This window comes from Thermobia domestica, chromosome 5 (genome assembly GCF_964235325.1).
Source record: "Thermobia domestica chromosome 5, izTheDome1.hap1.1, whole genome shotgun sequence".
NCBI lineage: Eukaryota > Metazoa > Arthropoda > Insecta > Zygentoma > Lepismatidae > Thermobia > Thermobia domestica.
Genome location: NC_137458.1, coordinates 82,130,625 through 82,200,851, shown reverse-complemented (window position 1 = coordinate 82,200,851; position 70,227 = coordinate 82,130,625). Strand labels below are relative to the sequence as shown.

At 34.0% G+C, this 70,227-nt stretch overlaps 1 protein-coding gene across 1 annotated transcript; it reads right to left on the bottom strand.

The window, feature by feature from the left end:
- Window positions 1-11,572: 11,572 nt before the first annotated feature.
- Window positions 11,573-34,664, bottom strand: LOC145685152 (sodium channel protein Nach-like). The gene is made up of 6 exons (XM_081757504.1): window positions 34,554-34,664; window positions 24,055-24,334; window positions 23,711-23,767; window positions 19,979-20,060; window positions 18,589-18,695; window positions 11,573-11,658 (listed from the first exon to the last, which is right to left on the bottom strand). Exons 1-6 carry the CDS (start codon window positions 34,662-34,664, stop codon window positions 11,573-11,575), a joined length of 723 nt encoding a protein of 240 aa, XP_081613630.1.
- Window positions 34,665-70,227: the final 35,563 nt, after the last annotated feature.

The following is a 70,227-nucleotide window of genomic DNA, read 5'->3' as shown; positions in this document are numbered from 1 at the left end:
GTGTATCTGAACAGCCACAACCAAGTAGTATGTTGGATATACTTACTAGTGTTGCTCACGAGACCTGGTTTGGGGCATTCTCGTTTCGAAAATGTGTCGTGAAGGTAGTCTCGTCTGGAAAACTGCATATGTTTCTATTGAAAGAGCTCTGTATCATCTCGTACCCTTTCATGAAAATTCTGTCTCGTCTCGTCTCGTCCAACAACTGACCTTCACCTTATATCCATTCGCATTCAACTCACGGTGTGAGGGCCAATTGAACACAGACCTCTACAAAGAGACAGAACTTTCTTGGTCACCTTCAGATTATTATTATTATTATTATTATTATTATTATTATTATTATTATTATTATTATTATTATTATTATTATTATTATTATTATTATTGCTGGGGTAGTGATTTGACTTTCTCCGCAATAAAATACTTGCTAATTTTATATAACGTTGCAAATATCTCCTAGATAAATTAATCAAGAAAAAATAAAAGGTAATTCCCTACAGAATGATATTTCAGTGCAATTAGTTCCTTATGATTCTATCAGACAGCAACGCTGTTTTTAAATAGAATAATCGGAATGTTAACGTGATGAAATTGTTGTTTGTTACACAGCAAACAATATTAAAAGAAGTTCTATATACATTCCTTACTAGAAAATAATGTTGTCTTCAGAACTTTTATTCTTTTAGCCTTCAGAACTTGTCTTCAGAACTCAGTCAAATTTTATTTTGATTTTCGAAGTTGAATGCCTAAATTTTAACATTGGAAATTTGGATGTGGAGTAAAATAAAGAAGGTTAGCAGGGTAGAGAGGAAAACGAATTAGGAAATGCTGAAAAAATGCAAGAGACGAGAGCAATATTAGACGATATAAGGAAGCGAAAAAATGGACGGATCACAAGTTTCGATCTTGCTAAGGGATTGCATTCTGAGAGATGTAGTAAAGGGGGTGATATCAGGAGAGCGAGAGTGTGTAAGAAGGTAGCAATTGATAGATTGTAATAAGGAGGGTGGTACTTTATGTTGGGTTGCGAGGCAGATATTAGCGGGAAATCGCAAAAATGGAAGCTTCTTACCTAATTCACAGAAACTGGCCTGTCATTAATGGCAGAACACTGAGGAGGAGGAGGAGGAGGAGGATAATTATACTACAAATAAAAAAGCCGAAACAATGGTTTATGCATAAGAATTGGTCAGCATTTTTTTTTTTTTGGTGGCAGTTTTGTAAGGTTCTAGCTCTCTCAAACTGATTAGATTGTAAGGTCAGGTCACTCGGGTCGGTTGTCGGGTTAGGTCACTTCGGGTTGGTTCACTCGGGTCACTTTGGGTCGGGCCAATCGGGTCAGCTCTGGTCGGGTTGTCGGTCGGGTCAGTCAATTCGGGTCACGGGTGGGGTCGGGTCGGTCTTCAACACATATAATTTCCACGAAAATTACAATATACCACGGTTTATACCTCACTGGACTTCCAATAAAACATTTTCAATGATGTGTTCACCATGTCACCATTTTTGTATGAGGAAATTTCTAGAGGGATTTTGTGGGAATTTGATGGAGTGTAGATTCCTGTGTGTGTGTGTGTGTGTGTGTGTGTGTGTGTGTGTGTGTGTGTGTGTGTGTGTGTGTGTGTGTGTGTGTGTGTGTGTGTGTGTGATACGTTACAGGATACAAGATGTCGAGGAAGTGTGTAATAAACCGGACAATTTCTGTTATGTATGTGGGGAGCTGATATTTAAATCACAACGTCGATGTTTTACTCCACTTGTGAGGAAGTGTTATCAGTTATATTTTGGTTGCTGTGTAGGAGACCAAGATAAGAACTGGGTTCCTCACTGCATTTGTTGTACTTGCGTGAAACGTCTGACTGGGTGGGCAAATGGTGGACGAAACATGAACTTCGCAGTACCGATGATCTGGAGGGAACGAAAAGATCATTCTTCAGACTGCTACTTTTGTATGACACAGATAAAAGAAATAAGCAGTAAATCTAACCACACAGTACAGTACCCTAATTTGCCATAAGCAATTAGGCCAGTTCCACACAGTGCAGAATTACCTGTACCAGTACCTCTTCCTCATCTTACGGTAAATGAGGATTACGTACTTGAGGCAACTATTGAAGTTCCAAATGAAGATGATGATCCTACTTATGTAGGAAGCACATCTACATTGGATCCCCATCTGATAACTCCGGGTGAACTAAATGACCTCGTACGGGATTTAAAACTCTCCAAGACACAGACAGAACTTCTTGATACTAAACTTAAGGCTGGAATCTGCTCCATCGTGACACTAAAGTATGTATTTTTCGAAACCTTCATACAGAGTTTCAAAACTATTATTCTCAAGAAAATGATTTAGTGTATTGTAATAATGTCTGTGTTGTGATGGATACACTTGGACATGCACATAAGTACAGAGTGGAGATTGCTTATTGACTCTTCGAAAACTAGTTTTAAGGCTGTCCTTTTGCACAATGGCAACAAATTTCCTTCAGTGCCTTTGGCTTATGCAACTAATATGAAGGAAACCTATGAAAACATCGAAATAGTGTTAGAAAACATTCAGTATGAGAAATACAAGTGGACCGTTTGCTGTGATTTACAAGTCATTTCTTTGTTAATGGGTTTGCAGCTTGGTTATACGAAATATTGTTGTTTCCTCTGCGAATGGGACAGCAGGAACAAAGCGGAACATTACATCAAGAAGGAATGGCCAACGCATGTATTAACTCCTGGACAGAAGAATGCTGTTTATTCCTCACTGGTGAGCCCTGATTAGATAATTCTACCTCCTCTTCACATAAAGTTGGGGCTCTTCAAAAACTTTGTTAGGGCAATGGACAAAAGTAATGCAGGATCTTGTTACCTCAAGGAAAAAATTCCTCGGGTTAGTGAAGCTAGGGAGTTTTGCAGACACCCAAATAAGATGTTTGATTCGTGACCAAAAATTTGAGGATCTCTTAACTCTGGTTGAGAAAGTAGCTTGGTGTCCATTTAAATGTTTAACAGAGAATTTTTAGGAAACAAGAAAGCCCCAAATTACCGTGAAATTGTGAGTGATTTCCGGCAATCATTCAATGAAATGGGTTGCAACATGTCACTTAAAGTTCACTTTCTAGACTCCCACCTGCATTTCTTTCCTGAAAACTTTGGTGCTGTTAGTGATGAGTATGGGGAACATTTTCATCAGGACAATTCCTCCATGGAGAAGAGATACCAGTGACGGTGAAGTTCAAAAATGCTAGCTGATTACTGTTGGACACTTAAAAGAGATGTTCTAGAAACCAAACACAGAAGAAAGTAAACAACTAAAACATATTAGTTGAGGTAAGTAAGTGTCCATTTATTAAGAAGATACCACTCACTTCTATTGTATTATTTATTAAGTAGATATAAAATGCTGACACGGTGTATACATCATTGAAAATATGTTTTATTTCAAATCCAATAAGATATAAACCGTGCTTATATTGTAATGGAAGTTATATGTAATTTTATCTGCAATAATGAATATTGTAAAATGAACAGTACACATAGCATATTTTTATATAAATATGTTTATTTCTCTAGATAGAATAATGCTACTTAGAGGGCTTACTAAGTACAAATCAAGCTAACATACAATATAATTTGTGTGTTTATATACCTAACGTACCCAAGGTACAAGTGTGAAAATGGTTTTTAAAAAAAGAAAAAAGAAAAAGAAAAGAAATTTGAGGGGAAAATTTCCGAAAACACCTCTGTCACGGAAAAACTGAGGGTGATAGAGAAAAACTGATTGCAGATTCGAATTCTACGTGAAAAGGTCTATTAGAATCAGGTATTTTCTTCCGTGTGCCAGAGAAAAAGATTTTTTTTCGACTAGTGTAATAGGTACCATTTTCAAACTCAGCAACCGTTATTCAAACCGGTTAACGTTGATCGCAGATATTAAAAATACTCACATCCGTATATTATTTAATACAAACGAAAATTTTACTTACACATTTCTGCACAAACGATGTATAAACGATCGCGACAATTTGTGGTTCAATCGAACATGGTGGGGCTAGCACTTAGACAACTCCCCTTTTTTTCGTTCTGTCCACGCACCTGATAGCGTAGAAAAAAAAACTTTCGCCTGCGTATTACTGCTCAAACGATGTACAAACAATTAAGATAATTTTCTTTTGAATCGGAGTAGGGAGGTGCTACCAATTAGGCAGCCTATACTTTGTTATCGTTTTGGCGCGCTCGCAATTGTGTACAAACGAAAATTTCGCCTGCAAATTTCTGTACAAAACCGTAATAAACAAGAGCGACAGTTTGTGGTTGAATTCGACATGGTGGGAGGGCTATCAATTAGAGAGCCCATAGTTTGTTATCGTTTTCGCGGGGCCACATTTATGTGCAAATGAAAATTTCAGCTGCACATTTATGTACAAAGGCGTACAAACAAGTGCGACAGTTTGTGGTTGAATTGAACATGGTGGGAGGGCTACCATTTAGACAGCCCCACTTTGTTTTCGTTCTGGCGGTGCCCCTAATTGTGTACAAACCAGGGCCGGAGCGCGGGGGGGTCGAGCCGTGCCACCACCCGGGGCGGCAAGTCTGATGGGCGGCAAAATTTGAAAAAGAAAAGAATACAGGGGCGGCAAAATTTGAGAAAGAAAACAATAAAAGGGCGGCATGTGAAAGAACCGCCCAGGGCGGCAAAACTTCTAGCGCCGGCCCTGGTACAAACGAAAATCTCGCCTGCACATTTCTCTATAACTATATTCAAACGATTGCGACAATTTGTGGTTCAATTGCACATGGTGGGGGGCTACCATTTAGACAGCCCCCCACTTTGTTTTCGTTCTGCCGTCGCCCCCTAATTACGTACAAATGAAAATTTCGCCTGCATATTTCTGTACAAACGATGCACAAACGATTGCGACAATTTGTGATTGAATTGAACATGGTGATTGGGCTATCACTTAGAAAGTCCCCCACTTTGTTTTCGCCCTGGCGGCGCCCCTAATTATGTACAAACGAAAATTTCGCATGCACATTTCTGTACAAACGATGTAGAAACGATTGCGACAATTTGTGATTGAATTGGACATGGTGGGGGGGGGGCTATCTCTTAGACAGACCCCCACTTTTTTTCGATCTGGCGGCACCCTTAATTATGTACAAACGAAAATTTAGCCTTCACATTTCTGTAGAAACGATGTGGAAACGATTGCGACAATTTGTGATTGAATTGGACATTTAGGGGGGGGGGCTATCACTTAGACAGTCCCCAATTTGTTTCAGTTTTTACGGCGCTCCCATTTATGTACAAGCAAAAATTTCGCCTGCACATTCTTGTACAAATGATGTAGAAACGATTGCGACAATTTTTGCTTGAATTTGACATGGTGAAGTGCTACCACTTAAACAGCCCCCACTTTGTTTTCGTTCTGGCGGCGCCCCTAATTGTGTACAAACGAAAATTTGGCCTGCACATTTCTGTACAAACGATGTAGAAACGAATGCGACAAATTGTGATTGAATTGGATATGGTGGGGTGCTACCACTTAGACAGCCCCCACATTTTTTTCGTTCTGGCGACGCCATTAATTTTGTACAAACGAAAATCTCGCCTGCACAGTTCTGTACAAACCATGTAGGAATGCTTGCGACAATTTGTGATTAAATTGGACATGGTGGAAGAGAATACCATTTAGATAGACCCCACTTTGATTTCGTTCTGGCGGCGCCCCTAATTGTGTACAAACAAAAATTTCGCCTGCACATTTCTGTACAAACGATGTAGGAACGATTGCGACAATTTGTGATTGAATTGGACATGGTGGGGGGGGGCTACCATTTAGACAGCCCGCACTTTGTTTTCGTTCTGCCGGCGCCCCTAATTGTGTACAAACAAAACTTTTGCCTGCACATTTCTGTACAAAAGGTGTAGAAACGATTGCGATAATTTGTGATTGAATTGGACATTTTGGGGGGGCTAACATTTAGACAGTCCCCCACTTTTTTCGTTCTGGCGACGCCCCTAATTGTCTAAAAACGAAAATTTTGCTTGCAGATTTCTGTACGAACGATGTACAAACGATTGCGACAATTTCTGATTCAATTGTACATAGTGGGGGACTACCATTTAGACAGCCCCCACTTTGTTTTCGTTCTGACGGCGCCCCTAAGTGTGTACAAACGAAAAATTCGCCTGCACATTGAGACCATTTCCGATTGAGTCTGATAAGGGGGGGGGGGCTGTCTAAATGGACGTCTCCTTTTCACCTCTACTGTAATTAAATTCTTCCTCGAGAAAATCTGTAATCAACACTGTCAGTAGCTACGTCGTCGACTAATATACCTTAACAAGTACAGCTTTATTTTCGTATATTTTACAACAGTTAACCAATTTAAAACTATCGCAAACAAGAATATGTAGTCAACTTCTTAAATACTTCGCTCGCAGGAACCCGTTCAGCGCGTGCAACAAGCAAAAACAACATGTTTGGCGTCTCACAAATGAAAAAGGGGAAAAAAGAAAAGCAAAAGCAGCACGACAGTGCCTTATCGCAGTCAGAGCTGACAACATAGTTTCGGTCGTTACTAACGCGAATAGACCTACTAGCGATGTACAAGAGTTATACAGTTACAATATACGTTGTGCCACAGTAGCGCTACAGGCGGAATGTGCACGAACTACAAATGAATATGTTCCCTTACAAGCATCAGACACTGTTGCACCCTCTTTACATTCTACACATCATTTTTTCTCCCACTTTTTGACCTTGACAAGCAGAAGTACCAGGCTTTCCGAGTTCACAACCATAAACTCTTTGTGTACAGAGTACGTTTTCAGTTCTTCCAATGACTCTGCGCGCGAAGAACAGGGGTGATGATCGGGCTACCGAATACGGAAGTCACAGACACCCGGTTGCAACTTTAAATGTAAAATACAAATATAGAGCCTTGACAATGCCGTGAGGATGAATATATATATATATATATATATATATATATCCTTTTACATTTTGAATTATTATATATCAATATTGTTTTTTGTTATGAAAACATATATCTTTATTTAAAAATATTTCTAACACACATATTTATTTGTTAAGCATAAATTTTCGTTTCAGTTTCAACGATGCTATATAGTAACGTACAGCTCTTTTGGTGACCAACATCTGGCTCGATTCCCAGCTGTCAAATGATGTTTTCTTTCTTTTTTTCTTTTTTCTGTATTTTACGTTATGTTTAGATTCACGTGTCATATTGAATATATTGTGAAAATGGATACTGAACTTTTACCCAATTGACATATAATGAAACTTCCCTTAGCATTTACTGCTCTTCTTCACGTGCTCTAATTCATTGGTTTTATATTTTGGTTGTATCTTATATTGTTCAAAACCAAGTTATTTCAAAATTCTAGAAAAAAATATGAGCCAAATATAAAGTTGCTCATAAAGTGCTGTCACTAACACAGTTACTTGTATTAAATGTTACTGTTCTTCAATCTATTATACATTCTTTTTTAAAAAAAAAAATCAGGTTATCAATTACTTAGTAGGTTTTCGAGATACTGCAACTACGATAACACTTTTTTGGAGCTGCTCAATATTTTAATCATATAACACAACAATTTGTTAGAAATGTATTTATGTATTCAGAAACCAACATTCTCCCATTTTCCTTTTAAAAATAAAAGTTCTTCAAATATTAATATTAATTTCAGTTCAAAACTCAGTTTATATCAATACAAGGGTTATGTAAATAGGTGATAGAACGTTACACCTACATGTGATTTACAAATAATTCCACTTCTGGAATCAATGCTCTTTGCAAGATGGCACAAATGCTCAAAAAAAGTATAACAAAAAATGTAGATAATATAACAAAATAACAAATAAACGTAATAACGTATAAGAAAATTGAATATTAAAATGCTTTTAACTAAAAAGACATATTCATGTTAGAGGGGGGTAACCCTGAAGTGCCTTCAGTCAGACATTGTTAATCAGTGGTTGCTCCTATAATTGTCACATTGATAACGACCGAATACTATAGTTTTGCTCCAGTTCTCATGATTATCCCTCATACCTTTGAAGACTCCGTCTATTTTTAACTTTGATGGATTTCGTTAAATTCTGAATAAGGGTCAAATATTATAGGTAACGTAATGAATTTCCATTCGATAATAACTTACATATAACACATATTTCAAATTCAATTACACACACTTTACCCAGGAAAAAAATATTCATTGTATTGAAAAAGTAAAAGTGCTGGCTTTAATAGAAATTAGCATGTTATAAATACTGATCAACGTATTTTCTCAATTAATGTCCCAGTATATTTTGTAAATATTAACCGTTTAGGTAGTAACTAAAACGTAAACTTTTTTAACCAAAATGTGTAGATTCAACATGATAAAAAAATATGTACAGTAATGACGATAAGTAAACTTACCAGATTTCATGTACATTTATCTATTTTCATAGCTTATCACCGTGCTACATTATAGTTTCAGTATGTTTTCGATTTCGATTTAAAGCAAATGTGTAATTTATTCTCCAACTTAATTGTATCACTAGAAGGTTTTTCTTATTTAACGTAGAATCTATATCATAGGTACTCCTTCTAGAAGTAAAACCTTACTCTTTAATACTGAAGACATGTTTGCTTTAAAAATATCTACCAGGAAACTAAAATATACATGAAAGTCCTCTAATCTAGCGAATATCAAATTCGCTGAGGACCCCATGAATGCTTCCCTCCTGAAATCTGTCATTTTTGACATGACAACCCACTTTAATAGATGATAGAACTGACCTTCATGCTTTTTTTTAGAATTAATTGGTTTGAGTTTACATTTTCTAACATTTTGCTATTCTCTGTTTGATGTTCAACAGAACACACACACACACACACACACACACATATATATATATATATATATATATATATATATATATATATATATATATATAAAGTACATCAATATTGCTATAAACAAACTATTCCAACATAACTTTCAACTAATATTGGCATTGAATGAGCGCCATAAATTTTGTTTTTTGTCAATTTTTCTCACACTATTCATCAGAATTTACCTTAAGCGTATAATTTTTTCAGGACAATGTGATATATTACTTGAGATAGTTAAATATTTGACCAACATTTTAGTGAAGTAGACAATACTTTTAAGTGTTAATTATATTTTCATGCCTATTTCTCATTAACGACAATATGCACCACCCTTGCTAGTACCATAATAAAAAACTTGATAGACTTATATTTTAGTGACAGTTTCACCTCAACAGTTGCAATGGTTCTTATGCGGCATCAAGTTTTATTTTTTTAAATCTTCGTTTTCTTCCATTTCCTCGGAAACTGATCTTACACTTTTTATATCGATATATATCATTTAGTTCAGTTCAATAACATCTATTGATTGGAAAACGTTTCCCTTTCGTATAAGAAAAATTGATGTGTGTTTTCTAAGTGACATTTATAAAGTAAGTCATTAAAATGTAGTAATAGAAAGTTGTATCGCTCCCTAAATCCATTCACAATAAAAAGTTTTCGTAAACATAAATTGGATGTTATTTTAATTCGAAAATTATAAAGTGTTTTAAGATATCATTTTTATTTTTGATTGAAAATAATTTTTTTATGGTTACCCCATCGTAAACAACACCTCAAAAATCTACAATATGGTTCTCTCGCTCTTGAATCAATTTGAGTCAGTATTTTCCAAGGATAAATATAGCAAATGTATCTGGTACTCCTCGTTAAATGCAACTGTGAAATCAAACTTACCCGAGAGTCTTGACCCTATTGTTTCTTATTCTATCTGCAAAAGAAGGTAGAGACTTTTTTCAATCCCAATGAAACCGAGATGACATTGAAATGTTATTTTGCACAATTCACACTACATGCAAGAAACACACTCAATACCTTCCGTAAGGTGTGTCGGAGACGTGTTTGTTTTAAGTGTAAATTTGTGCATTGTAGTGCACCACAGACGTTCGGGATGTGACAGTAGCGAATTTCATATTGTGGGCAACAGTTGCTGGAAAAAATGAAGATAAATCTTTAGGTTTAACGTTCCACTGTTAAGACTTTTAATCAGAAGGAGACGGATGATTAAGGTAAAAGAATGATCATGGAAGAATTGTTGGAATGAAAATATGGGAGAAAACAGGAGCACCCGGGAAACACCATGAACACGATGATGTCCACCAACTTACTTTTCCAGGGTTGTAACCATTGAATCCGTACATCAGAGATAGGAAGCTCTACAACTGAGCCACGGTGTCCCTAACAGTTGCTGAAATCACAAAGTTTTCATCTAGATGTCATCATCGAAAGCACTTACCCTTCAAATAATGAGAATATGATTGCTTAGTGAAGAAATGCTCTACGCTGTTTCAAAAATCAATGATACGTTTCTAGACCACATTATGTAAGCGTCTCGTAGATAGTACATTGATTGGACTATTCATTTTCCCCACTTCATCCCGAAATTCCTCCCATCATGATCCACTTTTCGCATTAGCAATCTTCTCCTTCCGGTGGCGAAACATAGTCGGAGGGTATTAAATTGATTTTATTTATGATTTCCGTTCAGTTCAAAATAATAATATAACGGTACTAATACAACTCTTTGTGAATATTATTGGGATATTTGAATATGTAATTTAATTCTACCAAGTTATAACGAATTTCTATGCTACTACCCATTGTTTATTTGGTTTGTTTTCCTGGTTGCCTCAAAAGTTAATTCAATGAATGTTTTGTATATCTTTTTTAAACAACTAAGTGTATAGAAAGTAAGATTGATTTTCAGCAATCGTAGAGATTTATGGAACAAACGTGCAATTCCGATTTAGTTATAATCCCATGAATGTTTCGGCGTGTTTTCTTTTCTTTTCTCACATTATTTGAGTGGAAGAAATATTTCTTTTGTTTCTTTATGTAATATTAGTTGCTTAACCGATCGATCTGTGACGATACCGAAAGCTCAAAAGAAACAAGACATAAAACGTGAACAAAGAATAACATTAATTTTAAAATATTTATATTTATCCTATTTATCGCATTTATATTTATCCTAAAGTATAAGGAAGCTTTAAAATTAGTTATTAAAGGATAAAACCAAATTACATTCTTCACAGTTATATATGACCTGATCTTGGTGTTGCATCGAATCCTTATTCGTAGTATCCCTTAGATTAACAGTGGGCAAGCACCGGAATTTCTTATGAAGCTTATTTTGCATTAACTAGTATTGTGAATAGACAAGTGTAGAATTGAGGGTAAATTACAGTTTTTCTAAGATATTTTGAGCAAAGTAGTTCTCGTATCGTACTTGACATTAGTTTTATTAGTTTTATTATTTGCAATCTGTCCCTAACGAAAAAAGTTACAATGATACATAGACATATAATCATTACAATGATACATAGACATTACTAAACATACGATACACCAGAAAAATTACACAAAATAATGCTGTTATTTTACTGTAGTATGTAATCATCCCAAACGTTATAATTAGTGCTCTAGGCCAGGGTGCAACATTTCAAAGTCAGACGCACTCGCCAATCCAAAAATGATGGTCACCAGTATCTGTCATATACAAATTATGAGCCTCCCTCACCCACAGCCTTTGATCTGAAAGCGAATGATATTACATCAGAGAATAAAAATTCGAATCCAGACAATTATATTCGTGATAATCAATTTTGAATTGGACAATTCATATACATGTTAAACATATTTTACTTTAAGACTTCACGTTTGTGTAATTTCCTCTCTCTCTCAATCTCTGTACAAACGTGATAGCCTTTCTGCCGAAAGGGACGTTAAGAAAATCAACTCAAGTAAACTCTAATCTCTCTCTCTCTCTCTCTCTCTCTCTCTCTCTCTCTCTCTCTCTGCACTGAAGTACTAATTGTCAATTGCAGTTTTCGGATCAAAGTCGTTAATGAAGGGTCATTGATTGATATTATCAGGAAATTCGCTTGAGAGTGAGAAAGGAGGGGCGAATTACAACGTTGTAAATACTTCACATTCCGTGTTTTATCTCACTTAGTGACAGTTATTTTTGTGTAAAATTGAAACTGCACAGCCATGAAAGTTTAGGCGAAAACCATTCCTACTGAACATTGGTCGCCAGCTCTAAATTTCTCTAACAAGGCTCCCAGTGCTTTAAAGCGAAGGGCTTTCACTCCTACCATTCCTACTAACAGGCCTCTGCCAAAAGACACATAAAAATATCTTACAGCTCACACATTATACTTACAATGTGTGTGGTAACACTGTGGAACAAATTTAAACTTTTTCTGACCTTCAAATGAAATTATGTGACAGGTACTGGGTGGAAAAAAAACAACGTCACGTTTTGTTGGGCAGACCACAACACATTATATGAAATGTACATATTTACGTACATTTACTATCGAATGTAGGTTGGGAAGGTGTATTATACTAATATCAAATTTTGTTGACTTACACTTTAAAATACTTACTTTGGTCGCTTACGCTTGTACACATCTTCTGGAATCTATATGCCAACAGACCAGCAATATTCAGTAATACACTTTCAGCCTATTTCCCACTGTAACGCTTCTCAAATGTGGTAATGTCCTGTCGAAACCGTTCTCCGTGTTCCTCACTTACTACACCGAAGTTTTGAGGGGAAAAGTCAAGATGTGAGTGCAAACAGTGTAACTTTAATGACGTGTTGCATCCCATGAGTTGACAACTCCGCATGATGTCACTAATAATAGCTTCATACTTTTCAGTTTTACATTTGCAAGAAATCTTCAACATACCGGCTTAAATAACAGCCAAGCTAATTTCTCAATTTCAGATAATTTAGTTTCTAAATCTTCATCCTGCATGACTGTTTTAATCTGTGGACCAACAAATACTCATCTTTGAGTTCGGGGATTTTTCCTTAAGGTGCCTGAAAGCAAAACCTTCTCTATTTAGTGAATTAACAAAAATCGTCATCAACGCAAATACATCTTGAGGGTTCACAATTTGTTTACGAGATATGTTCCTGGTCTTTGAAACCACCAATTAATGACGTATTGGTTTACTTCGACACGGTGTGCCACTCACATAAAAAAAACAATACTTGGGTGTCCTTGTTGCATTTCTGTGAGAATACCAATAACTTTCAAATCCATCCACATGTGCCATTTGATTTTCTTATATTCAATGAAGTCCAATATGGCACTCATAACTTCATATGTCCTTCGTATGAGCCGCGTATGCTACAGAAACCGATGGATTAACATTTCCAATATGGAGACGCACTGCCTTCGGACTTAGTTTCAAGCTGTCAATAATGCCACTCGGTGAGATTATGTTCATGTCCCAAACACTGACATAAGCCATCTACAGCTTCGCAATACACAATGCCTCCGTTTCTCAACAAACTATTCTTCAAAATGAAATTGTCATTTTATAAACAAACTTTTTTGAGCTAAGAGATTCCAACCTTGAAGCCTGGACTCCAACACTTACGCTTTTCTTTTAGGAAGGTTTAAGTCTCATATAAGATGGTTAAGCTCTTCTTGTGAGATCGAGTAAGGTGACGTTGACTGGAATGTAGATGGGTGAGTCTATACTTTCCCCGTTGCTTGGGACGTCTGAGGTATCATCTTCTGAACCAATAGTGTAATCTTCTGGTGCTTTAGGTACTGGAAGATCTTCACTGTGAGGAAGTGGTCGAATAGCTTACTTTAAATTAGAGTATTGAATCTGATGTTTAGAAGAAAAGTCCTTCATGTCTGTCAAGCAAAAGTAACAGTCAGTACATGATCTATTTGTTCGGATTTTCATGGAACTACGTTTTCTCAAATTCCTTGAACACATAGTGCAACATATGTGCAGGGCCCTAGACTGACCCTAGTCTCTAACCCTATAACTAAAGTACAGTTCATAAGTCTTTTTAACTAAAGGTGTACATTTATTCAACATTTTCTTGAAACTCAGATGCACAACACACACTACCACAAAAATACACAACGCGGCAAATCCGACCACTCCTAACGAAACACTAATCAGGAAATAACAATACAATCGAACCAAAAATTACTCAAATGCTAGAATATATGGCACCAGATTTAAGCAACACAAATCTGAACTCGTTTATTATTAGACATTCATGCGCTACTACCTGAAATGAAGATAAAGAGAGAGGAGAAATAGGAGAAACTAGCATTCCCTATTATAACAGAAAAAGACTCGTATGTGGTAGGAGAAAATTGAGGAATGCGGAGAACCCCTCTTTAAACAGTGTATTCCTTCTGCAACGAAGAAAAATTGTTGCTTGGATAATTTTTCAATGAGAGTATACTTATCTTAAGCACATTTTTGCCCTCCCCGCAGTCTAGTGGGTAGCACGCGAGACTTCGGTGCATCGGATCTCGGGTTCGATTTCCGGTAGGAAAACATTGAACGACACGATTGCTCGGATTCCCCCTAAACTGTAGAATCACGTCTTATATAGAATCACTGCTGAAAAGGTACGCTAAATTTCAATTACCAAACCAATCATTAATTGTATTTCATCACCACTCATCAAAAATACGCTTTTCCCTGTACAAAATTTCAAACTTTTCAATTTTTTACAAAATTGTTATATGATACACAAAAAGTAATTACAGATTCGATATTCTCATGCAAAAATACATACGAAAAACATATTTCCATGTAAAGGACATATTTCGTGCTGCATAGTGTAATCGTCAGGCGAGTTCTGCGCCGGATAGGGGAGTAATCGAATTTGTTCAAACGCATACAAAACGGCTTTCTATATATAATTGTAGTTACAGTGAGAACAAAGATTTAGTTGCCAATAAAGTAATTAAATAAGGAACCAACAACATTGAAGACTCTGACGCATACTTATTAGTCCAGCTATTCTGAGGCCTATTATATTGGGTTAGACAGACTACTCTAGAAATTACTTTAGAAGTACATTGAACAAGATATATGATTTATTTTCGAAATATTGAAACCAGCAAATATTGAATATCATTACATGTAATTATAAAATTTCCTTCAAAGCCAAATCAACTTACAACCCAATTTCAGAAGTGTCACCGGTGTCACAATTTATCTTGGAGTCTGAAATATTGGGACTTTGTACAGGAAGATAAGTAAACTTAATTTTTACATATTTTTTATTTCTTTAACCAACAGAACGGGACAATTGTTAACTCAGGAAATTACACAGAGCTTCCTTATTGTCTTAAGCATAAAAAAGTGTGTTGACGTTATTGAAAATTTAGGTTCTATTATTTTCTTGAATGACAAGTACTCATTCAATAATGTTACACAATATTTCTGCACATTTAAGACAAAGTTACTCAAGCATTTCACCCAGTGCAAAAGGAATTGTACATTTTCTGAATTGTTTATAACAATAATAATTAGTATTTTATTTATTTATGTATTTATTTATTTTCTCTTGTAATGTTACAATTCATCTAAAATATTTATCGTCAAAGTTCAATTTACTTTTGCCTACCTTCCTTGATTTAATTTGTAGTAATAGATAAAGCATTTCAGATTGCTCGTAGTGTTAAAAGTTAAGTTTATTTGTCAGTAACGTAGAAATGAAACGATACGTCAATGTGTAAAGAATAATAAGATCTTAATTAATCCTGAAAATGTGTAATGTAGTAAACCAAATTAATAGACCAGTACATTAATAGACCAAATTTCCCTAAAACACACAGAATTTTATTTACATAAGTGGTTTGCCATCATAATACATGGCGCAGACAATCCTGCAAGTGGTTTATGTATGGTATTCATAATTTTAATAACCTACTTAATTTTTAATTGTTTACAGAATATTCTGAAGGTAGAATATGTTATTATGTAAATTTTTATGCCTAAAGAAATTTGTAAACACAGAAGAAAAATAACAGGTAAAATAAATTTTTCCTTGGGAAAACGAATGGAAGTATGAAGCGATACATGTAGTCATAACAGTGAAGAAATTGTTAATCAAATTAACAGCTCTTTTCTGTTGCTTTCAAATTTTCTTCTTTGCTTTATCTTTATAAATTTTTAAAAAGAGAATTTAATTATTGGAAACGCAAGTGCGTTTTATGCTTACGTGTTTTTTTAGTGGAACAAATATATTGAAAAAATATTTTAAATATGGTTTCCTTTTTTCATTGACATTAGCCATATTAGATGCATGGAAAGAAATACTAATAGGACTCACTGTGGATCATCTACAGACCTGTTATAGTAAAGAGAATGGACTAAAAGAATTTGAGACAACATTTAACATTATTCCTATTATTGCTTATTTTGAATTAGAATCCGTTTTACGTCCCACACTAATGCCGGCTAGGTTAAAGGAGACGGCGTTGATGAGAAATGAATGAAATGGTGGAATGAAAAAAAATCGAGGATACAGGGGAACTGGGACAGCATACGGTTTCCGTCCAACACAAAGTTCACTCGGCGCAAACTGGGATCGAACCGGGGACCCCATGCACCAAAGGTGAACGCTTTACCACTAAACCACCGCGGCTTTTTTTGAATTAGAGTAGTTACATTGTACTAAGGTATATTTTTATGTCTTCGTATTGTTACTTGTTAAATTATAGAAGTTATCAGGTATCTATGAACATATATTAAAAGATATTACGTTTGGAAAATAAAAACGTCATAAAGTTTATTTTATTTAACACTGTAATTAGAGATTATTTAACCTAAAAAGTGCTTTCTGAAAATATCCTTTCCTCAATCAGCGAAAGATAGTCTCATCGAAAAATAGTGGAGTACTATTTGAGTGATTTTCAGGGTCAGCTGAAAACGTTTCCAAAATTCTATGCTGTCATTTTGTAAGTTAAAGAGAACTATCATTTAGAAGTAAAGATAAACTAAAAATTGCATATTGCGGACATCCGCAAGAATTTAATAAGGTTTAGAAAATTTAAAGAAAAAACATGAAACCAATCTAAAGATTGCTTAATGATATGTAGAAAGGAACACTTATCAGCCAAAATGTTTTCTTATAATCTGTTACTGAAGAAATATACCTGAAAGTATACGATACTTCTAGGAGAATTATTATTAACGATTGATTTAGCACCATTGTACAACGAAATAATGATCCACACCAAACGAGCAACATATGTCAGGAACTCAAAAAGCTTAAATACATTTTCCAACAACTTTAGATTTTTACAGAGAAAGAGAGAGTGTAAAACAGGTACTGAAAATAATTCAGCTAAACGAATTTTTTTTTTGTCTGCGCGAAATTCACATCAAATATCCGATACAAGTACTATTTTCAGTGGATTAATGTAGAATTAAAGTTAAGCATGGTGCCGAAAATTTTGAACAATATTTTAACACATTTGCAATTATCTTTTGATAATATTTTTTCACATCGAATAAATCTTGCAACGTATTTACAATCCTTAGCGTAGTCATTAACTTACATATTAATATACATACGTTATATCGTGTTAAATAGAACTTGCGTAATTCCACCTATTACATGATAAGGAAAGATATTATAAAGACATAGACAGGCTGATAAAATAAAATTACACTAGTTCACACATTAGTCCTATCTCATCCATACTATTATGGAACTGTTCGTCAAAATTTAATTCAATAATCTAAGGTCCGATTATGCAGATACAAAATAATTTCACAAGATTTATATTGACCTAAATCAATGTGACGAAGTGACCTTTACAGAAAGCAGTTAGATTGATTTAATTTTAAAACATTTCATTCATTACAGAGTTTAATTGGAGAATATAAAGATTTAATTATATAGGCCATTGTCAGTACCTATATAATTAATTCCAATTCCTTGGATTCTCTCACGCAATATATAGGATTTATCGTGAGTGTTTAACTTGAAAATTGCCTCGCACAAAAAGAATTACAGTGTGCACTATAAGGATGGAAATAAAAATACGACAGAATGTTTTAAAATCGTCATTTAAATTTCAAGTTTAAATAAATAAACAAACACTAGCCTTCAAGACACGAGCAAATGGTCGTCGAAGTACAAAGAGGAAACAGAGCTGAGTTGATTTTGAGTTTCAGAGAGGCTATATGAGACTGGACCTACTGATTTACGTGGGATCCGAACCACATGAGTTTCCACCGAGAATCTAACCCTAGTCTTCCACGTCAAAGGCATGTATGCTAACCGCTTAGCCACGAAGGAACTTGGAGAGAAAAGATAATAATCACATAATGTTACAGAGAGAAGATGCCAGTCCCTGGCTTACGGATTTTCATTTTGAAAATTTCAAATGAAAATTGTTTTGGCAAAGTTGATCACGGATTTGATCATCGACAGGAAAATATAAAAAATTTATAAGGAATTCTCGTTATTTCATTTTTCATTTTTTTGACACTACTTTCTATTTGATTTATTTTTCATATTTCTATATAAATATATCACGAAATATATATTTAGTAAAATTAGAATTACTGAAATAAAAAGAAACATAAAATGAATGTTGTCTTCAAAATGTTGAAAGAGTAACTACAAAAATAAAACACACACGTCCAAACAGAAGCAAAAAGATTTACCTAGCATCTCTAGTTTCCCGAACAATACGTCTCGTGTGTATCCCACAGAAGGGAAAGAGAGCAACCAGAAATGATACCCATACATTCCTGCAAATTCACCTCCATACCTGAAACAAAAGTTATTTATTATTAAAAACTGATCCAATTCTTTAAACCAGCTACAAGACGTGTTGCTCTTGTCAACATAAAATTAAATCTATTAAAAAATCATTCATGAAGTAGAGCACGAAAACTGATATTGTTCCCTATTTTACTTCAATATCATTTTTCTGGTATTGAATCTATACGAGTGTTATCTTCGTGATCAATTTTAAAACTTCTCTGCTCTAAATAGAAATTTTATTGCAGTAATTGTAAACGTAATTTTGTGTTTTATACCACAGACATAAAAGTTTTCTTTATTAGAGGTACTTGCTTAAGAGAAATAAATACTTTACTTTCCCGACTAAAATATTGAAAATAACGTAGTATTCATAAATCAGAAACGCAAAACAAAATGAACTAATATAGCAATTATCACTTGATTAACAAAATCATAAATAGGTGATGATTATAATTTTAACACAATTAAAATTTTCTAAAATGCACTTACAATGAAATCTTCAAAATAAGTATTTATTTCTAGTTCATAAGGAAAAAGCTATTAATGAATCAATTAATGAATCATTCTATGCACATCGAAATACATCAAAGTTCCGAGTCCTCTGTAGTATAGAATGGAAACTTTGTTTAACGATGCATACTTTTGTATGACTCGAGTATTAACACACCATAATCCTACATACTAGTATTCTGTTTTTGTAGCTTAGAAACTGCATAACTTAAAGTAAGCAGTCAAAAAATGCAATTCTAGACAGCATATATCTTCCTTAGGTCTCGTTTAGTTAGTTTACAGCATTTCTGGTGGCATCATAGAGTTTTATGAACTGCAAAGACAATTTTAAGAACTTCCGCTGAAAGTTTGTTCATTTCACTAAATATCCTTATTGTTCGCAGCAAATTTCAATTTACTTTGGAAAGGATGATTCATACACTTATGACAGCTTAAGTTATTTTTGACCTCAGCAGTACCGATTCTCCTTCTTGTTAATAAACAAAACGAAGAAGTATAATGTACAACATCTTAAATCGTAGTAAGTAAGCTTATAAAATTTAGTTTAAATCCGTATAATAACATATTAATCTTACTATTTTGTCTTACTGCATTATCTACTATAATAAATTTGTCTTGTTCTCTTTAGGCTGTAGTTCGAATACAAAAGTAAGTAAATATTTGCAACATATTATTAATTGACTGGTGAGCAACCTAATAAATTAGGAATTTTGTTTAAAGAGTAACAAGTTTTGTTACAATATAACCAGATATTAATTAAACTCAATATTAACTTACTTGTCTTTTGCAGCTAATTTTGTTTGGTAATTCTCTTCGTCGCAGCTTGGATAACATCCACAATCTTCTTCATGCACATCAGCTAAATTTATAATATGAAACATTATTATTTTATAAAAATATTATATTCACTTACATAATATGTTTTCTTTTGATGTTAACTTGTACAACTATTTTTTTGTGTTAGGTTTCAACTATTCTTAGAGGACCGATTGTTGCCTTTTGTGGTTCAAATATTTCATAACCCGTTCGTCACTAACAATTTAAATATCATTCATTATGAGTTTTTCAATTGTGAATTTGTACATTATATGGTGGCATTTATACTGTGCTTCGACTAATAAATTTAAACCCAATTACAATGTTTCTTTGAAAGCAAAGATTTATGTGATTGAAATTATTTGTATGAACAATATTCCTTGCATCAGAAAAATAAAATATATATTGACAACTAATTTCAGGTAAAAATGATGGGGTAAAAATGCTTCCTTATGTCACCAACTCATCAGAGAACTTATTGTATTTTATCAGTAATCTTAAGTACTTTTTGACATCCAAAAGTTTAGTAAAAATAATGTCTGTAATATCTGTTCCATTCTCAAAAAGGATATTTCATTAAAGAGTTCAGTACCTTCTAAGTTTACATTCCAATTTTTGGCTTTATCTATATTCCATAGATAATAGTTATTAAATGTTCCTCAGCATTCAGCTTCGAAGAAAAGTGTTTTTAAATAAAAAAAATAATCCTCAAAAGTAAATTAACTAGATCTAAATTAGAAAAGGGCTTTTTCTACCGCTTTAAATTCTAACAAAGGAACAATAGTCCAAAAGACATGAAATAACACCTTAAAACTTAAAACTGTGCCCATGTTCCATTCTAAACTACCAACTCGTTTCTACTGTCTAGAGTCAGAGTTATTGAGTCATTTCATTGTGACTTGCGGTACACGTTTTTGGTTTGGTGTACCAGTGTTACTATTTCACTTTAGAAAAAGTAATAATTGTACAAATGAAGACAAATCTTTCCTTTCCGGAATTTGGCCAGTGGAGAGAGCTAACCCTCTTTCCAGTAAGCTATACTCATTTTAAATGAAATTAAATGCAAGCTTTTTGTGGAAAAGCGTTGATAAAAGATTTCATTAAAATGTATCTGACAATATATCATATGTGTATTTCCAAATTGTATATATAACATTGGTTTGAAAGTGCCAAATCACAGTATAAAAGATCTGTACTGAATATTTCACCTCTTGTTCTATACTGAAAAGTGAAATATTTGAACGATTAACACCTTATTTAAATATGTAAATATAAACGTGCAGTTTTAAAGAAGAAAGGATTTATCAGATTTGAATGTATCTTTTAAGTGGCAACTTCAGCAATATTCTGTTAAAATGTAATTTTGATATAGCTATTCACTTTAAATTTGTTTATATAATTTTTTGACTTGAATGTTATAAGAAGGGACAAATTTGTTCATCTTAATTGGTTTGCAATTATATTTGTTGATACATTGACTTTGAAAATCATAATTATAATGTTTATAGTTATTCCTAAAAAACATCTAACCACATATGCACAATTTTATTTGTTGTTATATCGACATTCCGCCAACGCCAATATCCAGTCGCTATAGCGTTTCAGCTATTTCTGGTGGAGAAAACGTGACACCTAGTTTACAAAGGCCTCTTTTGAAACTAAATAAGACGTCAGTCTGATAGTGTTAAATCTTGATTATATGATGAATTAATTAAAACCTGCAAGGGAGCTTCTCTTAATTGTTAGTGGGTCATAAAATGTGTATGCAGTCTCGCGGTGTCAGGTTTGTATACATCGCTTCTGTTGAGCAATTCAATCGTTTAATTTCAATTCTAAGTGCATTCGTGCTAGTTGTCCGAATGCATCGTTCCGTCCGGCAACAGCAGCATTGAACAAAAATGAATGCACAGCATAACTCGGCTGGGAGCCCATGCGGTAAAGTACTTTAACCACAATCTTATTAATACATTGTTGCTGTGAGATGTAAAGTTAAACACTTGATCGACTGACTGGTTTGCTTAAGATCATATGGCACCCAAACCTTGAAATTCTTTCTCTAGCTAGGTTTTCCGAAAAAGTTCAAGGATGTTTGAAGGTGAATTGCGAGGTTATTGGCTAAGTAAAGACTGCTTACATGGTGTTGTGTCTTTACTTTCATCAGATTATCAACACTTTTTTTATTTTTCTTCGGTATTTCCAGAAAAAAAGTGACTGAAATATTTTTCTGACCGTTGATTTTGCGAATGTACACACATGTAAAAAATTATTGTCGTATATCTATAAATTTGTTGTTGTAGAAATATAATTTGATAACGAATTCGCCCGGTATTTCTCATAATGTTAGTATGTGTATAATCGGCAAAGGCATGCATGTGGCAAACTTCATGTCAAAAGAGCAGCAAATAAGAACACTATAACGAAGATAAAATTTCTTGTCCATTTAGCAACATTTTGTTTCACTAATTTTCATTTCCATTCTAATTTTCTTAGTTATAATTCTTTTCATATGACATTTGCCACAAATATACATTTCCCAATTATACACATAGTATCGGTATTAAGAGTACCCTGCAAAATCATTATCAAATTTTATTCTTACAAGAAAACAATTATAGATATGCGACAATCATTTTGGATATGAGTGTACATACCCGTAAACAGCACAAATTTCTTTGCAAATCTCCGAAGCATTTATGATTTTTTTTCGAAATGAAGTTTTAAAACGCATCCCAAATTTTCAGAAAGCCCATATTTCTTCACGGCGAAAAACTTTACGTCTGACTGAAAGAATTCCAACATTTTTTGCATATCTACGAGCTTCAACTGTCATCTACTAAGTGTTCTTTGGCGTGAACGGCTGGAATTCCCTTACACCCTGAGATAGGGAATATAGGCCTATGTATAATTGGAATGGAATGTTACAATAGTAACATTATTTTTATCCGCAATTGTTTAGTAATGAGAGCCAGCACTAACGAAGACACAAAACAGCATGCCTTGCGGGGCTACAACACGACTTTACTCGCTAGTGCCCTATCGACAATATTGTCCGAATTGAATGTTATTAACCTACCCTAACAGAATATGACTAGAAAATCGCAAAAAGAGTCGGTTAAAAACTTGGTTCTCAAAGCTAAACAATAGATTGTTATCTTCCAAATACTATTTAAACAACATTTACTTAACCCTTTGCCTACTTAAAACTCTAACGTTTGATGTGATAAGCCTTTCATGTCTTCACGTTTTCCTCTAGATTTCATTTTTGAAGCTGAAAATATCATTCCCAAAAGTAGTGCAACGTGGGTTCATTTCTTCTCATCCTATCGTACAGAGAGTGAATTCTTACTAAGTTATTATCTCATTTCTCAACCCTAATTTCCGTCATGTTGTGTGAGATAACATATAAACGTCGTGTATATATCTATATCTATCTATCTATCTATATATCTATATATATATATATATATATATATATATATATATATATATATATATATATATGTGTGTGTGTGTGTGAGAAAGAGAGAGAGAGTTTGTTCCAATTGTATCTATATTGATGTATCTGGCACGTGTGATTTAAAATTCAGTAATGAAATTACTATTTTTTACACCAACAGCAAATATTTATTAAATATATTATTATGAGAAGCCAATACAAAATTAATCGTTCTACTAGCATATCTATATCCTTACCTTCCATATGCTTAGCAACGCAAGCAAGACCGTTGATATCACATTCTTTGTGGTTACCTATAAAAGGAAATAAATTCTAATAATATTTCTCTACAACACATTTACTGTTTTAGATGTACTTGTATTGGAAGCAGTTCATACTTTATTGTGTTGCAATATAAAATGTATATAAGAAGAGCTAAAAGCAGTAGAATTTAAGAAATGCAATATACAGTTTCGTAAAATATTTTTGCTGCACATTCTCATTATATTGAAGCTAATACTTTTGAATATTGTCTCAGATTTATGTGTAAGTTATGATTTGAAGAAAAAAGGCAAAGAAATGAGGAACTCAGATCACTTACCATGGTTGTAAAATAAGTGGGGCATGCATTTGCATTTGTCTATTGAATGCTTAAATTTGCATTGCAACCTGCAGGCTACTGGGGTATAGAGAGGACTTATATCTAGCTTATACTCCTCTGGGAACAAGCATTTCCTCTGGCTGACTGAGAGAGCTTTAACATCTGGAGTACTCTTTGTAGCAAATAAATCATACAATACACTATGTATCATGTGATTTCCAGGATACACAAAGCAATTCTTTGATGTTGAAGGAAACTTATCTGGAGAACTCAGGAAAATCTGAAAGTAAAAATACAAAAGGAATGACGTTTCATATGCAAATATTTGTGTTTCTACAGGTACTAACTTTACCTTTGTTACATTACAAGCAGAATATCTGTTTCTCAAACGAAAAAAAAAGTTGATAAAAAGTATGTGAAATCAAGCATTTTCTGGTTTTAGATACTTGTCAATTCAAGTTTGATTTTGCTGTAATTATGCTCCCATCTTTTCATAAATTGCTAAATTGCTTCTAAATAATTTTGCACTATGTCAAGACCGAATTACCTCGTTCCGTCCGGAAAACCAAACACACTTTTTTCAAAGCTTTTGTTTCTGCTTTTTCTCCATAATTATTATGTACCAAGTAGTTTTTATTATGCTTAACCAAGAAGTACAGCTCCGGACCAAATGTTATGCCTTTGTGAATAACTATTATAATTGAAGCCCCTTTACACAGAACCTATCTACATAAGTGTGATTTTCTTTGAACTTTCGCTTAATTTCTTTAAGATTTCCTGACAAACATATCTATTTATTATTCTTGACTAAAAACGTCATACAAATTCTCGTATTAGCATGGATTGACAATTATTTTAAAATAGGCCTATATAAAATATTTTCATGCTTCATATTGGACGTGATCTGCACAAGAGCACTAGATCAATCGATTGTAGCAAATGTGACAGCAAGAGCTGCATTTGGTCATTCCTTACACGGATAGATACCATACTATTTTTCGACCGGCAAGGATTGGTAAATAATTTACCGATTATTAATCATATATACTTTGTTATTTTTAAATGACTGAAGCGAGCTAATCTGGCGATGGTGTTTTAAAAGCTGGTCATTTCGGTGGTCTAGGAAATCATTTCGTGGGTCTGGCCCCGATGCCCCCCGTCGTTACAGCACTGCTTTGAATCGATGATGGTGAAGAGAAATGAACGGGAACATTTTTATTGTACTGATTACTTAAATGAGGGTGTATTGTTTGCATTATTATCATTATTATTATTATTATTATTATTATTATTATTATTATTATTATTATTATTATTATTATTATTGCAAGCCAACCTGCTATATACGCCAGTTCACCTTCTTTTATTGCTGATTAGTACACTTGACTTAAGAACATCTTTGTCTTCGGTCATTGTCTTCAACATTTCATCAGTACATACAACGCCACATTTAAAAAAAATTACTTAAAATAAATTCATCATTTCCGACAGTGTTTGTGTTTTTGTTAATTTTCAGTACGCCAGGATTATTGCCTAAAATAATGATTCGAATTCTATTTAGGGGATTTAAAACTGTAGGATGATCATAGAATTCTCATGTGTCTTCAAAGCATTTGTCTACGGCTGACGTATTACGATCTTCACCGACTCCCTACGAACGATGTTTCGAGACAACCTGTTCTCTAGTAACCTTGGTTGTTGCATAATAACACCAAGGCGAACACACTTATTTCCGCGAATATGTAATATAAATACGTAACGCAAAATATCTAAATCAAAAAAAATGTTTAAACCAAAAAACACTTGTTAAAAATTATTATTATAGGAGGTTAAAAAATTATTATTATATACGTTGGTTAATCCTTTGGAATTCATAACGTAAATATGTTGAAGAAAAATTGTTTGAAATATCTTTTCGAAATTCATGGTTTATTTTCGAGGTGTTATATTATTATCGGCATCAACCACTAATTAAATGACTTTTCGTGTTATAGAGGAGCGAAACAAAGTCTGCTTTATCAATTTAAAGCAGAATTTTGAAAAAAAAAGCCCAAAATTTCCCAAGCAAAAAAGCGAAGAAGAAAAAAACGATTTTTTTCCAAAAAGAGCCGTTTTTTCGAGCCCTTGCAACTCTAGTGTGTCTTAATGTAATTATACTATATAAAATCTAAGTCTAACTGCTGAACGTTTCAGAGAAAAACTCGTAATAACAATATTAAAGGTCCAGAAACTTATGTACCCATCAGAGTAAAGTTACTCAAAACTCAGTCTTAGAAAAATTTAACCTTCTAGGCTTCTAGAGTGACTATGCTTATGTATAAAGGGGTGATATGTTTATGTACTGTACTTATAAATTACACATATCACATCCACAGCTAATGAACTGTATGATTAGACCCATTTTACTGATTCACCCAGATATCATGGAGGAACGAGATATCATGGAGGAGGAAGACTTAACGAATATTTTTAGATGTTACTTGCTTCAATTTTTATTCAAAAGTACACGCGTTAATACGACATGCTTTATTCATATGTTAATATAATTATATAATACTTAAATATTAGTACAATGAATTACATATGTTATCTTGTTTCTGCAATATTATAATTATTTGTCAACATGGTTGCTTGCTAAACGATCACACGCATTGTCTTCGATCACACATAAACTGAGTAACACTCTAAAACACGTTTAAGAACATGTAAATCTTGTATATTAATTAACATGTGTTTTTCTAAAAACTATGAATAAATATGCTTTTCTAAAACTATGAATGAATGCTTTGTCTACTATAACTTGACAACACACTGTACGAATGCAGAGACACCACTTGAATAGAACACTAAAAGCACTGTTGCCAGCCAATGCAAACACAACTCACTAAAACTCACCAAAAAATCACTAAAAGAATCACTAAGAATTCACTAAAACGACTAAACTATATACAAAAAATGAAACTAATATGAAAAAAAGATAATGCACATGTGCAAGCTTATCCGTGGAGCAAGGATACGTTATTCTACTTCTCCGAATTCTTACAGTTCAAACTTCAGAAATGTCTATCTTATCCTTACTCTAGGGTCTTCAAGCAAATTTCAATTAACTCAAGTGCTTTGGAGATCTGTTAAACAGCAGAAGACAGTCCAAGCTTGTTTCTTGCCTTTAGGTTTCTCTTCGTAAAAATTCACACTATCTTCAACTTAGGATTCAATGAGAAAAGTTATACTCCTGGAAACTTTATATTTTACAAAAAGAGCTTCAAAGAGCTGGTAGAAGTTGAGAGAAAGGTTTAGAGCAAGAGTGTGCAACTAGGAACAGTGGGCGGGCCAATCATAGAGCTCTAAATGGCGTCGTGTACCTCACTGTAGGTATATCATTTTTTACCACAATTGGATAGTATAGCATTAAATGATGGAACAGGTTCATCGTAATTTACATCTTCAATAACACAAAACAACCGTTATACTGGTAACCAAAATATTTACTCATTAAAGAGGAGCAGAATAATGTATTTAGAACTTACATCTAGCAACCCTTATACCGAGGGAAATTTCCCCCAAGCGCCTGCGCTTGCCAAGTAATTGTCTTCAGGGCGTTACGACGTTTCGCACTGCGTGACGGATGGAAATTTTCCAGTTCACTCTTAAAAGGTTTAGTAAATAGAAACACTATAATAATAAACATTCTTTACCCCCCCCCAGACTACGAGAAAAATTTTTAGTTATTACACGGAAAAGTTTCTGAAATTGGAACGACGGCAACAAATATAGTCTCCTTCCTCCCTCAATATGATCACATTTCTTTTAAAGTCTACAGTAACAGGAGGACAGCTATATATATAACCAATCTTAATCAATTTTAATCATTTAATAAAATCAATCAATAAAGAGTCAATGTCAATTTTTATTAGCTCAAAAGTAGAATGATTTTATGCATATTATTTTTCAAAATAGTCACCCGGGTTTTCTATGCACCTGAGTCACCGTGGCACGATCTTTCCGGTAACCTCTGCAAAAAAGTTTTTGAGTTGCGCAACAAACCACAAATGCATCGCCCTCTTCACCTGTTGATCGGAGCTGACTCCACGGCCTAAGTAAGCATCTTTAATTAGACCAAACAGATCGTAATCCAACGGGGTGAGATCCAGACTGTATACAGGATGCTCCAGTATCTCGAAACGCAGCATATATAGGGATTCAGTGGTGTAGACTGCGGTGGTGGACGCGCATTATCATGCAAAAAATAAACGTTTTCAGGGAAACGAGCTCTGTGTTTATTACAAATTGCAAGTTTGAACTTGCTTACCAGCATATCACTGTGTGTAAATGTTTATTGTTGACGCATTTTCCAGGTAATATTTCAGGATTGGTCCTTCTGAGTCCCTAAATGCTGTGAGGATTACTTTCCCTTCAGGAGTTGACTCTTTAATTTCCTCTTGAAGGGCAACCCTGGGTGGTTTCATTTCGTGCTCTTGCATTTGCTCTCAGGTTCAAAATGATGAATGCACGTTTCATCTCCACTGATGATTCACCTTAGAAATGCTTCATCTTTGTTAACATAACGGTTCGGAATATGATGACAGATTCTCATACGGTTTCGCTTGTGCTCTTCAACGAGTTTTCTCGGACTTGTAAAAAAAATTGTATGCATAATGTTACATACAAGACCGTGATTAATCTGTATATGGGTTTTCACTTCGTTACAGTCACTCGTATGCTATTCAAAATTAAGACATGAACTCCTGGAATAATGTCATCGTTTGTCGCTGTAGCTGCACGCCCTGCTCTTTTCTTATCCTTCACGTTCGTTTAAACACTTTCGAACAGTTCATTCCACGGGTAAACGCTTAGCTATAGCAACAGATTACCACCGTATTGTACTGATAGTCTCCTATAAACTTCCGCCCTGTGTACACCTTCAGGGCACGAAAAACCGACGACAAAATGCTATTCTTCTTTGGTGAACATAGAAAGTGGCGCGGCCATCTTGAATTCGCAACAGAACAAAGCAGGCTAATGTGATAACGCTACAATCTACCACAGGTGTAGCCAACATCTGGCCTCTGCAGAGCAGACAATAGAGTCTACCTGGAAAGAAATAGAAAACTATTGCAATTTCTTAATGCCTTACCCTCCTCTATATTAAGAATCATTAAAGTGCGTGTTTAGCTAATTTTCAACTAACAATTTTTGTAAGGAATTTCACATCATTAAGTTAAGATAATCGACAAAATGGACACTTTAAAGTGTTGTGACCTTTCGTCATTAAGGAGCGGAATTTTTAAAAATTATTAAATACATATCCCATTTTTTTGTATTTAAGAGTTCATATATGGAATTTCTTGTCTCTCACTTAAGCAAATGCTCATTTTGTTTGCATTTTGTGAATACAAAAAGGAAATTTCAATATTTTGTAATGATCTCCCCTCTTTTCTCCTTGGGAGCTGTATTTTGAAAACTGCTGAATCACAAATAAATTTTAGTTAAGAAATTACACTGTTCGGCTCCCACGAACGAAAATAGGTGATTCCTCTAGGTTTCGAGGTTCTGAGTTGGAATCCGTAACCCGTTTTTCTCCAGGACGTACCAATTTTCAGGGAGGAGGAGGGGGTGTTTCAATATCCGCCCAAAGGTGCTATTCTCCGCCCAAAATGATTTGCACGTTATAATTTAAATATCAATATGCATTATGCAGATAAAATTGCATAAAAAGTTAAACTTTAACACTTACGTGTCACTTGGTTTTCTTACTCCTCTTGTAATTACTACAGGGTGTCTCGCGTGCCACATTCCAACAGAAATCTGCCAACATATTCACGCTCTATTTTCCATTGTAGCGCCTCTCCATGGTAGCTATTTGCTGGTGAAACCTTTCCCCGTGTTCGTCAGAGACCTCCCCTAAGCTGTACATTTCAGGGAAGAAGTACAGGCGGCAATACAGAAAGTCTAACTTTAGGGACATATTACATCCCATGCTACGAAATGAAGTAATTAACCTGCCCACAATGTCTTTGTAAGCATGTAACTTATGATTCCCTAGAAAGTTACTGCACACTTCTCAAATGCCTCCCAAGTAAAACATTTTTTATTTTAAAATTTAAAAATAATAATATAAAAATACACAGTTAACGGATCAACTTTAAGTTTTTAAAACAATATAAAAAAACGTCAAAAAACTATATATACAAAGGTTAGTGCCATAAAGAAAAAAATAAAGCGTTGTGGCGGAAGTTGGCTGTTCTCAGACAAAAACATTTAAAACAACAAACAATAATTAATAAACTTATTCAATTTCTTGTTAGTTTGGTGCAACCAAATCTGGGCTTAGGCTTGAAGCGCAGATATCCTTTGATGTTAAATGATTCTGCACATCAAACATCAAAAATAGCCAAGTTAAAATGAGATATGTTTTACAAGCCTCACTTTCCACTTCATTAAGCTTAGAAGAAAATGTAGTATCCTTATAAACGACTCTGATTTAAGGTCCAGTAAAAACACCTTCTTTCACCTTGGCCTCGCTAAGTCTTGGGAATAGTTTTCTGAGATGATTAAATGCTTCACCATCCTGGTTCAGGGCCTTGACGAAGACCTTCATGAGCCCTAACTTGATATGAAGTGGTGGTAAGAATATTTTCTCCGGATCCACAAGACGTTCGTTAGCCACGTTCATCTCCCGTGGGACCAGTTGCTTCCTTGGCTGCCATTTTGTGATTGGGTTCTACTATCCCAATGACATAAGAAGCAGCAGTGCTTTGTGAAACCTCCTTGTAAACCAGTGAGGATAGCAATAACCTTAAGGTCAGCGCATACAGACAACTGGAACTGTTCGTACTTTATTTTCTGCAATAGGTTTGGCATGTTCTCGTATGTTTATTTCATATGTACAGCATGAGCAATAGGGGTGGCTGTCTTTTCATTGCCATTGAGTAGTAAAACTGCCTTGGGACTTATCCTAAAGGAATCTACGAATAGCCTCCAATCTTCGGTGTTGTAGTTCAACTTCAGTTGTCCCATAAGCGATGAAATGTCACTGCAATACACCAAATCACCATCCTTTGTAAAATTAGGAACTAGGTTCATCTCTCTTTTCTTCGATATATTCACACCTTGATTTAGTAGATTCCATTGTTGAAGTCGTGATACAAGCCGTTTCCTCCCACTTTCTTCATTCCACCATTTCATTCCTTTCTCATCATCACCGTCTCCTTTAACCTAACCGGCATAAACGTGGGACGTAAAACTTAAAGATTTAATTTCATTTTTTGATAGAATGCAATATGTCTAGCGTCGAAGTAGGATATTTACAAAACTTGATCTCCGAAACTTACGCACTGGGTAAGAACACCAAAGACGTTATAGATCAGAAGAACGCATCGTATGTCCAATTGAAAAATCTCGTAGTGTCTTTAATCAGTGTTTCGGATTGTGATAGGAGACAAGTGGTTTAGAGGTGAGACTTCATGGATAGAAATAGTGTGCTTCCTGGAAAACATACACTAGTCCGTGCAAGCCGGTAGCCAGCCCAAAAATGTAGGGTGGGCCCGGCTGATGTTAGGGGTGGACGATCCAACCATATTATAGTTCATCACCATATTATAGTTCATTTGCAAGGCTACCGTGAAAATTTTAGGAGGCCAGCAAAAATTTATGGGGGAGCGGCTCTGGATACGGGCCTGGTCCCTTGTACCTGAAAATCTTACAATAAAACCCACAATATTCGTGAACATGATATACCGCAATACAAGTTAACTAAAAAAGCTATTAGTGAGGAGTAACTATATTGAGGAAGATGTACAAGAGAAGATACGTGTCTCTAGCTGTTGCAGACAAACAACATGCTTTCCTTGGCATACTCAAAATATGGAAAGAATACCAAAGGTCGTAACAGAAGCCGTGACTTCAATGTCCGAAATCAAAAAAAAAGTTATAAACTTTCTCCAAAATATTCATTTCGAAAATTCAAGAGTCATTTTTGTGTTTTTAACAGTTCTTTCGCTTCAAAGACTTGCCGAAATTTCGTCATTTTATTGTAAATTTATTATAAGGTCAGTTATTACCTATATAATCAGGATTAAACTTTAGAATAAATTTTGTTATTTTGGTAGCGTAGAATTCTATTAGCCCTTTCCTCTACCATTAGAAACGTCTGAATAACTTATTTATCAAGATACGACTAACATTTCTTAAAGTTCACAAATTGAATCTAGTTAATGCATTTGTATGCTATTAATGCATTTTGTATTTCTTACAATTAACGTATAGTAGAACTTTAGATTTAAGTCTTTTAAATAGTATTACTTTCTTTTTGCTAGTACCAAATACAAATTTCTTTTCATACAAATAATAATAATATATATTAAAAAGCGCATTAACGGCAATTGCCGACGACCTGCGACCTGCTCGCGAAACAAATTGACAATAAATGACCTACAAAAACGTACTACTACTTTTTGTGGACAAAGAAACTCCTACGAACTGCGCATTTTGATACTCAGTGGTTTACACTGCTTCATCACATATATTATTCATTCGACTAAAATATCTCAAAAGCACAAGGGGAACCTTCCAAGTGAACACAAGGGGAATCGCGGATAAAATGTCACTTCAGGTGCGTGGATTCCCTCATTCAATCCTAGACTATGAAATTTGTATTGGGCAACAACGTGTCTGTAATTTTTCTTGCTGTTATCGCATTACCTCCTTCACTTGTATCTCACCAACTCATTCGCAATATTTAGATTTAACTTATCATCTTTTTCATTATTCTAAAAGACCGAGACACATTAAAGACTTCGTTTAATTTCAGTTTTTTCTCCGAGAGTTTATTCTGTAATGAGACAAGGTAATCCATGAAACATGTTTATCTTTGCGACTTTTGAGATATAATAATAACGTTAACTTGAAAGATGTATTGACTTTTATTCGTCGAAACATTGTATTTGGTTCTTTATTTTTGCATTCAACTTCTGATAAAACATCCCATAATTCTCTAATTTGTTTTAAGGTAACACTTGCACGGCTACATCATGTCTAATTGAGCACTGTAGCAAATTGGGTCTAAATATAATGAACATATTGATTTTTGGCAATTTCAAATCAATACTCTTATTCAAGTTCTAGCTATTTTTTTTTTTTTTGCATACCTGCTACAAATTTTAGGCTGGCATTTCTACACTCAGGTTGGAATATACTATGTTTTATCTGCAGCCAGAGATCCTTCCCAATCGTTATTAGTGTTGTTTTTAAACAGTATTCATATATATTCACATCAAAATAGAGAAAGAGTTTTCTTGCATACCTGAGGGCAAAAGTGAATAGTTTCACAGCTAGAACCATCCAAAAGCAAGGAAAATATTTTCAGCATGAGCTTTTTTGAGCGAGAACCGTGAAGTGGAGGCCCATATCAGTATTAAAATATTCATATATTTCTATACATATTTTTAACATCATCCAAAAACATATATTTATAAAGAGAATTATTTCCAGATACTCTCGTAACAGAATTATCAAACGGAATTCTCAGATTACAAACTAAACAAATGTTAACCTTGACAGCTGAATACACAGTGCGACAAAAGTCGAAACTCCTAGGAAGTGCCAGTCCCATGGTTTCTTGTACTGCAATGAATAACGCGTGCTGTGACGCATTGTTTCACATTTATACGTGTAGAAAACTTTGAATATACCGTGAAACAATACCGAAATACATATGTGATTATGAACACGATGTGCCATGGACTTGGCGTTCACTAATACTCCTGAAATTCCCTACGGTACATAGCGTATTCACTGCTCTTACCAACTTTAGATCTATCTTCAATTAAGAGTATATATGAAAATTCTTTTGTTGCATGTCTTATAAAATTCTTGCGCACTCGTTGAAAAATTAATAAAATATGCGTGTAGTTGGCATATATGTTTTGCCCTTCACGCTAATATTTGTCACGAATCCAAAGTTTCTCGTTTCCGAAATAAAATTCATTATTTCAGTGTGTACTTCTTTCCATGTCTATGAACGGGTTTAGCTCTGAAACTATTCACTGTGTCTTATTCGACTTATGAACTCTTTTTACAATTTTGTATGTGTGGAATCATTTCTTATAGTTAGTTGCAAACATAACGTACCCCTATGAGACCTAATATGTACTTTCTCAATCATTTCTATTCTTTATTACTATTTCGCTGTAATTTCCTGTTAAGATTGTTTCGAATATTCGATTTAATGAGACTGAGGAGTGGGTTTATCTATTCTGTTATTTTAAAGAGAAAGTCAAGTCTTGAAACTCCAATGGTTTGAAAGTCCAGCAGAGTTCCTGAATTTTTATTTACTTATACCAAGATTTGGGCTTAATTGACATTCCAGAATTGATGTGTTTGTCGTAGGGATTCTCAGCTTACTGAAATAGTGACAATATTGTTTATATTTTATAAATTAAATCTTCTACCAATCCTATAGCAAAATTTATTTGTTTGTTCCAAATTAAAAATTATCTTACCTTAAGACCTTTTGGAGGGTTGTAAACAAAATATCCGAACCTGTCATCATTAATATTGTACGTTTCCCACTCTCGCGTTTCTTCAGGCTGCTTGGAAGTCCTGAAATACATTCTCTTGATTAAGAGTTTGCTGATATACGTAGTATCGACAATTGTATGTCGTAATTAATTGATTTTGCAAGCAAACGTATGTCGAAATATATTTACTATGTATAATTATTAAACTACTTTGGCTAAAATAATTATTTTTAAAAAGTACAGTAAACCTGCAGAATTTCTAACGTTAACCCTTTTTAAGCACAAAAAAGAGCATGCACAATAACGACATAAAGACAGTGGCTTATTACTGTATGTTATAATTATGAAGAAATGTTCTAAGTTAAGATTTCATGCAGGTGCTTGTACAACGTAAGTAATTTATGTACTTCTAGTAACCAAACCTGGACTGCTTTCCAGAGACTAAGTTCGAAAAAATATCCATATATCTTTACGAATTCTCTTTAAGTCTTGTTCATTCTCCCTTGATTTTTTTCAACAAATATGGATGGAGTTCTCCTATGCCTGCAGTGTATATTCCTGAGACTTAACTAAAGTAAAATGCTCCTCTATTTCAAATTAGACCCAACAAAAATATTTAAATCCAAATTTCATAGCAATTCTACCTTTCGCTAGAACGAGAAATTTTATTATTGAAAATTCAACAATATAGCTGATGTGTAATTATCTTAAACTATTTTTTACACATTTTAAATTAATAATATCAGACGACTGAAAGAAAGTAGGATTCTTATGACATCATTCCTTATTAGAAGTTTAGAAGCTTATATTCATGTATATTTACGTATCCCTGCACTTAATAACGACCCTGCTTGCACCGATGAAAAAAAAATTGCACTTCGTTTTGCTTTCGTGAAGTAGACTAATATAAATCGAAAATCCACAATTGCATCCATGTTTAACTAAACAGCTACCTTTGGAATTTACTCAGACTGATGTATCTACATCACATTTTGTTTATATTGCATAACTTAATCTACTTCATAACCCTGTATGAATCCGAAATGTAGTTTACAATCCTGAGGTCATCCAATCTTGACATTTTGAGATTATTTCTTAATTGTATTACATTTTTCTACCATTAAATTATCTTACTCATGAATGTAATATTGTAGTAACAACAATATAGCATTAATTTGCATATACATTATGTGGAGTAAACATTTGCAAATGGCTATAATAAAATGTGAGTTGCATACTTTACACTATACATTCTGTATAAATTAGCAAGAAAAGGAAAACGCTCAGTGATAAAATAATCGCAAAATATCCAAATGATGAGCCACGTGCAAAATATGAAGATGATAAAACAAACCAAAAGCCATTCAAACCATTCCAACAACGTATGGAAAGTGTAAAAAAGGAAGGGGATGTTAAGCATTGATGATATGCCAGAAGAAAACAACATTTTATAGTTATATCTATTAAGTTTTTCTGGCAACGTATTGCAAACAGATATTCTCGGGCTAGCAGCCAGGTAAATACTGTTGTAATTTGCGACGTTTCGAGGGCTGACATAGTCCTCATCGTCAGGCAAATACGATGGGACTATAGAGTGTATGGAATATATACATCACGTATGTATGATTGGACTCTTCTGATTGATGGTTGAAAAGATGGCTTGTGATTGGTGCTTGAAATGGCGGAACATGATTGTTGGACTCAGTTGGAATCCTGTGTCACTGTTAAGGTTCGTTTTTTCTTCTGTGATTGCAACAGCTTCTTTTATCCTTCTGTCCCAAACTCTTGAGCATTTGCTATTATTTCGATATCTGTAAATAAAATCTTATGTTGCAGTTTGATGCTATGTTCAGCCAGTCCGGATTTTTTTGGTTGGTTTTGCCTCATGTAACTGTTGTGTTCTTTACATGTGTCTTCAATGGTTCATCCTGTTTGTCCAATATATGACTTACCACATCATATGGATGCCGTAAACTCCAGGAGTTCGATGGCACAGATCGTGGTATGCTGTTTGTAGTAAGTTTTTTTAATATTTTGCTGGAGGTTTATTGTATTGTCCTGATGGTGTATCTGCAAATAAGCTCTCAGAAGTGTTGCCGGTGTATGGGATTCAGATTGTGTTCTTACGTTCTTCATTTATAGTTTATTCTGTACTTTTGTCCTTATTATCAGTGTGCTTTGTTCTGGTCCATTCACGGCCACATTAATATCTCTCACTGAGTATCCATTCTGGACCATGGTGGTGCGAATGTGATTAAACTCCTCTATTAAACAATCCTTTTCGGAGACGGAGAATCCTCTATGTGCTACGGTGTTGAGAACTCCAAGCCGTTGACCTATGTAATGGAAACTGTTTACGTTCAGATATAAATCTCTATGTGTCGGTTTCGTATATACCCTATGACCCAGGCTGCCATCTGGTCTTTTGTATACCAGAATTCCTGTAGGGAGTTGCGTCCATGTGGCGAAATAGTGAAGATGTCATCAACCTATCTATAGAAGTATGTGCGTGCAACTGCTGCTTTCTTGAGTGCTTCATGTTCCATAAAGTGTTCCATAAAAAGAATGAATACTGCTGGTGAGAGTGGAGAACTCATGGCGACGCCGACTGTTTCTTCATAATACTGACCACGGTATAGGAAGAAGGTTGAAGTGAGAACATGTTGAAAGAGATTCAATATCTCAGGCCGGATGTGTTTTCCAGGAAGCAGTATTGTGTCCTTGATCTGAACTTTGGTATACAATGATACTACTGCGAAGAACAGTGATTGGATGGGATCTTCATTGATATATATAGGTATATAAAGTCAACACTTAGGATTCTATTCTGGGTGATACGGGATGATTCAAGCCTAGTTATACATACGAGTAGGCAGAACATCCTTAAATCATGCTTTTATAACTCAGAGTCACGGAAATCTCCAGAGCTAGTAATTTTAGCATGTGTTTCAATCCTGTCTGCTAGAAATTATTTTTAAAGTAAAGAATCTGCAGTTCATTGCAACGAATACCCATGTTTCATGTATCATGTTTGAATGCAAGAATATTAAATAATACATATTAAACCAAACCACAAATTCTTCTCTCGAGACACCCGGGTTCGATTCCCGGCGGGAGCTCAAGTGGTTCAGATTCCACGTTAATCAGTAGGTCGACGTCTCATATAGCCTAGCTGCTGAACGCGACGTTAAACTCAAATCAACTCATCTCAGCTTAACAAGTTCTCTCGTCTTGTCTCTAATATGCAAATGACATTGATTTCGATTCTCGATGGGTTATTTCAGGTTTACAATATATTACAGGTTACCTTAGCACTACAAAACTTGTCCGTTATTTTTGCCAATGAAACGTTGGCGTTACTTGCCATTTCTTAAGTAATTGTAAAGGAGAAATTAACAGTGATTTAAAGTTCGACAAGGAGTAGTAACGTAGTGTTGTTCTTTCTGTTGATTTGCTAATAATGGAAAAGAAGAATAATTACCCACCATTTGTTTTACTAATATTTTCTATTATGATTATTTGCAGATGTAAACAATACTATAGGGCAGTCTATTAGCCAGAACACATTAACGCTTTAGTTCGCCATTTTTCCGATCAAACTGTTTTTTTTTTTAAATTTGAAGTGTTTTTTCTGTGGGAAACACGGGATTTTTTTAAAGAAATTATGTAAATAATACGTGGTCTATGGGATATTTTATGGTGTTTGCATATAGGATCTATGCAAAGTTGCGTTTTTACATCTTCAAAGTCCACTAAATCCAGATAGAACCAATAAAACCAATGTCAGCGTACTTGAACTTTTGCACTCATTACATTTCTGTCTAACAAAGAAAAATCAACATCTCAAAACTTGTCCAGTTAAACGAGCAAATAAATCTCAAAGGTGAAAAGATGACTACTCCGCGTGCAGCAAGTAAAACAAAGAGACCAACGCTGGCTTACTATGACATCTAGCAGGAAATCCAGAATTTCGTTAGTGAAAGGGCATCTTAGCGGATACGCAAAGCTGCTTTTCTATGTCCGAACTGGAAACTACGTTGTCCAATACAATTTCAAAGTGAACTTTGCATATATGCGAAGCTGCGTGAAAAGGATTACATTTAAAAAAATGGAATCTAGATTAAAGTTTAATGATAGTATTCTATATGTCACTTATACAGTATATTTAGTTGGTGGTAACATGAATTTGGTCTTTTGCTCTTGTAAGACTACACAAGTTACTCTCTGTCACAATGTAAGTAATGAATTTCCCTGTCAGTACAGATCCAAGAGGCGTTAGAACCTAGGTTGACTTTTTTAACTTTAGTTTCTGGAAGGCAATACAGATCTTTGTAACCAGAAGTGTACAATTGAATTAGTTTCTGATTTTCTATGCATAGTTTTCACTGTAGAACATACAAAATTCGAAATAGATTTTCTAAGTGTGAATCAGAAAATACTCGTATAAAATTTGCAGAAATATAGAACAGTACGAGTCCAGAAAGTATCTGTCATGCAGCGTGTAATAGTTATAGGAGGGTAAGTTGGGAGAGAAAACGGATGAATTTTCTTAAGACTTCGGAAGAAAAAGATACTTAGGAAGTAACATACAGTAGGAAACAGAAGAAAAAATTAATCTTAAGTACTTTTAAATAGCTTATGTCTAGGAGTTATTAAGAGTTTCTAGTTACGTATGTAAATATGATGTGCTTACCCTTCTTGTAGTCTTATTTTGAGTAACTAAAGAAAATATTCTTTAATTTATAAGCAAGGTTTTGTTAAGTATCTCTTTAAATTACTTTCATTTTACGACAAATAACTATCACATATTCATCCATTCGCAGTTCCAGGTTTGTGCTTTACACATATTACGATGGAACTTCGACAAATTTACGAGATCTGATTTTTCTAAGACTTTGTCAAGAATGAACAATCATGGGAAACATCTCTCATGGTAGTTTATATACCGACTTTTCAATCTTCAACTTGAATGAATCTTTACATTCAATACTTTCCCAATAAGAAAAGAGATATTTGGATATTATAGATATGACCCACTTTCCTCTCTTAGGATAAAAATTTGTAAAAAACGCTAAAACACATATTTTCTTATTTTATTTGAGAGTTTAAATATCGAATTCCATGTCTCCAACTGAAGCAAATCTTCATTCGGTACACTATGATTAAAACAGTTGTAACGTGCCCGTTACAAGTCACAGGAAAAAAAAAAAGAAGAAATTATAAAAATAAAAATGTAAAATCTTCGATAAGAAAAATGGTAAAATTACTATTATTGTATTTAATATTATGTGTTACAGCAAGAGACATAAGCTTATACAAAGGAATCATCTGCGAATTTTTTTAAAAATTGAGAGAAAGAATTGAATGTAAAAATAACGTTTGTGAGAAGATTTCCTTTGCCTTTCGTAACCGAGAAATATCAAGGTCTTGGCTTATGCGCTGGTCGTTGACTGCGCATGGTCACGGCTTTGCGGCCGCAAGTAGCTGGCCACGGCTAGCTCACTTGGGCTGTGTTGTATGAACGGGTAACATCTGGAGGGATTAAGCTGTTCGAATGGATTATGAATCTAAATGGACGTTTCGTGTTGCTGCACGTTTCTTGTATTGAAGTCTTCGTTTGTAGAAGAGTGTGTTATAGAAGGAAATAAGAATATCCATTACAAGTGAGGATTATGATTATAGTGATATTTCATTTACTGCAATATTTAGTGTATTTGCGTATTTTTGAAAAATTAGTGAAAATAGTGTTGCTTGGAAATTCGATAAAAGTGTTGGAAGGGAGGCTTGGTTTAGTTCTCTCTGCTTCTATTAGCAAGCAAATTGCAGAAAGGTGCATGAGTAATACTCAGAATCACGTAATTATAATTGTGTCTGCATTTTTTCTCGATTTCGTGAATGTGGGAAATTGTGGATCTACGTCCCATTTTCTCGATTGAGTTTCTAATTGAATTGAGATTATTTAAATTGAATCCTGAGCATAACCTCACGTTACAGTGGAATATTCTTGTTTTGATAAGAGAGTCCGAGACGATTGAGGGCAGAGAAACTACAGAAAGTTGAGGTAAAAACGTGGATTTTCAGAGGTGAGTTAATTTTCAATTTTTCTATTAGATTGTCTGTCTACGTCTTTATGTGTATTCTGTGGGTTGTCTTGTTGGCTCCATTTGGTTAGGTTTTCAGTGGAATAATTATCGTAAATAAGCTCGGCAAATCCAGGGGAACAAAGGTGGAGGGATTTGTACCCGAAACCTTTGAAATGTGCTATTCATCCTATGTTTATTACAGGTCTGAAATTCATGTTTTTGATTCAAAGAGTAAAATCCGAAAGGCTTATTAATGCTGTTTTTAATGCTGAGGAATTAATAGTAAAATTTGATTCTTTTTTTTTTAAAAAAGAAAACTTCGTTTGACTTGTTCGTACTGTTTGGAGTATGTTTGACCGGTTTGTGTTTCAGATGTTTCGATGTTGCAACGCATTCAATTGAGTATAGCAAAGTTGTTTGCAGTTGTTTTTCGTCGGGAATTTTCTTTTTTCAAACTAAATTGCGACAAATTAATAAAAAAAATAATTTCTTTTTATGATAAGAATTTATGAAACCTTTTCTTCGGTTTGAGAGAAAGGGAAATCTTCACTCGATTAAAGGTACGAGTTTATTTCTTATTTTTAAAGAAAGGAATATATTAGTATTAGACAAGAGAGGTCCTAGACTGGCCTTGAGTGTTCATATTAGAGTTAAGTGTGAGAGGTCCTTGACTGGCCTCGAATATTTGCGTCAAACTTCAGAGGTTCCTGACTTGACTGGAGAATTTGCTTTATTATTCAATTTTTGAAGATTTAAAATTCAGCGAACAATTCTTTGAATTATATTAAATATTTTTTTCTTTTCTCAAACTGAGAAATAAAATATTTATTGAATCCAGATTTTGACTTGGCAGCGAGAAGACAAATTAATTATTGTAATTTTTTTGTAATAAACATTTATTTTCTGAATTGGTTGTGTTGTTATTTGTTTATATATATATATTTACTGTTAATTTATGAACTATCACTCCTCTGGATTTCCGAATTGAAACAACAGCCTGAGCTATCCGGATGCTTGCTCGTGTAAAGCCCCTTCTGAGGCCAGGCTGGATTGGTTTTTCCCACCTTGTCCGCTAGGCTACGGATGGGGGCGTTACAAATTTGAACACAGCCCAAGTCCTTTTCTAAAATTTTTGGGTTTGTATTGTAAGTCAGTCCTTTTCTAAAATTTTTGGGTTTGTATTGCAAGTCCTTACTTTTCTAAAAATTTTTTGGGTTTGTATTGTAAGTATTTCATGTCCGTTATTAATTTTGTTGTTGTAAGTATTTCAAGTCCGTTGGTTATTACTTTTGATATACTTATTAAACTCATAATTATTTTTGGAATTTCGCACTTGCTTTTGCATTTCAGAATTAAATTCGTGATTGCTAATTGAAACTTATTGTTCATTTATAAATTACTAGTATCTTTGATAAATTAAATTAAGGTGAAGCAAGGTATTATTAGGATTATTTCAATTTGGTCAAAAAAAAAAAAAAAGTCTGGGTTGCAGTAGTGTTCGTAGTTAGTATTATATTTTGTATGTATTATAATTATATTATTTATGTTCTATTTATACTTGTATTGTTCTATACTAATACATATGTGTAATCCGATGGAGTATGTCAGTATTGATATTCCGGAGCAATATTCCGAATTGATAACGGTAGATAGAACCGGCAATCTTGAAACTGATACTAGATCTGATTTTGGACAGTTGAATATGTCACTGACTCCGCCAACTCAAGGGAGTTTTCATATTAGACAACCATCTATGGGAGCTAATAACTTAGAATGTGGAGGTAGTTCGCAGTCACCTGCGGATGAATACAATTTCAGTAGATTTGTTAATATTGGGAGTTTGAACGAATCGTTTCGAGATCAGAGGCAAGTCACTTTTAATGAGCCTTTAATGAGTTCTGGTTCAAATTATGATAGGAATTCGATAAATTTTGGAAATTCAGGTCCTGATAAGAATGAGGTTCCTTCTAGGTACTTGAATCTTAGAGATTATTACCGAAGGGTTTCTCAAATTAGAAATTCCACTCCCAAGACTTCGTTACATCCGCGGTATGGTGCTCCACCTAGGAGAACTCAGATGGGTGAAAATGTATTAACAGGGTTGCCAACTTTGCATAGTACTAATGAATCTTCAAATGTTGAGCATAATCTCCTGATGAAGTATACATTTAAAAGAACTAGTGATTTTCTAGAGTCAAAATTTAAGGAATTTAAAACAACTGATGGCAGTAATAGTTTGCTAGTTTTTGAAATATTAGCCAAAATTGAGGAAACTCTAATGGATACAAGCTACTCTTTGAGTATGATTCTTTCTGTTCTTGTCGGGAAATGTGAAGGTTCATTATTAAAAGAAATTTTGTTAGCATTAAATCATCAAATAGCTTGGAATGAATTAAAATCTAGGCTTGTTAAGAATTTTATTACGCCTGTTGCATTGCATTCACTTATTTCTGAGAGAATTTATAGACGTCAACGCCTGTCTGAATCAGTTACTCAGTATGTAAGATCTATAGTAATTGCCATGAATGTATTAAATTTTATGGATAGTGAGTCAGACATGGTAAATATCATTGTATGTGGCATGAATCCAAAACATAGATATAAAATGTTGAATTATTACATCCCAGCTACCCGATCCGAGTTAATGGATATTGCTGATAAGCATGAATTAAACTTTCGAAATCAATTGGAATATAATAAGGAAATGGGTTTTTCTCGGAAAAAGACTAATTTAGTAATGTTAAATTCTGATCAAGGTTTTAAAAATAGAGAATTTCCAGTGGGTGATAAAAATTTTTCTTTGAATAAAGAATTAAATAATTCTTACCCTACTAATGTAAAGAATCGTTTGAAAGTAGAATCTCAGGTTCATGGAAAAAACAAGATTCCGAATGAACGGTCTGATCAATTCAAAGCACCTAATGCTTCAGTTAACACAATTCCTAGTGAATTGGATAATACCGTCGCTTCATTTGTGGTTGGTAAATTACATAATTATTTAACAGACATTTGTGTGGATGGAGGTTCAAGTTTTAACATCGTTCGACTGGACTTAGTGCGGTTTTGTGGATTGGAGAAATTTATTAGATTGACTCCTGAAAAGGTGGTGAATGCTCCGTCCGGGTTAAATTTTTCAACAAACCGGGAGATAATATTGACTTTGAATCTCTCCGGTCATTTTGAGAGAATATCATTTAAGATAGTGGAACAGTTGCCTTGCATGTGTCTTCTGGGAACGCCTTTCTTACGATCGACAAACTCAGTTATAGATTATGCTAGAAACTGTTTGATTCTACGCGGTGGAAAGAAACGGGTTAGGTTAAACTATAAGAAGATGATTCAACATAACAAACATCTTAGGGGATTTAAATCTGGTGATGAGTCTGGCCAAAGGGATGAAATGATAACTGATCATCACTCTACTAAACATGATGTTTCTTCTGTTTCGAACTTTATGGTATCGATTTTTATTTGTGAAGATGGGTTTAATTTTCGGAAAAAAGATGCGAGTATTCAGTGTGATTTGGATTATTTAGATCTTGAATCCAAATTATTAGAAATTCCAGCGCCTAGTGCTATCCAGCTGAATCATCTGAGATCTATGATTGATTCAGAAGTTGGAGACGTTCGAAAAATCGAAGATTCCATTGAATCCATGTGGAAGGATGAAAGTCGTACGAATTTTGGGAAAACACTGGGTGGTGCGATTGAAAGGTCCAAAGTTACAAATCCAGTTGGGACTCAGTATAATAATTCATCTTCAGAGGGCAGTTGTGTCTCAGTTATTGATAATTTTCATGGAAATCAGAGTGGTGCAAATGAAATATCCGAAATTAACTTGGAGAATTCGGGACAGTGCATTGCGAATTCTCGGTTAATGGACAAATTAGGAAATAGTAGTTCAATAGAAAATTCGGGTCAACCTTTAGTTGTCGATTTAACATCTGCAGTTCTTAATGTTGAACTTGGTCATAGTGAACATTCGGCGAGCAATGCTAGGTTGCCAGATAAGGAGCAAGATAGTGTTGTGAAACCCGATGCGAAGGCTAGTGGAAAGAAAAGCAAGCGTAGGAATCGTAGGAAGAAAGGATTAAAGAATAAAACTTTAGTGGTAACTCCGGATACAAACTTAGCTGAAAAGAAAGTGGAGCTTAGTCATAGCAGTGGTCCAGTGAATAAAGTGGATAAACTGAATTCTTTAGATGGTAGCAGCGGCTCTGAAGTTTCAGATATTGATATAGATCAAGCTGAAAACTTTCACAAGTTGATTCAGAGAAATAAAAAGTTTATTTCGGACGAGCCTCGTACATCCGATAGTTTACATGATCAGACTACCATGCAGGTGAAAAATCCGGAATGCACACAGTTGAAAAACCAAAATGATAATCGGGATTCTTGGAAATTCAATGAACCAGAGGTGATCTCTTTTATTGATTCTATAAAGGCAAAATATAAAGACGTGATATCAGATAGAGTAGGGTGTATAAAAAACTTTATTGGTAGATTGTTATATATGTTGTTTATATATGTTTGTTTAAAATTTGTGTCTTATAATCTTTTTGTATTCCGTAGCTTGCCAAGAAGAAGACGTCGAAAAATTCTTGGTTTGAGAATTTTTCTTTTCCAGGGCGGCGAGTTTGTAACGTGCCCGTTACAAGTCACAGGAAAAAAAAAAAGAAGAAATTATAAAAATAAAAATGTAAAATCTTCGATAAGAAAAATGGTAAAATTACTATTATTGTATTTAATATTATGTGTTACAGCAAGAGACATAAGCTTATACAAAGGAATCATCTGCGAATTTTTTTAAAAATTGAGAGAAAGAATTGAATGTAAAAATAACGTTTGTGAGAAGATTTCCTTTGCCTTTCGTAACCGAGAAATATCAAGGTCTTGGCTTATGCGCTGGTCGTTGACTGCGCATGGTCACGGCTTTGCGGCCGCAAGTAGCTGGCCACGGCTAGCTCACTTGGGCTGTGTTGTATGAACGGGTAACATCTGGAGGGATTAAGCTGTTCGAATGGATTATGAATCTAAATGGACGTTTCGTGTTGCTGCACGTTTCTTGTATTGAAGTCTTCGTTTGTAGAAGAGTGTGTTATAGAAGGAAATAAGAATATCCATTACAAGTGAGGATTATGATTATAGTGATATTTCATTTACTGCAATATTTAGTGTATTTGCGTATTTTTGAAAAATTAGTGAAAATAGTGTTGCTTGGAAATTCGATAAAAGTGTTGGAAGGGAGGCTTGGTTTAGTTCTCTCTGCTTCTATTAGCAAGCAAATTGCAGAAAGGTGCATGAGTAATACTCAGAATCACGTAATTATAATTGTGTCTGCATTTTTTCTCGATTTCGTGAATGTGGGAAATTGTGGATCTACGTCCCATTTTCTCGATTGAGTTTCTAATTGAATTGAGATTATTTAAATTGAATCCTGAGCATAACCTCACGTTACAGTGGAATATTCTTGTTTTGATAAGAGAGTCCGAGACGATTGAGGGCAGAGAAACTACAGAAAGTTGAGGTAAAAACGTGGATTTTCAGAGGTGAGTTAATTTTCAATTTTTCTATTAGATTGTCTGTCTACGTCTTTATGTGTATTCTGTGGGTTGTCTTGTTGGCTCCATTTGGTTAGGTTTTCAGTGGAATAATTATCGTAAATAAGCTCGGCAAATCCAGGGGAACAAAGGTGGAGGGATTTGTACCCGAAACCTTTGAAATGTGCTATTCATCCTATGTTTATTACAGGTCTGAAATTCATGTTTTTGATTCAAAGAGTAAAATCCGAAAGGCTTATTAATGCTGTTTTTAATGCTGAGGAATTAATAGTAAAATTTGATTCTTTTTTTTTAAAAAAAGAAAACTTCGTTTGACTTGTTCGTACTGTTTGGAGTATGTTTGACCGGTTTGTGTTTCAGATGTTTCGATGTTGCAACGCATTCAATTGAGTATAGCAAAGTTGTTTGCAGTTGTTTTTCGTCGGGAATTTTCTTTTTTCAAACTAAATTGCGACAAATTAATAAAAAAAATAATTTCTTTTTATGATAAGAATTTATGAAACCTTTTCTTCGGTTTGAGAGAAAGGGAAATCTTCACTCGATTAAAGGTACGAGTTTATTTCTTATTTTTAAAGAAAGGAATATATTAGTATTAGACAAGAGAGGTCCTAGACTGGCCTTGAGTGTTCATATTAGAGTTAAGTGTGAGAGGTCCTTGACTGGCCTCGAATATTTGCGTCAAACTTCAGAGGTTCCTGACTTGACTGGAGAATTTGCTTTATTATTCAATTTTTGAAGATTTAAAATTCAGCGAACAATTCTTTGAATTATATTAAATATTTTTTTCTTTTCTCAAACTGAGAAATAAAATATTTATTGAATCCAGATTTTGACTTGGCAGCGAGAAGACAAATTAATTATTGTAATTTTTTTGTAATAAACATTTATTTTCTGAATTGGTTGTGTTGTTATTTGTTTATATATATATATTTACTGTTAATTTATGAACTATCACTCCTCTGGATTTCCGAATTGAAACAACAGCCTGAGCTATCCGGATGCTTGCTCGTGTAAAGCCCCTTCTGAGGCCAGGCTGGATTGGTTTTTCCCACCTTGTCCGCTAGGCTACGGATGGGGGCGTTACACAGTGGATATTTAAGAATTTGACAAATGTCCTTCATACTTATTTTCCGAGAAGAAGAATTTTCAAAGACGTTGAGATTTGTTTCTTTATTTTTAATAAAGAGTTTATAAGCCGAATCTCACATCTTCAACGTAAGTTAAACCTCACATTCGGTAACCTGGTCAATAAATAAAGGGAAATTTCAATGTAATTAAATAGTAACACTTTCCCTTTACAAGTAGAATTTAGAAAGACAGTGAAGAAAGCGTCTGGTTGTTTCTAGTTAAAATATAAAGTGTTTCAATTCGCCAAATTAAGTAAATCCTCACATTCGGCTCATTGCGATTGAAGAAAACAAAATTTGAATACTTTGTATATTTGCCACCTTTTTACCCGCGAAATTAAGTGAATTCGCACATTCGGCTCATTGTGATTAAACAAAATGAAATTTGAATACTTTATATATTTGCCCACTTTCAACCAAATTTGAAATTTGAAACACGTATTCTCTTATTTTCAATGTTTAGTTCATATAAAGAATTTTATACCGCTAGGGATTCGTGAGTAAGATAATTTCGAGGGAAATTTTAATAGAGGGAAAGACAATACTTCATTTACGCTTCTTAGAACAGTTATATCCAGAAATCTTACATTATCACTTATCCTGGCAGAAGGAATATTCTCTCTAAATTTATCATCTATAGTAATATGGCCTAGACTACAATGAGTCATCCCGTTGTACTCTTTTATGTAATTTTACTATAAATATCTGAAGGTTTTCTATTTGATCTTTGTAAGGGTAAATCATGGTAGTGTTTTCATTCTACGTATCCATCCAGGTTAATAAAGTTCAATTTTTAGTGAGTAGGCACTAGTCAATTTACAAGGTCAGTGTTCTATTATTAGACCTACTTAATAGAAATAACATTTTACACTTTTGCTAAGAATTGAATAATCGATTCCTTGTAATGTAGAAACGTTATTAGTGTATTGATACGAGGTCATAATAGAAGCGTAATACTAACTGGGCAAATATGGTCATATGTCATGATGTAGTATTCGTGATACATATTTACCACGAAAACTAAAATAATATGTTTATACCCATCTAATCGTCTTAACCAAAGTCTTCATTATAAATTGTTAATTAGTCAATAAAGGTTATATTACATTATATTAAGGAAACATTTAAAAAGTCAGTTAACAAATAAGATATTATATCTATTATAAGTCAGAAAATTGACTCCATTTATATATTTTAACCTTGGAGTAAGTGCTGAATTAACTGCATAACAAAGTCCTAGCTGAGTTCTCATAGGGATCTTCTCATATGGAGCCTTGGTATTACCATGTAATACTGGCGACTTAGGAGTCTCTGCCACCTGTTAATTGAAATTAGTAGAAAATATATATTTAGAATATTTCATGCAAAATGCTTTACATGTATATTATTAACCTGGCAATTTATCATAACATTAATTATAAGTCTAATGCAATTAATAATGGTTGTATTATATTCATAGTTTGTATATAATTAACCCTTTCGGATCCAGGTGGCCAAAGTGGCACACACGGGTGTGTCACTTTTTTATTCGCTCCTGTGTTGACACTAATTAAGATACCGGGATATTTTTTGGACAAATATAGATGGACCATAGTTTATCATGTTAGTTTTTATCTTCTGAGTATCGAATTTCCTTCTCAATTTTCACGGCAAAGTAAAAAATTCGAAAATTTTCTAATTTTGAGTTCTCTTTTCTTTCTTTTTTTCCCCTGCAGCACCCTTCGTTGTAAAAAGATCTCCTTAAAACTTGTCAGATAGATATCTCGGATACATACCTAATTGTTGACATCAATTGGACCGGCGCGCGTGCAGTACAGCCAGCTACAGAAATTAAAATTTCTTTAAATTGGGGCAATCAAATTCCAAATTTTCGAAATTTTTCTTTATAAATCCATACCTATACGTCCGAGCGCAACTCAACTTACTCCAGTCGAACACTGGTTCTTTTGAAGAAAAGCAGGTACACATCGTTAAAATGAGGTAAATAGGGGAAGCACTAAATTTTCGTATTTACGTTCTAAATCTTGATTTTTCTAGTTTTTCCCTAGTTTTCTGTTTACCGTAATCTTTTTTTTTTTTTGTAATTAGAAGCTTTGGTTCTTAAATATCGCCACGATAGTTGTAGGATATATTCGAGAAAATTTTGGATTATTTTTTATTATTTCCCTCTCGTTGGCTACGTTCGAACAAACTGCAACTGCCTCAAATCTTCGTCCTTAGCCTACGTAACGCATCATAAAAGGTTTCAGTAGGATAATTACGGGAAGTACAGTTGAGGTTTATAATAAACCATGTTCTGTAAATGGTTTGCGTGTGTCTAATAGCAGTGATGCCAGCTACAGATAATTTTAAAACTCGATTTTAGGTAAAAGATTCATAAAATTTCCTTTTTTCCAATCTATTATTTCCCCCTTTCTGGCTACATTGGAACAAACGTACTATCTGAAAGACTATTCAGCAGCCTACAGACTGCATCATAAAAGTTTCAATAGAATAATTAGGGGAGCTGTAGATCCGACATAACTGTTGATATTTGCTTCTGAAGCGTAAAAAGTGTCAACCTTTCATGTGTATCTTTATCAGAATTTTATCTTGCTCTATTTGTATAGCCGCCAGCGACTTCAGATTTTCATTGTACCTTGACAACACACTACAAAATGCTTTGACTGGGACCTATGTGACAACAGTGGAACCAGCTACAAGAAATCTTGAAATTCGGTTAGCGAGTATTTTGTAAATTTTTACCCTTACATTTCCTCAATAATTTCCCTCCCGTTTGCAAAGCAATCGATACTCTGACATGGATAAGAATTAACACTCCTGACTTGATCGAACCTAACGACTGGCCATCTAAAAGTCCGGATCTCAACATGATGGATTTCTGCATTTCGGATATACTGCTACAGAAGGTTCAAGAACACAGGAGAGAAATCACAAACATTGGTGGCCTGAAAGCTGTACTGGCAGACGCCTGGAACAACGTTATAGTTCAAAGTATACAGAATGCTACCGGAAATTGGTTACAACGTCTACGCTGCTGTGTGGAAGCCAAATGGAATCATTTTGAACACTTCCTTTGATTTATGAACATTCAAGTGACAGTATCAGTAAAATTTAAATGAAATGAAGTGTGTCTACCTCATATTACAGAATCTACAATAAATTTCCTGCTTTTTGTAGGGCATTGTGTATTTTAAATTAGAAACCCACTAGAACAGCGGTTAGGTACAAGATAATTAGTAAAATGTTACGTAAGTAAAAGATGTAAAATATTCAGGGACAAAAGTGTTTTTAAAAAAACACAACTTAAAATTAAGCAAACATCTCCTACAACCAATAACAATCATTCACGTATAATAAAAAATAATATATTACATAAGTTGCTCGGATTAATGTATGTCTTTCGTAGGAATTAAAATTGGGTAATAATTCAATAACTACCTGTTTCATATTAGCTTTGCTACCTTAAATAATTTAAACCAGAAATACAAATCACTGAACGAAGTCACATTTATTTTAGAAAAAAAAATATTATTATTATAAATAACAGTTTCGACAATTAACTGAACATATTGGTTTTATCATACACTGTCACTGACACTGACAGTGTCTGATGACACCATTACTCACACTGAAAAAAAATGAATGTTACTACTTACTTGTTCTCTGATCTTCCCCAAAGATTCATTACATGGAATATAGTATTCCCCAAATTTTTTGACATCCTTAAAGTTTGTTACATTTATGTTTGCTATTGCCTCAATATACTCTAAATAAAGGTCAGTTTTCTCTTTCGTTATTTTCCCAAATGTTCTACGAAATTGGACAAATTAGAATTAATCATATTTCTAAACATGAAACATTATTTGGAAGCTTAATATTTGTACAAATAACAACAATATTTGAAAAGGAATCAAAAAATTATTTTATAATAGTTTGATATCAAAGGGCTTAGGTACATCCCACAACGTTGATAAGAAAGTGTAAAAAACGGTTCTTCCAACACTGTATGAGGTATAACAATAACAAAAAATAGTTCGTAAACGTATCGTCACTGATTGTTTGACAGTGAAATTTTAATCATTTTCAGGTTAATCAACTACTAAACAAAAACCGTCAAAGATAAGTCGTATATTAGATTTTAGTACCAAAGCAATAATAATAATAATAATAATAATAATAATAATAATAATATGTATATGAATAAAGAACCAAATACCATAACATGTCACAAACATTAATGTCAAGTTGCTTGGAAATTTAAAATTTATATTCTGATATACGAATACAGTTATTCTACTGTCATAATTATTCAAATAACATATATTCTACTTATTTTAGTAGCACTGGAAAGTTCCAACTGCTTGTGACTGTTATATCGGATTGGTATGAACTTTAGGTGTGTTCGCAAAATAAGTAAAGTAGTTAAAAACGCTGATTTCTAAGATATTTCAGTATATTTACGTATCATGCAGTTTGCTACAGAAACTAGATTTTTTTATTGTAATGAAACTACTATGATCTAAAATAGAAAATACATTCTCCGCTATGATCGGCCAGTATGAAATTCTCACTAGGACACTAGCGGATGTGTCACTCACCGATCTGAATGACACTTTGAATACTTGTACAACACTGAAAAATCATTCATACGTACTATTTTGTTTCGGCAATGGTGAAAACCTAAGGGTGCAAACTACCCTTTCAACATTAGGGGTGCTCTCCAAGGAATGACAGGAAACATTCATTTAATTGGGTAGAAAACATACTTCCAGGGGGGGTTTAGAAAAGCTGATTCAGAATCTGACGTCAAAATTACAATATTCAAACTGGCGGATTCAATATAAGCACAGATTATCCATTAAAAAACATAGAAATTAATTTCAAATTGGTCTGCAACCTCTGCCAACTATAATTGTTCTAGGATAATTGTAGAGAATTTCAAAGCAGAGGACATTTTGTAATTGTAATCACTATATTGGATCCCCCATTTTAAATTTTGCAATTTGACGTCAGATTCTGAATCAGCTGTTCTAAAAACTCCTTGGCAGTATGTTTTCTTTTAAATTAAGTGATTGATGTCGGTCTATGCGTAGAAACCACACCTAACGCATAGACCGTGGTTTCCACCCGCAAATCTTCACCTTTGCCACTTTCCATTACGAATGTATTCCAATGTGACAAGGCACTGCAACCCTAACACATCCTGTCAACACCAGCTGATCTGCACCAATACCACTTTTCTTCGCTTTCAGAACATTAGTGCAGGTCAAACCTAAGAATTTCAACATCAAAGAAGTTATCGTAATTTCCCAACTTGTTTCGTTCCTTGGCCTAGTGTGTTCTATTAAAAGAACACTTGTCTGGAGCTACGGCCTTTATGCAGCAAATAGTGTACGTGCCTACCCTGTAATTAATACAGCTTGACATGGTCTATTAACTGATATAGGCCTACGTCTTATCTTTGGAGAATATTTTAGTCAAATAGAAAATAAAATGTTCGAGTTAATCAAAATTTTGTGTTATATCTTATTGCTCTGTACTATGTAACGTCGTCTTGTAAGTGTCGTGATCAAAAACCTAATGAGATATATTTCAGTATCAGTTTCAATAGATTCAACGGTTTTCGACCAACTTTAATCTTTAGGTTTACAGAATAACTTGTTTTTTTTCTCATGTTTCTCAAACATTGCACTGAGCTTTCACACTGACAAAATTTGGTGTATTCAGTGAGGTATATCGGTTGGTATGGCTGATTTTTATGTATTTCTTTTCAATAAACGCTAACAATATATCAGGCTTTATAGTGTTTTTACCAACATGCATTCTGTAACATGAAGCAGTTAGGTATTGGTAAAATTTACTACCTTAATTAAATATTGCATTTGTAATGAGCTATATGTATTGCCGGTTTTGAAGTTCTTTACTGCATGCATGGTACATTGTAAACTACCTAATAAAATAATTATAGAAGGTAAGATTGTGTTGGATATTCCGTTGTATATACACATGTGTAGCATTTCGTATGGAATTACCTATTTTTAATGTTATTATTGTTATTGGATTTCTGAATTCATTGTTTCAAATTAGGCAATTATATTTCCTCTGGAAATACTAATGTACAGAATATAAGAAAGATTTTAATGATGAAATACCAAGGATAAGGACTATAATATCTGTGTAATTTAAAATGCCTTGTCAATCATTATTTCATTAGGATAACATTATTAGAAATATTAAGTATTTTACTTAATAAATGAAATTAAAATATGATTAATATGATATTGTTATTTTGTAAAATGTAACTTAATATCCATGGTACATATAACAAAATTTGAATACTTACTTCTTGACAAATTTCTTGACTAGTCGACTTTTTGATATAGGATCATTACATACAATTACGGATGGTGCTCTAAACTCCCATTCATCTCGTTTCCGATTAATTGTTAGTACAGTGGGATTATCCTGATATTTTCTCCAAGACTTCAATATAACTAAAACTGTTGCGGTAACACATAGACTGAACAGAATGAACCAAAGGATCCTTGAAATAACCAAAAGAAAAATATAACTTTTTTAATAAGAAGTTAGATTTTGAAAATTAATTTCACAGAAAAAATGCTGTTGGCATGTGATATTTAGGAATTTGTTATGTGTCCAAATAAGTTCCTACCTCAAAAACTATTACTTACGTTATTAAATTGTGCACATCCATCAATGCTAGTTACTTTAATTGACAATAAGTATATTTTTAACAAAATCAAGAAAGCAAAATTATCTTGAAATTCACATTTACAAGGATATCTGATTAAATCTTTCATTGCTAGGGAAACTACAAGAATTTTGTACCTGTAGTGGTGTCATATTCTTTCTACAAAAAACTTTATTCGAAATATTTAATTTAGGTTCGTTAAGGAAAACTGAAAAGTTCTAAGTGTTTCTTCATAAATTTCTGGTGCAGGAGACCCTAGTCCGATTGTCGGTGGGAGTTAATGTTGTTCGGATTTGGCGCCAAACTATAGATTCGTTTATAATACAGCCTTGCTGCTGAAAGTGACTCTGAGCACTAATCAACCGAAATCTTCAAAATTAACTTTGTTCTGCTAAGCTGGAATATACTTGGATGTAATAAACGTTAATGTAATAGCTTTTCTAAACAACTTCCCAAATTAGCTCTTTAATAATAATTACTTCAAAACATGGAAAGTAATAGTTCAAATTACCACACATATACATTTTGCAATAAGTAAACACAGCATAGCTAAATAATTTTAAACCAAAAATATTACAAATATATGACAAATCATATAATAAACATTTTTTCCTCAATAATTTTCTTAACCATCATTTTGAATAACAACAGTTACATCGTTTCTTCTTTGTGCAATCATTTATTTTTTATTCACCTCTACAAAAAAAAGAAAGGAAAAACTTACTACATCATTTAAGGATATTCATTTTCTTCAGGATCTACTATTCTGTATCTTATGTCACAAACAATAGTTGTGCATATTTTCTTTGAAGATCACTAGGCGGCCATATCTAGCCAATCCCTTCTTTGTTACAGTAGCAACTGATCTATCAGATTAAATTATTCTTTTCTTCAGACTAAGATCATGAACATTTTTGCCAGCATGATCTCTTTCTTTTCATTCGAAGAAATCCCAAAAGGAAACTGTACAATGAAGCTATCCACACAATCAGGTAAAATTAGAATTTGCCTTCCTTTACATTGTTTATATTTGAGGTTGAGAAAGACTTCGTGATTTTATCTGATATCATTCTTGCCACGTATCTATCTAATTTTAGATTTTAGGTCAAATATTAGAGATGTTCCAATACGATAATAGTTACCTACAAATCATAGTAGATTACAGATATAACAACTTAAATTATACCGTAAACAAGAACTTTAGAAATGATCAAAAGTAAAGGAAAGAATGCGATCTCGGCGAGAATTTCAGGAATGATACATAAAATAATTAAAAAATTGCGATCTTGGCCAATAATTAGTTTTAGGATCAGCGGGCACAAACGTTCTATAGGCCCGTAAATCGAGTTTTCGTATCTCTTTTATGGAACAAACACATCATATTGAGTCAAGTGATGGTTTCATTTGGTTACACTGTATGTAGCTCTTCATATATATGGCGTACAAGACAATTTTTGATAGAGTGTAAAATATTGGATCTTCGATCAGGGGCTACAAAATTTTGGAAGGTCTTTTGATCGAGTTTTCGTATTTTCTACAGAATAAGCACATCATATTATAGTTTAGGTTTCGTTACACTGTATGTAGTTCTCTAGATATAAGGCGAACTAGATAATTTTTGATTGAATTATATTAGGTCTTTTGATTATAGCTACTTTTATGAGGATGTCTTCGAACTGTATATCTTTTAAATATACAGATTATCTTGGCATATGCAATTACCTTTATTGAAGGCGTATCTTCAAAAATAATATTAATTTTGTGGTGATCGAAATTTTGCACCTTAGAGTATAAAGAATAATACATTTTAAATTTTCGTTGTGTGTTGTTCTGGAAATTGTTTGCGAAGTTATATTTGCGAAGTTAAAAAGACGTGTGACTTCTTAAATTTCCTTATCCATAATACCTTAAGCTGTATTCGAATGTAATATACACGTAGTAAAAAAATAATGTTAGTTCACGTAATTTTAACATGCCAGTGTGCTCAACTTGACTATAACTTTTGTGTGTTATTATAACACTAAGAATCCTGTGTTGTTGATGTGTTCGACTTATCGCAAGATGGTCTTGAAATGATGCTGCAAAACTATGTCCATGAGCATGATGATCTTCCTATAAACACCATCTCTAGTTAGTTTAGAACACCCCACCTAGCATGATGAAGAGAAGCTAGTAATTAATTCCTTAATAATAATAGCATTGTTCACTTAAAAAAACAATGATGAACAAAAATATCACAGTTACCTCAAAACTCTTTGTATCAGATATGTAAGAAGGGAAGTTAAAAAAGTAAAGCGACTTTAGAGAAGAGGTATATTTATCCTAATGATAGAAAACTGAAATATACATTATTTTTCTGCATAATTGCGCTTCACTTCAACGCACTTTTCCCAATGTTTTACAAGTATTTGATTTCGTCGGGAGCAAGTTTTGCGCCGTATCATTGACTACCTAATGGTTACTTTTAAATTTCTTAACTTATGGTGATGATGGATTTTTCCAAACCATCCTCACAGCCTTACTTTGTAGTTCGTGATGACGTACCCAAGTTTCATTTACAGTAACAATTTGCTGTAAAAATCCATCTCCCTCGCGAAGATAACGGGCCAAATGTTTACGGAAGATGGCCAACACTTTATGCCTTATGCTTCGCGATAAGCAGCTGTTACCATACTGCGTTTCCATTCGACGAATAATTTCCGCATGTTTAATACTTTCCGCAAACAAAAAGCAAATCACTGCCCTCATTTCCTCCTTCTTAAAGATTGATAATGGAGCTGTCATGTTTAACGGTCTACTACACTGCAACTACTAACGTGGGAATAAGAGTGACACCTTGCACAGAAGTGCGCAGACGACAGTAATACAGCTCTGGATAGTAAGTGTGATACCAAACCCTAGTGCACGAAATTGCTAACCTCTTTACTTTTTGACTTCTCTGTTACATCGATTTTGTAATTTAAAGCGCCCACCGTCTGTATCATAAATACCTAGTGTTAAATGATGAGAGATATGGTCCCGGAAGTCCGTCGTTCGATTCTTGTGCACTATGTTCTGTGCTATCGACTACTCATTCTTGATTGAGCGTACTCAAAATAAGTTTTCAAGGCTTCTTACACTTAACAAAACAAAATTTACCCGAAATTTGAAAGTTACATTAACCTTGTTGAAAATTTTAAATTTGAAATATTAGAACTCAGGAAAAGAAAAATATTGACTTATTATTTTTACACAAACTCTTTCATGGCAAAATAGATAGTTGTGCTCTTAACGAACAAATATGTATCCAAGTATCATCCACTAAATTGCGTACTCTTTTGAAAAATACATTTTTTGTATGACAGCGAAAACAAACGTCTTAAGCAGATCTCCTATATGCAGAGTTAGTGTAACCTACAACACGTTAGTAAAAGAAACTTTCAACCTTGACATACTGGCAATGGATTTAAGTAGTTTTAAGAAGTCTATTAATTCTGTAAACCGAATGTAATTATTACCAAAAGTTATATTAATCTATATAATCTGTAAAACGTATATACTATGTAACACTGTAATTAGGCGCGTGTACCTGTTGTGTTCTCCAAGTACGTAATTCACTCTAGGTTCCCATTCCTTCACTTCATAATGTTTGTCATCAACTCGGCTATCCCATAAACATAAAAAACATTTGTACTTCGTGTAACCGCACTGCAGTCCTAATAAAATACCAACTACCTTGAGATCACAACATATTTGCCAACAATGGTCCTTGTAATTTATAAGATTTAGCAAAGTTGACATGGTGTCATAGGATTCCTTAATCTTCACTGAGTGCGCAAGTGGTATAGAAGGTTTTTATTTCCATTATGTAAAAGGACAGCTTTAAGGCTGACCTTTGACGCGTCGATAAATAACCTCCATTCTTCTGGAACGTAAGGAATTCCTAGCTCCGCCATCAACCCATTTATATCCGTACATACGCACACATTATCTTGCATTGAGAAATAGCTTGAAAATTGAACATGCCTTTTCCTGTACACTGATATGTTCGTTTCTGCATCCAATAAGTTCCACTGCTGGAGCCTTGATCCCAGAAGTTCCGCCTCTTGTTTTGTCAGGTGCAAATCACGGACTAGGTCATTAAGTTCACATTGCCGGATGAAATGTGGCTCGCGAACACAGTCAGGGATGAACGTTGGATCCTTGGTTGTACATGTTGATGTCGATGGTTCATCAAGGTCATGATCATCATCAGAGTCTTTTGGCCATATCTCTTCCCAGTTGGTAGGGGGCTCGGGAAGTGGAATTTCTTTTGCATTCTGTTACATTTGATAACAAATATTGATAACCATTTCATGAACAAAACGAAAAAACTTGGAGAATTGTATATATATATATATATATATATATATATATATATATATATATATATATATATAAAAGAGAACGCACAAAATCCTTTGTCCGCTCATCACGCTAATACGGCTGAACCGATTTCTTTCATTTTTGGGGGGTTGTTAGGATTTGGACCCTAGATGGTTTTTATCATATCACTTTAATTTTCAATTACCAGTGTCTTGAGATAATTGACCAATCAGGTGTCAATACGTACAAAAAATCCTTTGTCCGCTCATCACGCTAATACGGCTGAACCGATTTCTTTCATTTTTGGGGGGTTGTTAGGATTTGGACCCTAGATGTTTTTTATCATATCACTTTAATTTTCAATTACCAGTGTCTTGAGATAATTGACCATTCAGGTGTCCATACGTACAAATCCTTTGTTATTAGTTCATCATAGGTATAAAAATAAACGTATTTATATGCAACCCGCATGACCCTGTGACTCGGCGGGTTAACATAACTGACAGGCGCTATAAATCACTTGAAAGCGAAAAAGTAAAAATTATCTAAGTAACAAAGTTTATTGCGTTCCGGGATGACCGCAGCGAAGCGGGGCGGGTTGGGGTGACCGCAGCGAAGCGGGGCGGGTTAACATAAATGACAGGCGATATAATGTTAACATTAGTGCAATCTTCTATGGTTTTTATCATATCACTTGAAAGCGAAAAAGTAAAAATTATCTAAGTAACAAAGTTTATTGCGTTCCGGGGTGACCGCAGCGAAGCGGGGTGAACGCTGCTAGTATATATATATATATATATATATATATATATATATATATATATATATGTATTAAGATATACATATACTGTACGTTTTAAAAAAATATACGTTGGAAGTACATTCTATTTTTATACACGTTTCTAATTTAAAAAGAGCAATACAAGTGTGTTGTTGACTATTGTAAATATTAATTTTTATGTCTGTGTTTGTAGTAATAAAGCAAATCGTTTTTCGCCAACTCAGGAGATCTGAAAGCATTACTATCAGGTGCAATAAACAGTGCACACAGTATACATAGAAATATATTTATTTCTCTAGAAAGAACAAAACGATTTTTACGAAACTTTTAGGGTTTATTAAATCTAAATCAAGGTATACTTAGGTATATTTTCTATGTTACTATATGTAAGGGGACAGGAGCTAGGGGAATAAAATAGCTGAAAAAGGGAAATTTTTGAGGGAATTTCCCGAAAATCCATCTGTTACGGGAAAACTGTACGTGATGGAGAGAAACCGAGTGCATATTCCAATTCAGCGCAAAAAGTTCCTTTAAGATCAGGTGATTTTTCTCATGTAACAAACAAAAAGTTTAAATTTGTTAACTAGTGTTATTCAAAATATAAATGGTCAATGCAAATTCTACACTCTTCCGTAGCAGCATTCGCAGGAAAGGTTCAGCCGTGTATGGAATTTCTGAATGTTCATGTGGGAATTACGGCGCTGAGAATCTGACAACACTGCCTCTTCAACACAGCCTCATCTATGAGTATACAGTTTCTTTCTGCAAGCAAGAGAAAATAGGAAGAGAGAGGTGTAACGTAAACAGCCAAACGTCTACGCGAATTAGCAAAGGATCGCAGCAATCGAGCACCAGATGGCTCTGGCTGTCTTGAAATGATTCATTATTTCAGTAATTTCGGTTTTGAAAAATGAAATTAAATCTTTGGATTTCACGTCCCCACGGGTATGGCGGCTAGGCTAAAGGAGATGGTGGTGAGAAATTAGTGAAATAGTATAATGAAGAAAGTGGGAACAAACGGAAGAAACCCGATTAAACTCACGCATACGGTGTTTGTGCACCGCAAAAATTTTTTTAGCTTAATTTTTGTTTAATTGTTTTTCTTATGAGAAAATAAAGTAGTAAGCTCTGCTATCGCACGTTCAAATATAAAAATCCTACAATATTTAATATTATAAATGAGACTACCAGACCATCTAATGCTATATTATTGCAATCCCTTTCTAAATCGCGTAGGTGTTTGGCCGCTTACGTTATACCCCTGCCTTGTTATTGTCTCAGTGGGGCAAGTGCGTAAAAGAAATGTGTGTGCTAGTGCGTCCTCCAGTTCTATTTCAAAGTCTTTCAAAAGTGAAACATTTGGTGGCAGCTGCAGAAGTTGCATTTACATACCCTACAAGGAAACATAATCTATCTCTTAGATCTTTAGACTGTAGTTCGAAACTTGTGCAGTGTGTTTTCGAGACAAAATTTACGTGCGGCCGTACAAAAGAAGCTATTGTGCAAAATGTTTTGACTCTATTTGTATTGTCTGAAGTACATCATTTACAAAAGTCTAGTTGTGTCTCTATTATGACTGATGCTTGAAATCACATGAAGATTAACGTATTTCCTTTATTGGTAAGATATTTTCTAACTACTTAAGGTATTCAGGTTAAACTATTATATCTCCTATCATTGCCTGGAGAAACAGTTGAAATCATTACTTCCTTCTTAACAGAATATTTGAAAGAACTCGGGATAAAAAAAATAATTTGCTGTCATATGTGTAGATAACACAAACTCTAATTTTTGGGGCGTTTCAAGAAGTGGCGTGATCACTGTATTTACAAAACTTCAAGATAATTTGGACCATAACTTAATAGGCGTTGGCTGTAATGCTTATATAATACACAATACTATTCAGACGGCAGCTGATGTGTTCCCTCTTGGTATTGATATTAGTGTCAAATATATATTTGTATTTCTATTTGTATACTGTTCGAGTTGAAAGTCTTAAAGAATTTTGTGATCGATGGAGAATATAAACAGATATTAGGATGTAGTAAAATTAGATGGCTTTCCGTTCTCCCTACTGTTGAACGCCTTCTGATGATGTTTCTATCCCTCAAGTCTTTCTTTGATTATGATGAAGAATACCAGCTTGTAATCACATTCTTCTTTTAAAATTGTTTATTAGAGATATAGTTTTACTTCCTCAACTTTCCATTCCACAGTAGAGGAAGTACAAATTCAATTATTTACTAATTTTGAGGTAATTTCTGTTTTATACGATTTAAAGAAAAATTTAGGTTCAAAATCTGAATATTGCATTATTTCAGCACCTGTGACAAAGATTCTTCAGAATTTGGATAGGAGAGGTTTTATTTCTGAATTAGCTTTCGCCAGTATGTTAATACTTCCTATCAAACTGTAGTTTATCATTTAGATAAGTGGATAAAATCCCTTGAAACTTTGAAGCAAATTGGTTAGATTACGCTTAAAGGTGTGCCATGTTGGCAGGATATATAAAAAGCTGTAGACTTCATTCACAAAATTAGTCCTTTCGTTCAAATTGATACTGATCTTTACGATAAATTAGTGTATTTAAAAGAGTAGCTGCTTTTCAACACCAATATTTACTAAGTGGAACTCAAATAGAGTATCTTCTGAAAAGTGCTGGGTAGAAGTATATTTCCTATTTCTGTTCTAATATCGTACCGTACTCAAATCTTCTAAAAGGTATGAAGCTCCTTCTTTGTTTACCCGGGACTAATGTTTCAACGGAACTTCTTTGAATGCTTTGTGGACAAAAGAGAAAATCCAGCTGTCTATAGATACTTGAAGGCTATGCTGATCACTAAGATTAATTTTGAACAGTCTTGTATTAAATTCTACAAACTGTTGAGTGAAAGCAAAGAACTGTGAAAAAGATCCATTCACCCCCCAAAAAACACTGAAAGTTACGGTAGATTATATAGTAAAGAATAACGACTATTGAAGAATGAGGTAAGTAGTTTATTAGTAGTTAAAAGTATTGTCGGGTAGTACTTAAGTTAGAATCGTTGTTTATTATGTAAATTGTGTATTATGTAAATGGAAAACATAGACAAGTCCCAAAATGCAATCTGAAAGTCAGATATTTACTCCCCTCCAGTCGCCGATTGGTATGCGACCCGCTTTTGCAAGTAAAAATTCTGATCACCTTGTTATTCACTTGTCAACTATGAGCAAAAAGGTATGTTCTCAATCATACTCTTGCGTTTTGTTATTTTGTATGCTCATATACATTCTTCGCAGAGTGTTTTGAAATTTAATTAGTAAATTTGTCATTCTGTCTAGTCAGCCTTGTGAAATATTATTAGAGATTCCAAAGGATCTATGATTTTTGTATGTGCCAGTAACCTAGACGCATCGTCATTCAGAGAAATGTGTATACTAACTTAGTAGCCAAACATGTTGTTATAGTAGGTGTTGTGTTGAAAAGCTCTTCCCTGAACTCCGTCATTAGCTGCTACTTCTTTTAACAGATGTGTTTTTAATGCCAAGCAGGTTAGAACACGATTGATCAAAATAACCTGCCTGCTTTAAAATTTTTGGACAATTTTATTTATATATCATTAAATACTAATTTCGATTACAAACTTATTTAGTGCATTTCGTATAAGGCAAGCCGTCGTACATATTCCTATTTATTTTCTAATTGTAGTCGTAATTATTGGGAAGAATATGTTGTCTTCGTAAGTATTCTCTGTTATTTTATAGAATATACGGAATATAATTACGAGACCTCAGAGAATATTTCGGACTGCGAAAACGAGTTAGCAGTTTGTTTCTGTGGTTGGATCTTAGCATCCTCTTTACTACCAAGGTAATGCGTAACCTTCAAAAGTCAAGGTTATCGCACCAAAAATTAAATCCGAGATCCACAATTGGCAAACTGTTGGTGGAGTTTCTTTCGTACGCTACTTTATGAATTACTTTTATTTTTATATTCAATTGAAGTGCTTCTGACCCCTCGTAATGTAGTGTTAACGCTCTCGCCTTTCATACCAGCAGCCCGGGTTATATTGTCTGCGAAGACATTGCCATTGCCATTGTCTATTGCCTTTTAATTTATGTTTATATTATTATTATTATTATTATTATTGTTATTATTATTATTATTATTATTATTATTATTATTATTATTATTATTAGTGTAATTGTGTACAATGGTAACCAAGAAATTCCTATCGCTTTTGTTCAGGTCTGTGTTCCCTTGGCTCTCACATCGAGGATTGAATGTGATTGCAGATAAAGTGAACATCAGTTGTTGGTGTGGGTATATTCAACATGCTACCTGGTTGTAGCAGTTCAGTTACACCGTGAGCTTCCGTAAGGACAGAGTGAACATGGGACCTCCACAGAGAGTCATAAGGACGTGTATGCTGTACGAGTTCAAACTGGGGTCAAATGCCACTGTATCGGAGCAGACGATATACCAGGCGTTTGGTGAGGGTGTCATGACAAGTGGACAGTGCAGTGGTGGCTTAAAAAATTTAAGGACGGTGATGAAACACCCTAACACGCACCACATACCGGAAGACCAACACATGTACAAAAGCAAGATCTTCAGTCAGTAATTGAGGCGATAATAGCAAGACATGAGAGGAACTGGAACTACAAATCAGTGTGAGTGAAGAAACCATTCGGTAGGACTTCCATCAACTTACGAAGCACTCAAAATTGGGTCCATGGGTCTGAAAGCAATGAGAGCAGACACCTATGTTTCTTTGCTGTCTCGTCTCAGGAAGGAACGATCTATGGACAGGGTATTGACTTGTGATGAGAAGTTCGCCCTGTACGAGGCTCCATTGGTCATCATTGGTTAGCATCCCATGAACCAGCTTCAAAACAGCCGAAACCAGCTCTGCACCAGAAGAAGGTCCTCCTGTGTTTTTGGTGGTCTACTCTCGGCATCGTGGCGCGAACTGCTACCAGTTGATCAGAACATCAATAGAATTGTGCACTGTCGGCAGTTGAGCCGTGTTCAAGTAAACTCAAAACTTTGTAGCCACCAATTCTGAAACGTAAAGACATCCTCTTGTTACAGGACAACGCTAAGCTCCACGTGGATAGGATGACCCTGGACACTATTCTCCGCCTTGGATTTGAAACACTATTGCATCTGCTATACTGCCCGGACATTGTACCATCTGATTATCTCCTATTCCATTCCTTGGACAATCAAATTATAGGACACCAGTTTAAATCCCTAATAGAGATGGAAAATGCACTTGGTACCTTCTTCCCTTCACAGCCCACCAAGTTCTACCGCGATGGAATCCGTAGCCTTCCCGAACGTTGGCAGAATGTCTTCGATACTGGTAGGAGCTATTTTTGATCATCCACGTACGTTTTAGGGACATATCGATGTTCGAAAGTATAGGATGAAAAAGCGTCAGAACTTTCTTGGTTACCTTTATATCTCTTTATTAATTTTATGTTTGTTTAATAGTTAATTATATTCTTTTATTCTGCATTGAATTAAGCCATTATTTCCTTTTCTGTATACTGAAAATCATATGTGTGTTTCCTTTTATGGTTTTATCACTTTATAAACAAAATCATGTTAACCATTGGAAATTATGTGGCGAGAATAAATATTGTAGCAGCTGGTTCCAGTTAAATTTTCCAATCTATCCATCAATATTATGTAACATACCAAATGAATACACCTTAGTTTCTACAGGCATTGAAATATAGCAACTTGGATCACTGTAAAACTACTCCCATAGATTGGAATCAAAGAATAGCAATATTTACGTGTGAAACCTGCATATCGGAACTCCATTGATAATACAATTCTTTCATCACTCTGCTTCAAAATTATTTTTCCAGCAGATACTCCAAGCTAACACATTTCACACCATCATATCTGGTACACTCAAATGCAAATGCTAATCCGAACATAGGATTATTTTATCTGAAACCAGGAAACTGTAAGGGTATAATTATACCAACATTTCCTTATTTCATCCTCTACGTTTCAATTTTCCTCGAATCACTCTTAATCCTTTATAGAAGAGTTTGTGTATGTCAAATGTAACGGTAACTTTTTATCACTCAAAGGCAAATCAGAGTTGTCAGATGGAACAATCACGAAGTTCCTTTCGACTTAAGTACCTACACTACATTTGCAGTAAAGGAGAACACTTGCAACTCTGTTTCACACGTCACAGAACAAGTAGAAATGTTGTTTGTGTGAGATAGATTGCGTGAGGGAATAGCAAAACATAGCGTTGTCAATTTTGACAATCCTCTACAAGGAAACAAACTTGTTTGTTTACTGAAAAAGAAAAGGAAATGTTAACTTTGATTTTCATGCGGTATTACCAGGTTTCACATATAACAAAGTGTTGGTTTTACGGTTCCCGTCCCGTTGAAGAAGAAACGGGAAACATGAAGTAAGAAATCTTCGGTATAAAAGTACTTTGACATGGTATGGTAGTTTTTACATCTGAATTCTGGCTATGAGAGAGTGATATAGTTTGGAATTACATTTTATTTCTCTCTAATATATATGTGTTTAACCAATTAATTTCCAACCTGTTTTCCAACGGGATGTTAATAATTCAGAAATGAAAATAGACAATTGAAAATTATAAATATGCCTACCAGTTTAATGAAGAAAACATTTCCCATGTCAGGGTTGACAATGGTCAGGCAGCAAAAGAAGCACCGGAAATGATGGTGGTAGTGTTAGACCAAACTTCTGATACGTGACAAGGAGTATAACAGCAGTATACAGTACAATGAGCAGCGAGAGATAGGCTTCCCTGCGTACCTTTGGCCCTCTATTATGTGGTACAAGTGTGATGAAATTTTAGAGTGTTGGGTGTGTCGTGAGGAATGGTGTGTAAGATAATGAAGATCTAAAAATGTCACGGAAAATCCACATCAGTGAAGAGAGATAGTGGTGGGAAGAAAAACGCTACTGCAAGATGTCGCTAGCAATAAAGTGAATTGTCACTCGAGATCATCCTGTGACAGTGGTACAAGTGACGGAAGAACTCACACAGTGCCTTCCACAACCTGCGTCGATAATCACAGTTCTCCGTCAGTTTTATATCATGGACCTAAGAGATGGTATTGAACAGGTCGGAATGCGTTTAAGGGACCATAACGTTATAACACAATGTCAAAGGTGAGGTAATTATGCACATTGACTACTGAAGACCGGAAAAAATGATTTGGTGAGATGAGCCATTGCTCTTCTTATTACAAACCAGGGACACATCCGAAAAAGGATATCTTTGGCTTCTTTGTATTAATCAGGATAATCTAGCAAATATCCTACATTCCAGTGATTCCTGTGCTGTTGTTGACCGGTAGAGTCACTAACTATGTTTAGATCGTCATTTTAAGTAATAATGTGCATTCTATAGATCAGATGTGGTTTCCTGGCAATGACTATATAAGTATTTATAGACGATAATACGCCTATTGACATAAGTTGATGTGTTACATTGTTATTTGGACGCGTCGAGATGAAGTTGAACGCCTCTATTTTCCTGTCCATTCGACCAACAATGTCCTTGTGAAGATAACTAATTATCTGGAGTCCGTTTTGTAGACACAACTCCGGCGCAGACTTTAGCTAAGTTTTCTCTCACAAAACTGACTATTGCACTGCACGCGGGATTGTGTGATATTCCATTTGTTGCCACTCACTACCTCTAGATTTCTATTCCGTATTACATCACAGCTGCTTTGAATATAAAAAGTAGTCCAACGTCATATTAATCTGGTAAGTTGCTCTTTCTGAGGCTTCCATTAAGTTCTTAAGTATCTGTATGTTTATATGACATTTAATTTAGTAAATTAAATATTATAACCTGGGAATTCGGGAAAACTTCCTAACTTTGTACTGATAATAAGACTATTATATAAAAGATTTAGGTTTCTCATTTGATATTTGAGGGAACACAAATTCTACGGGCCAAATATATTAGAAGTGATACGATACTTTATATAGGTGCCATATTAAGATTAAGATATTGATTTAAATGTTAAGATGTCAGTTACTATAACTCACCTTTCAGAAACACTACGACCCTTTTTCACAATTTCTGGAAGTCCATGAAGTGTTGTTTCTTGAAAGAAGAGTCTTATGTAGGAAACCATACTTCCAACTTACGCTTAAAACAATTCGTCATGGTCAATCTGCTTTAAATGTAGATTGATATTTTATTAATACAACAAATAAAATACTGAAAAAGAACTTAATTTAGGAATTTAAGAGAACTTGGAGGTGAGTAATATGAGATTTCAAGAACTAATGAAGGTTATTGTTAGTTAATATTGGTTAACAATCAACTACACAATGATCAATTATTATTTTATCATCTAAATTATACGTATATTATATTATATCTCTATCCCAGGACATTTTGGTTACTCTAACTCAGACACTTGAAGAATACATATCTTTAATTAAGAGCTGATAATATGATACTGAGCTATTTGAGAAAAGATTGTAATGGTCAGGCATGTTTTGTCAAATAAGATAAATGTTCAATGTTTGATAACAGTGCACCAATACGCAATACTAATCTACCGAATACCGAAAAAATGCAAAAGAATACATATGAACATAATATTTATAACTATATATTAGTATTGCACGGTACAGTTACAAGGAGACAGAATAAACAATTGGGTATTAACATTAATATGGAGTTTTCTATTCAGAAAACTTTATAATGATGTATTTTTATCGATTGAAAAAAACGAGCATTTGTTTTTTCTTCTTTGATTTAAGATTTTAATTCGCTAATATTAAAAAAATGCTAAAAGGGAAGTAACAGACACGTCTGAGAAATTTTCTAGGAATACATTTTCTTTTAAACTGTATAGTACGTGAGAATTTACTCTCTCATCATTGACTCAATATAACAAAAATATAATTTTCTACAAAAACTACATTCTTCTTTTACAAATTCCTTCATGGGACTTATATAGGCCTATATATATATATATATATATATATATATACTCATGTTGTCCTCTTCCTACTCCAAACCCATGCCTCCCATGATGATTGGGAATGAATTTGGACAAAAGGAAGTCCTTTAGAGTATACATCAGAAACCATGAAGCAGATACTAATGCTGGCTGTTTTCGATTAGTATTATATGCTGTCCTTTTACCACACATTTCCCTTATCAAAATGCTAACGGAAATTGTATTTAGAATTAAATGACAAAGAAGCCGTCTACACACTATTATCATCAGTTGTTGGTTGTTTTAACATGTCACACCACTCGGCACATCAATGGAAATGAATTTGGATATAAATGGCATCCAGCGTGTCACACCTCATGTCAGTGACCCTATAACTATTGATTGGTCCCTAATATCCGTAGTTTTTATGTGTTTTACACGCCATCATTGATTCTCTTTGCATCAATTATGACCATCTACATCGCTTAAAATTTGCGTTTTAATCAATTTTATTTAATAATATACTTAAGGGATCTTAAGTAATTGGCTAAGAAGCTTTCGGCCATATTTTCCACCATAGGAAATTTATTTTGACCCACTTAACAACATATTTTCCTTGGGAATCCTAAGGTTGATAATCATGCTAGTTATCTCTGTAATTAGTTAAAATGTTGCTGTGTTACGCAATATATATATATATATATATATATATATATATATATATATATATATATATATATATACATATATATATATATATATATATATATATATAGAGAGAGAGAGAGAGAGAGATAGATAGATATAGATATAGATATAGATATATATCTTTGGGTGTGTGTGGCGGCACAGGCTTAAATTCACATTCTCATCTGGGACTGATTTCTAAATCAAAGAATTGAGGACGATTAGAGTTTCATAAACCTATATCCTTATTATATTAAAGTTGTATTAATGGTTATTAATGGTAATGGTATTACCTTTACGAACGGTATGGTGTAAGGACTTTTTCAACTTAGTGTGGGGTTGTAATCAAGTATTGTTTTTTTTTTCTAATTTTAACTACATGGAAAGAAGAGCCCCCAAATGAAACCCCAAATAAAATATCTTAATACTGCTTCAAAATTAAATATTTTTTCATGGTATAAAATATTCTTCAAGCATGTGTGAAAACTAAGATGATTAATCATTACATTGTTGGAAACTTAAACTTTATGCCCTGTGATGATCGTAGCCTTTAAAGAAAATGCACGCCATGTGGAATCCAATCATTTTATCAACCTAACAGGGGAAATTATTTTCGTTTTATATGATTAAAAAAAGAATCTTCGACATATAGAAATGCCTTCTCACAGCAAAATTCGAGATGTTTTAAATTAAGATATTGATGTGCAACATTTCGCCAACGTAGAAAACATTTTGCTTTATCAGGTACAGTATAATACAACAGAAAGTTTCATGTAAATACATATATACAAAAACCCTACCAGTAAGATGAATCTGAAGGCTGATTGTCTCCCCATAGAGAATCGCTATTGAAACTACAAACCAGAAAAAAATCCATAAATTCACTTCCCTATCCACTATATGTACATAAATATTAGTACATAATAATGATACAAGTTACAAATTAGCTTTCTTTCAATAGCTTGTCCCACTGCTCATACCGTTTGGTACTGACGTTCCAATTCGTTACACTACTTTTTAATTTTTCAATTAACGCGGACTCCTTTGTTTTTCATATTAACTTCCGAATTTACAGAATTTCTTCCTGACCTCCCACAATGCCAAAAATATGAAACTCTCTCTAGTATAATGCTAAGTTTGATGTAGCCAAATATTTATTTAGTTGGAAAACTGTTACATAATAATATGTTAATTAAAAGTGTGTGCTTTGCCGAAATGTTTTGTTTTCAAATGTTGAATTACAAAAATAAAGCTTACATGAATCAGATAGTGAAGGAATCCCAAAACTTCCGGTACTTTTCTCTTTCAAGCGGTTTATCTTTGACAGATTTCAATTGCAACCAAAATGAAAGATGAAATGGTCTTACCTAAAATAAAAATATTTCATAAAA

Coding starts and splice junctions, on each gene's coding strand:
- LOC145685152 (XM_081757504.1), bottom strand. CDS start 34,664: ATGTATTTCAGGACTTCCAAGCAGCCTGAAGAAACGCGAGAGTGGGAA. Junction 23,768..24,054: donor CCACTTATTTTACAACCATG/GTAAGTGATCTG, acceptor TTCCTTTTATAG/GTAACCACAAAGAATGTGAT. Junction 11,659..18,588: donor CGGGAAACTAGAGATGCTAG/GTAAATCTTTTT, acceptor ATTCGCTTTCAG/ATCAAAGGCTGTGGGTGAGG.